This window comes from Panicum hallii, chromosome 1, assembly GCF_002211085.1.
Source record: "Panicum hallii strain FIL2 chromosome 1, PHallii_v3.1, whole genome shotgun sequence".
Classification (NCBI taxonomy): Eukaryota; Viridiplantae; Streptophyta; class Magnoliopsida; order Poales; family Poaceae; genus Panicum; species Panicum hallii.
Window position 1 is genome coordinate 55176007 of NC_038042.1, and position 60948 is coordinate 55236954.

The following is a 60948-nucleotide window of genomic DNA, read 5'->3' on the forward strand; positions in this document are numbered from 1 at the left end:
ATGCACGTATTGACGTATCTAACAAAAAAAAAGTACCTACCCTGCACGTACAACTTTCTACTTTAAACCAAAGATCAAATGCACCGCAATGTCCTTTCTCCCAAGCTTTGGGGCGTACGAGTGGTCACGATTAGTAGAGTGTAGAGCAAGTCTACGCAGTAGCAGTACCTGCTTGCATTTCGCCCGTACGGAGTCCGGGCAGTTTTCTCCGGTTCTTCGTCTGGCGTGGCGCTCCCGTGCGACGCGCCCTGCCACATTGATCGCAGTAAAAACTCTAGCGCAGTCTTGGTCCCGTGCTCGGCTTACCCAGCGCCGCAGCTTATTTGCTTGCACAGTTTCACGGTGCTCCGATCCGCGCTCGTCGTTCCTGACCTGCTCCCCGTGATCCCCCCGCCCCGTGTTCTAGCGCCGAGATCTCCGCTCCGGATACCGTACTGATGAGCCATGCGCCAATGACTAGCGTCGTCTTGGGCTTTAACCGCGTGCCAAATGGATCCTACAATCGCGTCCTGAGAATGAGATCGACCCCGCGCGGTGCAATCCACGATACCATCACAGCACGGCGATCCTGCTGCGGCTGCGTCTTCCTGCCATCAGTGCCCGGAGATCCGCCGGTTTTCGTTAAATGCGACCGTTGGATGGGGCCCCGGCCGGCCGGCCGAGACTCCCGGCGGGGATGGGATGGGAAGATGGGACGGATAGCCGTTAAAGCGTGTACGGCCATCTGCTGCCGCTACCACGAGAGGGGATGAGAACCCTTGGCGTCCAAAAGGAAAGGGCTCGCAAAGGCTAATCAAGCTGCTGGCTGCCGTGCTTTGCGTGAGGAGAAATCAAGGGATCCAGTAGGTTAACGAGAACGCGCATGTGCCATGCCCTCGAGGGCTCGAATCCTTGGGTTCCCGGCAGCCGTGGTTGATCCAGACGCGGTTGGCAAACGGCGAGCGCAGCCTGCGTCGCTGCGTGCGCGACTGCACTCGAAGACGGCCGAAGGCTGCGACGGGCCGGCGGCTCCTCCGCCGCTTTGCGGGCGGGCGCCAGCGACCGGCGCCACTTGGCCGGCATGCACGACGCCCAAGCGCAACGGCACGGGCTTGGCAGCCGCGGCGTGGCTCTACCTGTAGCTGCTCTGCACGGGAACGGGTCGTCGCGCTGCGGCTGCGGCCCTGCGGGCGTGCGTGCCTCGCCGCTTTTCAGGTGACCGCGGCTACAGTGAGCCCGCCAAAGGCGAGCAGGCGACGGCGGTTTCATTGACCGAGTAACTGCTGCACTCGATGGAGCACGAGTGCCGCTTGCGAACGTTCGAGAGCACCCGTGACTCGGTTTACTGCAACGCCCACGCGCCGGATACGACCAACGGTCGGAACCTGGGAGCACAGCAGCGCAGGCTCGACGGAGTGCCATCAATCCGTTCCTGGGAACCCGCCGCCAACGGTAGGAGTAGGAGGAGGACGCCGGCGCCCGGGCCCGGAGGAAATCTGCAGGCCTCTGCATCGATTACGTGATGCAAACAGTTTCAGCGGAACGGCCGGCAGTCCTGGCCCTCGCCCGTCTCGGTTTGGAGCGTGCAAACGTCGAGTACGCTTCCAGGTCAATGCAGCTGCGGTTTGGTCTTGCGGTCTCGCCCGTCTCTGCTAAGATGAGAATGTCTGACACTGGGCTGCGTTCTTCCGGCAATTACAGTTGTTTAGGGTCCCACTAGTTTACAGTCGACCGTAGGGAGGCTCCATACGGTCGATCCTCCGACCGTTCTTTTTTATTTTTTTAGTATTTTTTATATTTTTCTAATAAAAATTTTCTGGAGAAATTTTTCAAAGAAAAAATTTGGAGAGCATGGAAAAATTTTGATGTGAGGAAGTTTTAAGAAAAAATTGAATTTTTTTTGAAGAAAATACTGTTGCATACAAAACCAAAAAAAAGTTTGGTAGAAAAAGTTTTGCGAAAAATTTTGCATCCAAAACAAAAAAAGGTTTAAGAAAAAATTTACAAAACTTTTGCATCAAAAATAATAAAAAAGGAAAAAAGAGGGAAAAACGCCGCTACCCTATCCCGGGGAGCTCGCCGCGCCGCCTCCACCGCAAGCTCGCCTGGGGGGTTGCCGCCGCCTCCGCCCTGTCGCGAGCTCGCCCAGGGGAGGTCGCCCTCCCCCCTCCCCCGGAGCTTGCCACTACTCTGCGCCATCTCCAGAGGAAGGAGAAAAAAGAGGGAGACGGAGTCTTATGGAGACGAATCGACCGTAAGTTTTAAGTGTATATTTAACATTGGATGTTGTTTATGCTGTTGTTGGATTTAGAGGAACCACATGCATATCTACTCTCCAATTCCAACAGAGACAAACATGTTTCCCTATGGTTATTATTATCTGATAAAAAGGATAGTAAACACAGATAAATTAGCTAAGAGTCAGCTTCAGGCCAGAAAGCAAAGTGTGAAGTTGCAGAAGTTTTACAAGGAAGAATCAATCAGCTCTAAAATTTCTACAGTTGTGTTCAAAGATCCGTGATCCTGAAGTAAAATTTGGTTTAGATCTAGCTTTCAGTGTTTGAGTTGGTTTTGTATCCCTGCAAAAAAAAGTTGGTTCTATAATCCGCAATCATCTTTAGCTTCATATTTTCCATAGATACCTTGTTTCAGAGAGCAAAGCAGTGCCAATACGTACACATAGAATTTTTTTTTTGGAAATAGATATTTTTTTATTACATGAAAATAGACAAATGAACTTCGCCTTAGCAGTGTAAAGCATTTTACCTCGGAAACAGTTACTTTTACCTCTCTGAACTTTGGGATGAATCCACATTTGCTTTGAAACCGTCCGGTTGGACTTAAATTCACGATACCGGACATATAACCTCCCTACCTAGTTTCTCTATGTGATTTTTCTTCTTTTCTTTTATATTTATTTTGGCCGAATCTTTTAAAAATCATAGTAAATCATAAAAAATATAAAATGGAAAATTCAATTTTCTTGAACTCCACGTGAGTAGATCTACGCTATAAACATATGATATGATATAATTTAGTAAAAAAATTATTATACTTTTAGATATATACTTTTCTATAATTAATTCATAGCTACAGTTCCGTGGTCTGTTAAAATTTTATGGTAGGCTAATCATCATATTCTTCAGCCTTTATGAAAACTTCATACTCATTGGATCATGTATTATTAAGCAACTAAATTCCAAGCTATATCAGAGACTCTTCAGTTTCTCAAACATACATGATTCAATGAACATGAAATTTTTACTACAGCTCAAGCATATAATTATTGTCCCATCATAAAAATTTCACCATAATTGGACCACGAAAACTGTAGCTATGAATTAATTACATAAAAATATATATCTAAAAATACAATATTTTTTTACTATATCATATCATATGTTCACTGCATAGATCTACTCATTTGGTGTCCAACAAAATTGGATTTTTCATTTTATGATATTTTTATTTACTATAATTCTTCAAAGATTTAGCCAAAATAAATATAAAAGAAGAAAGGAAAAACTATTGAGAGAAACCAGTCAGGGAGGTTATATGTCCGGTATCGCAAGTTCGAACCATCCAGACGGACGGTTTCGTTGTTTACAGAGAAAATACGGATTCGTGCCAAAGTTTAAAAATAATTTCTTCCTTTTACCTCCCATACCCAATCCACTGAAAAAGGCCCAATCCCCTCAAAACTCTCCTGTTAGGCCGGCCCATGTAGCCCGTTACCTCCTCTCTGTTTATTTTCTCTCCGGCGACCTCTCTCGCTGCGATGCGCCATGCCGACTGCGGTTCGAATTGCCAGCTACGCCTACGCGTTTCCGTTTCGGAATCTTCTTCCCCTTGTCTCGGTCTCATTAGCCAGCCTCTCCCTACAACTTCAGCAGATTTCGATTTTCTGGTAGGTCAAAAATCGAGCTCGTCCACCCTAAGTTACATTTTTTGGACACAAGTACCTCGCATTGTCAAGGCTGGCAGAAGCTTGGAGAGTTGGAGGCATGTCCGAACGCCGGGGGCATGACGACCGGAGCCAAGGTCACGGCAAAAGATCGCGGCCGGCGCGCAAGAAGCACCTGTACCTAGTGCTAGATGACTCGGAGAAGGACTACTCCATCCGCCAGATCGAACCAGACACCATGCTCACCGTTCCCGGCTCCGACGACTCGGCCTGCACCGATCGGGAGGACCCAATGCGCCTACCTGAGCCCGCGGCGTTCCGGTTCGTGGCGCCTGCTTCTGAGACGCGATCGGCAGCAACATCGTCGTCGTGAGTAGCGGCGGAGGGACGGAGGCTCCGACCCTGGTCTACGACACGGCGGCGCGCTGTACACGCCGACGACGCTCGGCACGGGCCTGCCGGTCGCAGTTGAGGCGTGCTCGTGGGCGCTCTGCACCAGCGACGCGGAGGACCCGTGGCTCCGGAGGCACGAGTGGTCGTGGAAGAGCGTGGCCGCGCCGCCACCGCCGCCGTTCGCCCCGGGGCGGGCCGTCGTCTCCCACGCGGCGCACCCGGACGGCCACACCATATTCGTGTCCACGCGCGACGCCGCTGACTACGACACCTACTCCTTCGACGCCGAGCGCGGCGATTGGACGTGGCGCGGCGCGTGGGCGCTGCCGTTCCGGGGGCAGGGCCACTTCGACCGCGAGCTGGGCGCGTGGTTCGGGCTCGACGAGGAGCCGGGGTACGTCCGCGCCTGCCAGGTCCCGTCCCGCAGCACGGCCGCCGGAGCCGGACAGGACGGAGGAGAAACTGTTTCCTGGCGCGGGGTGCGAGAGCGCGGCCGGCTCGGGGGCCACGCTCGCGTACATGGGCGACAGCAAGTTTTGTCTCGTGGAGAGCGTGCCCTGCGAGGATGAGGATGCGGACGGCCGCGAGGGTCGCATGGTTCGTGTGACCATGTTTGGCCTCAAGTTCGACCGAAGAGGGAAGCTGCGAACACCAGTCACCGAACTACCAGCTCATATGTAGCGTCCAGATATGTGCCGTCTTTTTCTCCTGTGGCGTTCTAGATGTAGGAGCTACTAGCTGTTTGGTAATTTTGCTACGGGTCATTTGCACTGCATTTTTTTTTTTGGCAGAATGGTTTCTGTTTGGGGGTGGGATCAGCCTTGTTCGTGCTCCCACCGGTTGCTCCATTCTCGACTTATCTGAATATTTCGGTACGCTATTCTGAGGCCTGTTACGGGCTATTCTGAAGATCTAATGACACTGGACTATTCTGAGGCCTGTTAAGCGCCATGATTTGTTGCATTACTCGCATTTGGAGTCAAATCCTTATGTACTTTACGAAGGCGTACGTGCCGTCTGCATTCGCGTCGTGCCGCCATCGGTCCAGCTTTGTAACAAAATCGAAACTAGAAATATGCGTTGATACTTGTAAGCGTCCACTCCAACGGTCCTGTCGTAACACCAACACCAGTACTGCCACCAGTACAGTAGTCACCGCGCGGTACACTGACACGGAGCAGCTGCTGGGGCGCCAATGCGCCATGCGGGGCAGCGGGGCACCGCCGCAGACCGCAGCCAGAACGGTCGCGGCCTCCAACTCGCGCCCATCAGAGTTCGGAGCGGTGAAAACCACCGCCACCGGAAAGCTCGCGCGGCTTGCTCCACCCGCTCGTGCTCGTGCCGTGCCGCGAGCCCCGCCCCAGCGCGTCGGTGATCCCACCGGCGGGCTTCCCGGGCGGAGGGAAAAAAACCCAAAAGTACACGCCCCGCTTTAACGACCCCCAACGTCCTTCTCTCCCCTTCCCTCTCCTCGCGTCCCGCTCGTCCGTCTCCTCCCCACAAAACAAAAATCAAAAGCCGCCCGAGCCGCTGCGACGCACTCGCTGCTGCCGAGTGCCCAGTCCTGCTGCTTTCCCATCCAGGTCAAACATTTCGGCCCCCGCGCCCGCTGAGCTGCTGACACAGGAATCCGGCGGCATGAGGGAACAGCAGGGCTCCGGCGAAGCGGCGGGGCGCCGGGGCGGGGCCGTCAGGTCGCTGCTGGGCGTCGAGCGCCGGTTCGCGGAGGGCGGCGCCGAGGGGGCGGCGGGGGTCCCCTCGGGGAAGCAGGCGGCGGGCGCGGGCGCGGGCGGTGCCGAGGAGGAGAGGAAGGCCGTGGTGAGGGTGGTGGCCGCCGACATGCCGCCCGCTCTGCAGCGGCGCGCGTTCCGCTGCGCCCGCGACGAGCTCGCCGCGATGCCGCACTACCCGCGGCGGCTCGAGCCCAAGCGCCTCGCGCTCGCGCTCAAGAAGGTACGGACCACTCCGAGCCTGCACACACATTGACCATTGTTTCTGCAAATTGGCAGTGGACAGTTCAAATTTTTTTTACTCGGAGATTAGAGTATCTGTGATTGTTCATCGGACTTGCGTGAGGACAACGATGCATCAATTGCTCGATTCCGAACTAGAACCACTTCCCGTCGAGTAACTTTGATTCCTGGAGTGGTATTGCTGCTTTAGTCTGATTCTACATTCCACTTGTATCGTCCACGTGCATCAGCGCATTGCCATGGCAATGCAGCCATGACTGGTTTATGATGTATTTGTCCCTGGTCGGGGCCTTAGCCTTATCATGACGACGACTGCGCCAAGTGCATCCATGTCCATGCTGATAGAGGCATAGAGCTCTGCTTTATGATCACCTTTTATTTATTTTTTCGTTGTTGCCTCGATGAATTGTGATCTTCAGATTGCCTGCCCTTGAACTGTCTCCATGCGTCCAAATCCAAAATAATCCTTCACTTGATTTGCTGATCCCATCATTGGCAGTTGAAGTATCAGTTTCTGAACAACCAGGCGATGGGGTCGCGTTGAATGAACTATGCTTCGCAATTGTGCTAAGCCATCCTTGGGCAATCTATGGTAGCTAACCACCAATACGAGCAATTAATACACTGCATAATCAGAAGGCCGTGTCATCATACCTTCAGGTGGTTGTCATTTCACAAAAAGGTATCCAAGTTTGACTAATAACGCAGCAAACCTTTCAGCAGACCATTGGGCTTGCACTTAAAAAAAGACTATTGGACCTTGAATTCGCATATTAAATTGATTAATTTTAATCTCACGTTTCCATGCCCAACATGGTTCTTGCTCATGTCAGTCCAGTCTACAAATATTTATTGAATATCTCCAAGCGACCAAACATGCCTCATTCCATCCCCATACTTCATCATACTTTCAAATACTCCGACTATTTGTCCGCAATTTCCTCATTTTGTCTGTCCTGTTTCGGATTGCAATCCTGTGCATACTGATAAGGTCTCATCCTTTGCTGACAGGAGTTTGATACTGCATACGGGCCAGCTTGGCACTGCATCGTGGGGACGAGTTTCGGTTCGTATGTCACGCACGCCCGGGGTGGATTCTTGTATTTTTCCGTCGATAAGGTCTACATCCTGCTCTTCAGGACGGCGGTGGAGCCCTCACCTCATTGACGGTCAACACCACTAGACAAATGGTTCATGAATGCGCAGCTCTTGGGGGCAGCCCACACCAAATTCAGCTGTTCAGTCAGCTAGAACGAGGCTTTTAACTTGTAAATTGCATTGTTTCTTCGAAGGCAAATGGAAACTCCTTATGGTTCTGATAAAATTTCGATTTGTTGATGTCATCTGTTTCAGCTGAATCTGTGATATACTGCTAGTGGTTGTGTAATTGTGCATGGTGGTAGCGTACGAGAAATTTCTGATTCCTCTCTAGATGGCCAGATATGAATACAAGTTGCACAGGGAACAAATTTGGAGTATATTAAAATGATGTTCTCCTTCACAAAGTATTACATCAGCTGGAACTGACCTTCTCTTGCTCTACGAGGCAGCAACTACTGCCTTTGTTCATCCAGGGTTCTTTGATCCATTCCTAATGGTTGACTACTGGCAAAAAAAGTAAGTTCAGCAGACCATTTTGCATTTGTACCAAAAAAAAATGGAAACAACAACGAGGATCTCAAACAAAGGAAATATGCTGATTTTTCTAACCTCAGTCCTGATATATATACATTCACTAGTAAAATGAATCTATGGTAAGCCAAGTCCAGGACGGAGCGTGATATTTTTTTTGTCCCCGGACACAACAAAGAATGTCATTAGGAGACAACTTAAAACTGCTCCAGGATCAGATGACCATTTCAGCCTCCTTCAAACTAGAAGGAATTCCTATATCTAGTCTCATTGTGCATTTGTACTTCTCTGGCACTTTGGCGCCACCCTGAATGCACATCTCAACAACAGCTGGTGCCTGCCCATAGAAGGTCTTCAGCTCCCTCTGCAGTTCCTCCCCAGATTCTGGCATGTGCCAGACATATCTAGGAGGTATTAGGTCATCAAGCACTGCTGCTTGCCACCCATGCTGTCCATTCCTCTGCTGATGCTTGAAGGCTCCACAGTTCCGTGCTTTGTGGCCAGTTGGGCCGACATGCACCTCAGGGCAGTATCCGCAAACCCTCACAGCATAGCCCTTCATAAGCTTCAAGGCACCATCCCTGACGGTCTCCCATGCTTCGATTGTTTCCTCGGCAAGAGCTGCTGTCTCCTCCGGGGTAGATGGAGCGATAACCTCATCAAAATGTAGTTCTTCAAGAAGTGTCTGCTCAAATCTGTCAGGCTCTGCATCTGGTAGGTCATCTTCATCTGCATCGACAAACTCGTTTCTTCCTATTTTAATGATTGGCTTTCTTCGACGTTTTGTGGGATACTCAGGGAGGTCAACTCCAGCTTGGATGCAAAGTTCCACAAGAGCGGGAATGCGGGGTACAGCAAACCTCTGTTCATGAGGGATACGCTTCCCTAGGCGGTCCTCTAGATGGTAGGCTTCAACCGGTAAGAACACAGCTTCCACTAAAGTACTTCCCCAGTCATGTTCTCCTCTACGTTGAGCTGCCATCATTCCTCGGCATGTTCGGAAAGGATGTCCAACAGATCCAACATGTATCTCACTGCAATATCTGCATCAGAAAAAGTCACATGTGAATGTGCTAATTAGGGCATAGTAAACTGATCAAGCACATATGAGCATCTAGAAAGTTCATTTAGTATGACCATGAGCTTTACTTTCTACAGTGTAATGGTTTCGATGGGAAGTAAACAGAAATTCTAGTTCTCTGGCCTGACTTAGCGCACTGTTCCAAGACAAACAGACTGACTTTCATCAAACCAGCAACACCTGGACCAATGGAAGAGTGTGCCCTCGATGAGGCACAAGTGTTTTATGACAGACTCTAGCCCAAGTAAAAAAAAAAACAGTATTATTGCAAATAACTGATGTGTCTTTCCAGATGCTATGAAGTTCGTATTGCATAATCTGACATGATCATATGCTTAAGTATGTTATGCATTATAGAAAACTGAAAATAATAATTAGCACACTTGATCAACTGAGCACCTAACATATAACATGTAAGCAAAAATTGCCAAAGAATACCTTTTTATATTCTTTGCCATTAAAAGGGGTTATGTTGGCACACAGTTTGTTGCTTTATAGGCATCATATTGTGTTATCTTGGTTTAGATCCTTCTATGGTACCCATAAACATGACATGTAACAAATAATCATCTTAAATGATGGGTAACGGGAATTACTTGCAGCCTTTTACAGGTACTACTTTCATAAGCTTCCTCAAGTTGTTGATCAGCAAAATTCTTGCATTGTACACTTTGTAGGCAACTGGTATCAGTCTACGCACTAGCATTCCATTTTTTGGTGGAGGCAGTGGTTGTTTCGGTTTCCCTTGTGCTGCCTTCATCCTTTCCTTTGCTCGGCGTCTTAACTCCAGCACTGGTATAGGAAATGGTTTCTTCTCCCTTTTCGAGTATTTTCGGGGCAAGTCAGCATTCTGAGCATGCTCATTTCTAATGATAGCAGCCCTTTGATGAGACCGGCAGACAGTTAAAGCAGGTACTCTGCCCAAAAAAAGGTTGGTCAATACAAGTTGTAAGTAAATTCATTAGCAAATCAGAACATGTCTGCTAAGACATGGATAAACTGCGATGCCTTGTACCTAGAAGGCATTCAGCCAACCTTAGTAAAGAAACACAGAACTCAAGATGACTTAATCTTGTCCATATCAAAACTGTACTGTGTAATCAAGAAATCACAAATATCTTCACAAATTTCACCCAACCATTGGGTACCCAGTACAGATTACTCAGTGAAATGCCCGGAGTAATTAGGACAGCTCATTCCTCAATCTACTGAAGGCCTACAGATTTACATAGCGCATTAGCACTAAGCCACAAACAGTTTGCTCGCCCACTAGTAGCTACTATTTCTTACATCAACAGAGGTATTTACAGAACAGCTCTTGATTTGCGCACTACTTAACCATCTTTTCCGGTTCTAATTCCCCACACAGTACCATGATTATCGAGTAAATATAACACAGAGCGCCAGCAGGAAGAAGACTTACCCGAGTCTCAAGCTACATCCAGTCGCAGGGGCGGACCCAGCATAGGACATGGGTGTACACATGTACACCCGATAATTCTTGCAAACGAATCGAAGTCAGTAGGTAATATATTGTAACTGGATTCACATCCGAATACAAATAATTTGGTTAGGGTTTGGGGTGCTCCGTCTCGCACAGCAGCAGGAAAGAGAAGGGGCGGGCATACCTGGAGGATGCGCTCGTCGCCGGCAAAGGGCTGGGCGAAGACAGGACAAATGGCGCCGCCGCTCGCCCAGTCGTCGCCGCCAGGGAAGGAAGAGCAAGGGAGGAGAGAGTCCGAGAGAAGGGAAAGGTTTAAGAAACGGAGGAGATGAACCTGAGGCCCTGAGCGGCTGAGCCCTTGAGCGGGAGGGCTATCAATGAGCCAACCTCGAGCGAGCCGGCCACGGGCCCTGCTAAGTGCTAATCGGCGAGCGCTCGCCAGGAGGGTCACGCGCGCTCGATTTCGGACAGCATAGATTATCCGAAAGTTTCCTTCTCCGAAATTTACTATTTTTAGAAAGTTATAAGTATAATTTCTTCATTCAAGGTAATGACTGCTGTAACTATTACTATTACAATTTTTTAGCACATCTTTTACTGTTACAATTTTATGCATAAACTTTTTCCAATCAACTTCCTATAGGATAATTTGTTTTAACACAATTTTCACGACGCGTACAAATTTTATGTATAACCTTTTTTTCAATTTGCTTACTAAAGGACAATTTTGAGCATAACTTCCATAAAAATATTGTCTGGAAAATCTTTCACACAACTTTGATGATAAGTTTACTGTAGAGCTTGTAGAAAATATACAACTTCTCGAGATAACTTTTTTCATAATTTCTACAAAATATTTATGAACATAACATCTCCGTAAACAACATACAGAAGGTAAAAAAGACTGAAAAAATAAAAGAAAAGAAAATACTAGATATCACATAACATAAAAGGAAAAGTTTATAGAAAGAAAATGATTGATACGTGAGCACATCACATGGGTATGCGTTGATAACCGTATATTAGTCGACGAGAGTTCTGATACGCATAGGAGGATGTGGTTGAGATCCTCACGTATGCAATTGATATATAGGTATAGGGACTCTAACCAGCCAGTGTAGGCTCTTATCTCCACGACAAACATGCATACGCAGACAGCTTGCGTCGCTGTCGCTTCGCTCGCTGCCTGGCACCTAAAAGCTGGAGGATCCCGAGCCGAGGTCGATCCGAGCGCGAGATGTCTAATTTTTATGGAGATCACGACATAATGACTTTAAAGAAACAGTATTGATGATAGATAAGCAAACACACGTATAAAGCTAGTCTCAGGTGAAATTTTATAAATATTAAATATTATAACACATCAGCAGATTTGCAAAAATGGTAAAATCATTACAAGGAGATAGAAAAGAGAGTTTTATTGGATGTGAGACGAGTTTCATCCTCTAATATTCATCCAATTCAGTTACCAAGTTCACAATCTTTCTAATACTTCCTCCATTTTTATTCACATATCATATTAGATTTGTCCTAAGTTAAATTTAGGTAATTTTGACCAAATCTATAGAATTATATAGCAACAACTATACTACCCAACATATGCACTATCAACATATATTTTATTGTGGATTCAATAAAACAAATTTAGTGGTGTAAATATTATTATTTTTTCTATAAATTTGATCAAAGTTAGTCAAATTTGACTTAGGATATGTAAATAAAAACAGAGAGAGTAATACAATAAAAATATGCATTGAGATTGGTCTAAAAGAAATATTTAATTTTGATAAATAAATGGAAAGAAAAGTATATATGGACATTTTGCTTTATTCTATTTCTTTTAATAGTCCTATTTTAAATTATTCTTCTTTGATAGTCCTATTTGAGTTGACTTCTTATGAATAGTATGAATGGCTCTTCTTGAAAAAAGATTAGTATATGTATATGATAACATCAAAAATAAAGAGTCATGACTAATGAGATGATAAGTAAGGTTCTTCTTCTTGATCATTGTACCAAGATAAAATAGAACTATTAAAAAAGAATAGAGTGAGTATTATTTTGTACCTATTTTGGCTTGTGCAACACAATAACTCGCTAGCTAATGAAAGGTTCTAGCCTCCAGCTATATTATTTTAACTTTTGATGGAGAAATTTAATTAATAGAGGTAGCAGGGTGCATGCACATGCCACGCAAAATTAAAATACTCTAGCTTCATCGAATACCTCAATCTCGGATTGTTGGAGCTCGCAAGCTCCAGGTTAGGTTCAAGCTTGGCTTGATTTAAAAGTATAGATTAGCTTGAATTGAGTTTTTAGCCAGTAAAATATAAATAATTCGTGAGTCTTGAGCTTTTCTGATAACCCTATTTAGTGATATGGGTGAATCGTGAATGCTCAGCAGATCAGTAGATGTAAATCGGCAGGTCATACCATAGTGTCGCGACGAGCACGCATGCTGATATGGTGGGCACCCTCATCATTGCAAAAGTTAAGGTCGCGATAGCCAACATCGTGAAGGATGGCAGGGAGATTTTTTGAGAAAGGAGATAGGTGGCGTGTATGAAAGTATTAAGAAGTGTTAGAGGTCAAAACTTTATTTCAAAGGATTTTGAACGAGATGTTGTCATGTGAAATTTAATTATATCGTGATGATATTTAAATCAGTTAATAAATGCTTCACAGTATCACCCGTAGCAAACGTACAGACATATTTGCTAGGATTATAACAATTTGTTCTGGCTAAAAAATCTTATTCTACCTAAAAAAATATGCCATGCAACACTTCAAATCATATCATAGAGCAAAATATCACATTGATAGATATTTTATATGTCAGCTATATAACATAATATAAGTTATAAATAAAGTACTAGACGACCATACACAATATACGTGAAATCTTTATTAGATCTTGAGAAGCTATTTAGACGACCATACACAAGACGTGAAATCTTTGTTATTTGATCTTAAGAAACTATTGTTTAAAGAGGAATGAAATAAATATTTAAGTAATTATTTTTAACTTGTAAAATAATATATATTTTAAACTAGCCGTAATAATTTTTATTTAAAGTAATGACCTTTATTTAGAATATGGTTAAGTATAAAAAATAATTTTAGAGATCATGTACACACAATTCTTAAAATCTAGTTCCGTCACTATCTAGTCGTGCCATTGACAACCCCTACAACCGCACCCGCTCGTTCCCTAACCTGCGGCAAATAGCCACCACAGCTGAGCAACTGGCACAAAATCACAAGAGTTGGAGATGTGATACCCTTGGAAACTCGGGAGTTGGGGGTATCTGGAAGCGGGAGGCCGACCACCGGAGGCTGATGAAGCTGCGGAGCGAGGGCGACGGGAGGAGCAGGGCCGAGGCGGACTTGGAGGGCCGCATGGCCAGAGCTTCTCGCATGGCTGCTCCGTGTCTCTATCTCTATCCTTGAGGCTGGAGTTCGGGGACGACGATTCTTGTTGAGAAATAGGGTTTTCGCTGTTCCGTTCTAGGCCGACGATGATCAGGCTGACTAGCTAGAGCCAAAATTGTTCCGTAGTCTGAGCCGGTACTCTGGTTTTTGTGGGCTAGGCTGTGATCGTGGATTTTATCTTATCGGAACTGATTAGGTTAGTGACCACGCGTACAAAATGTCCTGCTGAAGCTCGCCTGCGAATTCTGTTCCATTGTAGCGCTTGTGCTAGATTCTTCAATTGCAGTCTTGCATATTCCCAAACCCCAAACACCGGGGCACTAATGCCATTTCCATTGCCAAGTTATCAAAGCTGTGCTATCATTTTTTTTAAAATAAATCAAAGCTGTTCAAACAAGAATGCCACAAGTGATATGATGCCCGTGGTAATTAGGATAGCTCATTCCTCAATCTATTGAAGTCCTACAGATTTACATAGCGCTAAGCCACAAATAGTTCGCTCGCCCACTAGTCGCTACTATTTCTATCATCAGCAGAGGTATTTACAGAACAGCTCTTGATTTTGCGCACTACTTAACCATCTTTTCCGGTTCTAATTCTCGTAACCCACTCTATTTGTTTGTGGTAGTTGCAGTTCCACATAGTATCGTGATTATCGAGTAAATACAACCTAGAGCGCCAACAGGAAGCAGACTTACCTGAGTCTCAAGCTGCACCCAGGTGTGCCGTTGACAACCCCTACGACCGCATCCACTCGCTAACCTGCGGTAAACAGCCACTGCAACTGAGCAACTGGCACGGAATCACAAGAGTTGGAGTTGGAGATGTGATGCCCCTGAAAACATAGGAGTGGGGTGGTACCTGGAAGCGGGGGGCCGACCACCGGAGACCGATGAAGCTGTGGAGCAGGGGAAGACGGGAGGAGCAGGTCGGAGTATGGAGCAGGGCCAAGGCGGATGTGGAGGGCCGCATGGCCGCGGCCAGTGGAGGGAGGGAGGGAGCTTCTTCTGGCTCTGTGTTCCTATTCTGGACGTGGAGGTGGGGCAACAACCGATGCTGGTTGGGAAATGGGTTCTGGGCCGGTGATGGTCAGGCTGACTGTTCCGTAGTCTAGGTCGGGACTCTGGTTTTGTGGGTTGGGCTGTGATCGTAGATCTCATCTTATCGGAACTGATCACGTTAGCGACCGGGTGTACAAAACGCCTAGCACGCTGCTGAAGCTCGCCCGCGAATTCTGCTCCACTGCAGCGTTTGTGCTAGCTTCTTCTATTGCGGATTCCCAAACCCCAAGCGCCGACGCACTGATGCCGTTTCCATTGCAAGTTAAACAATCAAAGCTGTCCCATCGATTTAAAAAAAAATAAATCAAAGCTGTTCAAACAAGAAGGCCCCCAAGTTCTTCAACCACCTCAGCTACCACGCTTGCTCACATGCATCCCGGCTGCCCATTCGTCCCTCCGTTTCGGAATTTCGTGCACGAATCGCTGTAACAACTGATCATCACTACACTCAAGCCGGAAACTTAAACCGTTAATCTGAATTAACCCAAACTTGCAAAAGATCGGCACGACCCGATGCAACCACGCCGCGCTATAAAATCGACGCCTCGTGCACCCCCATCATGCAACACAAGCCATCAGCAGCCAACATCTGAACAGCACAGCACAACACGAGCGCACTCTTCGGAGATCAGAGCAGCAATGGCAGCTCTTGCCGTCGTCTTCGCCATTGCCATTCTCGCGCATTGTTCAGCCGTCGTGGCGGCGGCGGCGGCCGATCCGGCTACTGCAGACACGAGAAACTTCACCATACCTTCTCCTCGCTCGACGACGACCACCAACAAGGGTCCGGTGACCTACGTGTTCGGCGACTCGATGTCCGACGTGGGGAACAACAACTACTTCCCCATGTCCCTGGCCAAGTCCAACTACCCCTGGTACGGCATCGACTACCCCGGCCGCGAGGCCACCGGGAGGTTCACCAACGGCAAAACCATCGGAGACTACATGGGTAAGCGCGTCCGTCATCACCGCCTGATAGATGAAAGGCTGAAACTTTACGCGAACTGGTAGTGATGCTAATTTAATTTCCGCACGCGATCGATATGCGCAGCTGACAAGTTCGGCGTGCCATCGCCGCCGCCGTTCCTCTCCCTGTCGCTGGCCGGCAAGGACGTGCTCGGCGGCGTCAACTTCGCCTCCGGCGGCGCCGGCATCCTGAACGAGACGGGCGTCTACTTCGTAAGACACGTCGCTGTGCCTCTCTGATTCTCCACCCATGATGTGCTCCTAGCCTGGCTCCCCTGTAATAAACGCGACGAGATGCGATTGACTCATCTGCAGGTCCAGTACCTCTCCTTCGACGAGCAGATAACGTGCTTCGAGACCGTCAAGAAGGCCATGATCGCCAAGATCGGCAAGGAGGCCGCCGAGGCCGCGGTCAATGCGGCGCTGTTCCAGATTGGGCTTGGTGAGTGCCACAGCTTCTTCATCTTAGCTTACCGTCGGCTAGCTAGTCCATCCGAGCAGCACGGGGCACTGACGTAACGTGTGCTGGTGAAGGGAGCAACGACTACATCAACAACTTCCTGCAGCCTTTCATGGCGGACGGCACCACGTACACGCACGACCAGTTCATCCGCCTCCTCATCACCACCCTGGACCGGCAGCTCAAGGCAAGCAAGATCATCGGATCAGCAGCACTGCCCCTGCAGTCTGCAGAGCTCATCTGATCAATCCATTTTGCTCGCTCCTGCAGCGGCTGTACGGGCTCGGCGCGCGGAAGGTCGTGTTCAACGGGCTGGCCCCGCTGGGCTGCATCCCGTCGCAGCGCGTCCGTTCCACGGACGGCAAGTGCCTGGGCAAGGTCAACGCCTACGCCGTGCAGTTCAACGCCGCCGCCAAGAAGCTGCTCGACGGCATGAATGCCAAGCTGCCCGGCGCGCAGATGGCCCTCGCCGACTGCTACTCCGTCGTCATGGAGCTCATCGAACACCCCGACAAGCACGGTAACGTGTCCTAGCTCGCTCTCCCTGTCGATGGTCTCTTTTACTCTCTCTCACGCGGCGCATACCTTTCGTCGTCGTCGTCGTCGCAGGGTTCACGACGGCGCACACGTCCTGCTGCAACGTGGACACGGAGGTCGGGGGGCTGTGCCTGCCCAACACGAGGCCCTGCCGCGACCGCAGCGCCTTCGTGTTCTGGGACGCGTACCACACCTCCGACGCCGCCAACAAGGTGATCGCCGACCGCCTCTGGGCCGGCATGATGGCGAGCGCCGGGCACGGGGGCGGCGCTTCGGCTCCGCCGAGCGTCGGCGCGTCTAGCCCCGCGCCGGCGCCGTTCCCGTCCGAGGACTACTGAGTGAGGGGCCGACAGCGCACGGTGTTTCCAGCGCCAGCGAAGCGTTTTTGGCAATTGGATTGGCAGATGTTGAATTCACCTGTTACGTTTGCATATCTAGGAGAACATGAATGTATAGTGTTAAACAAAGAATGTGCGTGAAAAACGAGAATGTGCGTGTGTGTTTGTAATTTTGTATACACGCTAGTACACCTTTTTAAGCAAAAGTAAAGTGACAGGCACACTTCGTCGTGGTGCATCATCCTTGTTTGTTTTAGAACCATCGATTCGTTATTCAATCGCTTTATTGATGCAAGTTACAGTAATTTTGCCATTGTAACAATATGAGGCTAGAGTGCAAGCAAGAGTATACAACGACCCCACTTGAGTTGCATATGATTTTTGCAAAATTTTCCTTTTTTTTAAAAGACTTCTTTCTAAGGTCAAGCTAGAATACACCCTACAATTTCAAAAAGTTTAGGATACGATCACTGTGCAGTCCAATTTCCGTTGATATGGACTGTGGTCGAATATTACCCTAAAAATATTGATGATATGTCCTCTGCATCGCCTTAATAACATGAAAAAAAAGAAACACCGACGTCGTATCCTCTACCTCAACTCGACTATCCTCGTATTTCTCTCCTCGCACATCTTGCCACCCATTGTCTCAACAGCCGCCGGCGCCACTCTAGGCCACCAAACCACCCTCCTCACGTATGAACCACCTCCGGCAAGCCAATTATGTCTCCCACTGTGACACCATCACCACGTTCAAAATTTGCCTTCCCACCAGCACAGCGGGCGACGCGTCACCTTTCTGTCATGTCTATTGACCCTCTACTACTATTTAGTTGGTGACCTTCTAACGATCTTTATGAACACAATCATCTTTCCATCATGTCTATTGACCCTACTACTATTTAGTTGGTGACCTTCTAACGATCCCTATAAACACAATCGCCTTTCCATCATGTCTATGTACCCTACTACTATATGGTTGGTGATCTTCTAACAATCCCTATGAACACAACAGAATCTAAATCCTCTTCAACCATTTTAAACCTGAATTTCTTAGTTTAACTTCTTAATTAATTAATGGTGTCAAAGTGTTGCCGCCGAGGTACGTCTATGTTCTTACTTCATTTCATCTCCTATTTCATCTATCCACTACTACTTTATTCTTTTTAAAGAAAAAATCGATCTACTAGGATCTCAGGTCAATCTTAAAATGACATCAAATTGTTGGGATCTCACGTCGATTTTAAAATGACAGCCCTTTTAGTTTAGATTTTTCCCAACATGTTACATTTTTTGATAGAACATCTGTATTAACGCATCAACCCAGGCAAATCGTCGGATACTAGTTCTTTTACAAATTCAGGGACTTGACTCATATATATTTCAGAATCAGAAGCCAACACCAACATGTTACATTTTGTTTGGATAGAAAAGTCTAAACCACTTGACTGACTTTGAAGTCAGCTCACACCACTCAATCCATTTACCTGGAGCTCTGTATAAAAAGGTGGCGCTTGGATCAGCGTCCGGATCGGCTGACTGCACATCCTACCGTCCATTCCGTCTCCACCAAAAACCAGCGAAAGCACGAGACTGCAGACTCCTCTAGTCAGTGTAAACCCTTTCCCCTCTCCGGCCGGAGTCGGACAACCGCATCGCTCGCCGTCGACGAGCGCCACGCGGCGGCGGAGATGGACGGGGGGCACGGGCTGAGGCAGCCGATGTCTCCGGCGATCTCGGCCTCGGCGGTGGTGCCGCAGCAGCGGCAGATGCAGCTTCACCACCACCCGGCGCGGCCGGCAATCGCCGATCTCTTCACCCTATACCTCGGCGTGAGTACATCCCCTGTCCCAAATCACCCACCGAGTGAGGGTGTCCTGCTAGCAATGACCCTGGGTGTTTGCGGCTTGCAGATAAACTCGAAGCAGCGACCGGAGGATCCATCGAGAGAGAGCTCGTAAGTTGCTTCCCTCCTGACGGAGTTTCGAGACGGCTGTTATTTTTTTTTTGGATTTCGTCTTGTGACTGTTGGATATCTGAATTGCATTAGTATCCACGCGGCATCCTGCAGTTTAGCTTGGTGCTAATAGATTAGGCCCGGCTTTTTTTTTTGAATTTGGTTGCTACTTCAGGGCCTTCAGGCTGCTATGGTGATTGCACGTTCTGTTCGTTTCAAATCAGTACGTGTGCTGTAGGCCTGTAGTTCGAGCACACGAAACGAGTAGGATTATTCAAATTATGATGCTATGTGGAAATCAAATTATTCAGGAACAAGCTGCAGAAGAGAGTGACTGCTCTGAACAGAGATCTGCCTCCCCGTGATGAGCAGTTCATTTCAGATTATGAGCAGCTGCGCATGCAGTTCCCTGTAAGCATAAGAATTACATTACCAGTCTTGTTTGGCATGGGAAGAGTATATAAAACAATAATAATTGAATCCACATTTTTTTCTTTAGGACCAGGAACAGTTGCAAGCGGTCACAGAATCAGTTCTGATCTCCTTTGTGCTGCAGTGCAGTAGCCATGCACCACAATCTGAGTTTTTGCTCTTTGCTACACGGTGCTTATGTGCTCGAGGCCACCTTAGGTGGGACAGCCTCCTTCCATCTCTGCTTAATGCTGTTTCCTCCATAGAGGCGCCTGTGGGGCAAGGAGTTCCTGTGACCAGTGGTGGTCCTGTAACGCCTTCTTCATCAGCTATTACAATGCCAAATGCTCCAAACTTTCATCCTTCAAACCCAGCTTCACCTTTGTCAGTAATGAACACCATAGGATCCCCTACTCAATCTGGTATTGACCAACCAGTAGGTGCAAATGTGTCACCAATTAAGGCAGCTGAATTCTCCAGCTCAGCTCAGCTTGGTACAGCAGCAAGAGGTGACCAGTCTCGCAGGGGAGCAGAAATTAGCTATCTGCATCATCTGTCCTGTAGGATACTTTTGGCAGGGCTGGAGTCCAATTTGAAGCCAGCTACCCATGCCGTGATTTTCCAGCATATGGTAAATTGGCTGGTTAACTGGGACCAGAGGCCACACAACATGGATGAAGCTGATGCAATGCAAACTTGGAGGCTGGAAAAACCTTTACATGAATGGATGCATCTATGCTTGGATGTTATATGGATTTTAGTTAATGAAGAGAAATGCCGGATTCCTTTCTATGAGCTTGTTCGCTGCAACTTGCAGTTTCTCGAAAACATTCCTGATGATGAAGCATTAGTCAGTATAATCATGGAGATCCACAGGAGGAGGGACATGGTTTGCATGCACATGCAAATGTTGGATCAACACCTTCATTGTCCAACGTTTGCAACTCATCGTTTCTTATCACAATCCTACCCAAGCATAGCTGGTGAATCTGTTACTAATCTGCGTTATTCTCCCATTACATACCCTAGTGTATTGGGAGAGCCACTACATGGAGAGGTAATGTTACCTTTTATTTAATTAGCGGCCTCTTCCTTTAATATTTCTAATGTATTCTTTCCATACCTGTGTCTGTATGTTTGTCATTTAATGTACATGGGAGCTCCTGTGCAGATGGTTCTAGACTTCTAGTGTTAATCACTACTCACTGCTCCCTACAATGTTTTGAAGGCTATAAGGTTATAAAAAAAGAATGAGGAAAATGTAAATGCCTTGGAGAGTCCAGGCAGTATTAAAGTGGATGGTCATGAATAAACACATTGGTATATTTAGGGAAATATATTGTGAAAATCATTGTTAAATTTACAAGCATGTTGTATTTGGCAATGATGTTTGAAATAGGGTAAAATGCACTAGAGGTCCATCATCTTGTAGGAAGGTGTCACTTAGGTCCATCAACTTCGAAATTGCATTTCTGGGTCCATAAACTTGTAATTTGTTCCACAAACTCTGAAAGTCCACTACTAGGTCCATAAACTTGTAATTTGTGTCACCTAGGTCCATACCCCTCCACCTAGCCTTCATGCACTAATATCGCACCAACATGAATCTACATGGTGCCTACACGTTGCTGGAGTTTCGCCAGAAGGGTGAAATTTGAGCCCCGATTTCGAATCAAGAGCGTAGGGAGAGGAGAGAGGAGGGATGAAAGACTTATTTTGGAGGTTATTGACATGTATTAGGATTCAAAGCGGGGGCTTACGCACTGCCATTGGCGAGTTATGGAGCTTAGATCTAGATATGACCCCATAATATGGGTGGAGAGGAGGGGGTGATGGCTTGGGAAAGGTGGAGGAGGTCACAGAGGGACTCAACAACATGTGTACCGTGGTAGGGGATAATATATCCTTCGTGGTGTGGGTGGCCGGATATGGTGGCGAAAAATCTCATGACAATGTTAGACTTCGGTCAACCCAAAGTGGTTCTGGGTGTAGGGTTGAAAGATATTCATGGACAGCGATATCGGGGCGACCTTTGTGGGCGCGTCTGTGGCCACACAACTGCTCATGGATGAAGTTCATGGACCTAAAAAAATACACTTTCGGAGTTTATGGACCTAAGTGACACAAATTACAAGTTTATGGACCCAAAAATGCACTTTCGGAGTTTATGGACCTATGTTTTCCAAGTTTGTGGACCTAAGTGACACAAATTACAAGTTGATGGACCTAAAAATGCACTTTTGGAGTTCGTGGACCTAAATGACACACCCTTACAAGTTGGTGGACCTTTGGTGCATTTTTCTCTTTGAAATATTACACGCACTATATTTGCTTATTTCTCTTGGCCTACCGTATACAACTTTGACCATGCATCGTTTTTCAGAGTACAATCTTATGGAAATATTTTGGGACATAGGTCTGCTAATATCATTCTAATGTGCACATTTTAGATACCTATATTGGTGTCAAAATTAGAACACTTTAAGTGCATGAACTATCAAAGGACTTATGCATAAGAACAAACACACCAAATTCTGTGCTATCATTTACTAGTTAATTACTTAAGATAATAAGCTAATAACAAACATATTCATGTTACGAGGGCAATATTCCTCATCATGAGGGATTTTCGGCCCCTGTTGCACCATTGTTGATTCAACATGTGTTACATGTGCATGCTTACTAGTAATATGCAGGCAGCATGAATATTTTAAATGAAAGAAGTGAAATGACAAATAACTACAACTGTTAGCCATAAGTGGATACAGATTTAATTTGTTTTCTATTTTTATTCCTAGTGGGATATCAAAGCTTACTTTTATTTTTTAGGATCTTGCAAACTCCATTCCTAAGGGTGGTTTAGACTGGGAACGAGCTCTTCGCTGCTTAAGGCATGCTCTCCGCACAACCCCATCACCAGACTGGTGGAGACGTGTTCTTCTCGTTGCCCCTTGTTACAGATCACAGTCTCAACAATCATCAACTCCTGGAGCTGTTTTCTCACCTGATATGATTGGTGAGGCAGTTGCTGACAGGACAATCGAACTCTTGAGGCTTACTAACTCAGGTTAGCATCTGAAGCTCCACCATTTGTTCGTTCGACGTAGAGCTGGTAGGGATCATGTGTTCCATCCAGGGGTACATGTACACCCCTTTCACCAATGGTTCCATGGGTACACCCCTTTCAACAAATATTTATATCGGACGCCTTTGAATTTTTTTCAAAGAACATAAAAAGCTGGATATAAGGACTAAGGATGCTGTTATCTTCCTCGCGAAAAGTTGTTAGCTACTGTCTGCCCATACTCATCAAATCTTTGCTATACTATTGCAGAGACTCAGTGCTGGCAAGATTGGCTTTTGTTTGCCGACATATTTTTCTTCCTAATGAAAAGTGGATGCATTGACTTCCTTGATTTTGTGGATAAGCTTGCTTCTCGAGTAACAAATAGTAACCAACAGGTTCTACGGAGTAATCATGTCACTTGGTTGCTTGCACAGATTATCCGCATTGAGATTGTAATGAATACTCTTAGTTCAGACCCAAGAAAGGTGATATATCTTTGTACTACTCCTGTCTCCTTGTAATTTTACTATTATGTTCTTTTAATCAATTTCAATTAATTAGCTGACGATTTTGTTGTGAAACATTCAAGGAGTTTTGTAAGCTTTATACTCAAATTGTTTAGAACTATAATAACTAACAGCAATAGTTTGCCAAAATTAGTTTGAATAACCTCACATCTGAGGCGAGAGCTACAATTTTTTGGTGGTATTTTCATGTTTCTGTTCTTATTCGTCTCATTGCTGTTCTGGCTATTTTTTGTGCTATCAGGTTGAAACCACAAGAAAGATAATTTCATTCCATAAAGAAGACAAGACCCTTGATGCCAATAATATTGGCCCTCAAAGTATTCTTCTTGATTTCATTAGTAGCAGTCAGACTCTGCGCATTTGGTCTTTCAATACTTCGATCAGAGAGCATTTGAACAGTGATCAGCTTCAGAAAGGAAAACAAATAGATGAGTGGTGGAAACAGATGACAAAAGGTACTTGCTTACTGTGGAAGTATCATTATGATTTTGGTATATAAGATTAACTGGTAATCCAGAATTCATGGAAGGAAATTTGACGTTGTAGATAGGCATTATGTAATCAATCAATTGCAGAGAAAATCTTATTCCTTTTATCTAGGAGCAAAACTCATGCTTTACTCATTTAATAGTAGTAACTACAATTTCGAATTCCTCTAGCGCTTGTATCTTTCTGGAGTGAGATTTATGCTTATAGCCTTATACATTATGATTAAACTTTGCATTCATTTCTGTGTCTATGGTTAATATGAAATTTGCCCTTTCTTCCTTCAAATAATAGCTTCTGGTGAGAGAATGATAGACTTTACGAACTTGGATGAACGGGCAACGGGGATGTTCTGGGTTCTCTCCTTCACTATGGCGCAACCAGCTTGTGAAGCAATAATGAACTGGTTTACGTCAGCTGGAATGGCAGATTTAATTCAGGGGCCTAATATGCAGCCAAATGAAAGAATAATGATGATGCGTGAAACTTACCCTCTGTCAATGTCATTGCTTTCTGGGTTGTCTATTAATCTTTGTCTGAAGCTTGCTTTCCAGCTTGAAGAGACTATATTTCTTGGCCAGGTAGGAACACCAAACATGAATTGCTGCTAAGACCTCAGTTGATTCTTTCTATTTATCTATTTTTCAATCCCTGTCTACTTTTTCTAGTTTTGTCTTGCAAGTGCTCACTTGGATCTGAGTAACATGCATTTGTTTCAGTATTTACAACCAGGGCATGATTTTAATATGATTGCAATATACACCACATGAATATGTCATCTTAAACAATTGGCTAAAAATTCATTTATATTGAAATTTTCATTGGCTTGCTTACATCATGTGAAGTTATTCATTTCCACCTTAGCAATCATCTCCAATCTTCACCAAATAAATTTCTTTAGAAGTATCTGTATCTTGACAGCTGTACGTTGGTCAGCAAATATTATCTTTTTTTAATTCTCACCTCTGCTTTTTTTTCATTGATAGGCTGTACCTAGCATTGCTATGGTGGAAACCTATGTGAGATTACTGCTAATAACGCCTCATTCATTGTTCCGTCCCCATTTTACAGTAAGTTCTTATGAGCTCCTGCGGTGAACTATACAAATGATGCAATGGCATGGCATTATGCCACCCTGTCAATGTTTGTGTCTGGTTTCTGAGTTCTGACCTTCTGTAGCTTCAAAATTACATGCAGAACAAGTAGCAAAAATTCTGATGTCTTCGCACTATTTTATTAAACTTTGCAGACATTAACCCAAAGATCTCCATCTATTCTGAGCAAATCTGGCGTCTCTTTGCTCCTACTTGAGATACTAAATTACAGACTACTTCCTCTATATAGGTATTCCTACAATTTATTATATAATTTTGTCCCTCTTTACCTGATAGGAAATCTTACTTTATCAAATAAATAAAATGATTGGACCTCCATTCGGACATCTTGTTCAACAAAGCCTTTTAGTCCCAAGAAAGTTGGGACAGGGTAATATTTCCTTGCTCCTATTGACTAATTATTATGCATACTTTTTCGTGTAACAATTCGTTATTCAGGTATCATGGAAAAAGCAAGGCATTGATGTATGATGTCACAAAGATAATATCAATGATTAAGGGTAAACGTGGAGAGCATCGTCTTTTTAGATTAGCTGAAAATTTGTGCATGAATCTGATCCTCTCGCTGAAAGACTTCTTTTTTGTGAAAAAAGAACTAAAGGTAATGATTGTACTTCCTTGCCTTTGGGAATTTGACAATTATCATATCACAGAAAATGAGCTTTTGCATGCATTTAATGCAGGGGCCAACTGAGTTTACTGAAACTCTTAACCGCATAACGATAATAAGTCTCGCTATCACCATCAAGACACGTGGCATTGCTGAGGTTGAACACATGATTTATCTTCAACCATTGCTAGAGCAAATTATGGCAACCAGTCAGCATACCTGGTCGGAAAAGACGTTACGTTATTTCCCTCCTCTTATTCGCGACTTTTTAATGGGGAGAATGGATAAGAGGGGCCAAGCTATCCAAGCATGGCAGCAGGTATCATTTTCTTATCTTTTGGGCTGGGTGTTTGACCATTTATATTCTTTCTTCAATACTTCTATGCATTCATGTACAATACGTAGCATTTTGACGGAGTTTGTTGTTTACTGTTGCTGCTAGAAATTTATTATATCGTTTAAGCCTACAGAATGATATTGTCAGTACTTTTGTGTTTAATAAAATGGGAAAAATTTCTCACCTGCCATTGATAAAATCTAAAGTTCCTTTAATGCCACTGTAAGTAATAGACCAAAAGTTTAAAATAGCATGTAGGAATGGGCTCAATGAAATAAACTGATGGAGCTTATTACCTTTTTTTTTAAATTTGTTAGTAAATACCATCATGGCCTTACATGAGCAATATGGCTACGGGTATATTAGAAATTACCAGATCTCCGAAAATCTTTTAAAATTTCGTTTTATAATATAATACTGTTTTTAGTATCTTTAAATTACTACTAGACGTTTATCAGTGAAATTTTGGCTAGGCTGCATCATTCCTTACCTTTTGTATTGATGGCTTGCCCCCTTTTTTTTCCAGGCAGAAACAACTGTTATTAACCAATGCAATCAGCTGCTCTCACCATCTGCTGAGCCAAACTATGTCATGACTTATTTGAGCCACAGTTTCCCTCAGCACCGTCAATATCTTTGCGCTGGTGCTTGGATGCTGATGAATGGACATCTTGAAATCAACAGTGCAAATCTTGTATGTTTATTAATTATTCTTTTTATGTGACTGCCGTTGTTTCTCTATATATGTTTATCTTGTGGTCTTCATGCAGGCTCGTGTTTTAAGAGAGTTTTCACCTGAGGAAGTTACAGCAAATATCTATACGATGGTTGACGTTCTTCTGCATCATATCCAATTTGAGGTGCAAAGAGGCCATCTAGCACAGGTTTGCTTACTCAGGACAAGAGCTGCTTAGATATCTTATGTTGTATTAAGAAACTCTTTTTGGATTTTGCTTATGGCCTATCTTATCAGAAGCTAGCATGTAAATATTTTTTATATTTTATTTATGCAGGACTTACTATCCAAAGCAATCACAAATCTTTCTTTCATGCAGGACTTACTATCTAAAGCAATCACAAATCTTTCTTTCTTTATATGGACACATGAGCTTCTTCCACTGGATATTTTACTGCTAGCTCTTATTGACAGGGATGATGATCCTTATGCTTTACGCCTTGTGGTAAAGACTCTTGTAACTTTCCAAGTTTTCATGCCATGTTTCTGAAATCATGTCGGACCATAACTGTTCTTTTAGTTTTTATTGTTTTGGTTCAATGTGAAATAAGTAAAGATGTAAATATTCTATTACACCTCTGACTGGAAATGTAAGTCATTGAAGACATTGAGATGTCCTAGAATTGTAAAATATGAAATAAATAATGATGATTCTAGTAGCATTAATCTTATGTTGTCAATCCATGTATTCTTTATATATTAATGGTCAAAGCCCAAGAAATTTGACAGACACAAAAATCCCAGAACGGCTTACATTTCTGATTCGGGGGAGTAGCCAGTTCAACAGGTTTTCTTGGTTACACCTTAAAGCTTCTAGTTAGATTCTATTTACTGATTTTGAATCTAGTGCAAGTGGTATATCCACAGTGTGACAAACTAAGATTGTCAATAGTGATGTCACTATGCTTGCACCTTGATTCCTTGCATTTGACTATTGACTAGTACTTTGAGCTGGTTAGTTTTCAGTTTTTGTCTATAATCTGCAACTGCCTAGATTCTGTGTTGCATGTTCATGGTTACTAAAATGGATTTACCAGACTAACTTCAATATATTACTAGTTGCTTCAACCAGGGGCGACACCACAGTATGCTAGGCACCAGGGTAAAACCAACTTTTATCAGTAAATTTACTAATATTTGTCATATATCACAAGAAAATTTTGTTTGTTACTTAAGGGGTGCACCACCTTAATTTTTATGTTAGCTTTGCCCCTGGCTTCAGCCATGCATGCACATAATTAATATTGATCATCAATTTAACATCACAGATAAGTCTTCTTGAAAAGCCAGAGCTTCAGCAAAGAGTCAAGGCATTCTGCAGTTCTCGTTCTCCAGAGCATTGGCTCAAAAATCAACATCCTAAAAGAGTTGAGCTCCAGAAAGCGCTTGGTAACCATCTATCATGGAAGGACCGGTAATTGCAATCCTTCGATCTACTTACTTACTAGAGTGTTTTATACATTCGTAAATTTGATGGCATTAAGCCATTATGCAATTACTTATATCATGTTTGGTATTTGTGGTACACATGTATAAATAGGTGCCACTAAAAAAAGTGGTGTGTTGTGTTGAATAGCAATTACAACTAGTTATTGCGTAGCTACATTTCTTTACATTAATTTGGTTGCCTGACATAATTTGATATTTAGGATGCTCTGGTCCTATTTTTGGCTAGTATTAGAGACATGTATAGCTGTAGGCTTTTACTGGTATTTACTAGCATTTAGTACTCACCATGTATACTGATTCCTTACTAAGTATACACCAGCCTATTGGCTATATATATGAAACGACACCCCCCCTGATTGGGTGTGTGGTGCTCCCCATTCTGTGCCTCTCTGCAGCTAGTATGGTGTGTAGTTTTTTTTATTGGGACTATATTTCCTCTATGGTCAATGATTTTTTATCCATTGACACCCCAGCCTAAAACTCAATTTTGATGGGTTAGTATTGTTAGTAATTAGTATTATATATGCTGCACCTGTTCCAAATTATAAGGCTGCTAGCTTTCAGCTTACCAAACATATTTGAATGTGATGGTTTTCTTCTTATATGCATATTGTTAATACATCAGATGTTGTCCTACTTTAGCATAGGGCTACCTATCTACTTCCTCGGATCCAAAATATAAATCATTTTAGAATTCCTGTTGGTCAAACATATACAGCCATTTTATAATTCCTGTTGATCAAACATCTACAGCGATTTTAGAATTGATGCAAAATCATGTAGATCTAGAAGATAAGTTTGATGTTATTTGATTCATCATGAAAATTTATTTCGTATTGTGTAATATTTTTGTTTGAAGTATTATATTTTTGTAGAAATGTTGGTCAAAGATTCACCTTGTAGACCTTGTTGATGTCCTAAACAACTTATATTTTGGATCAAAGGGAGTCCTTTTTATGCTTGTTCTTTTCTTCTGATGTTTCTTACATTCTGTGCCTACTCAAGCTTCTGAGGATACATATGATCTAAAAAGAAGATATTTGACTGGTTTTAACCGTAATGTTCACTAATTTTTTTGGTTGGTTATAGATATAGAATCTTGATGTACTTTATTTGTTGTGTTAATGCAGTTATCCCCCCTTCTTCGATGACATTGCTGCACGCTTGCTTCCTGTTATCCCGCTGATTATTTATAGGCTTATTGAGAATGATGCCACAGACATTGCAGACAGAGTTCTTGCATTTTATTCTTCCTTGCTTGCCTTCCACCCGCTAAGGTTTACGTTCGTACGTGATATTCTTGCATATTTCTATGGTCATCTTCCAATCAAACTGATTGGTAGGATCCTCAACTTGCTGGGTGTTAGCACTAAGGTAAACCTATTTACTCTCTTAGTTGGAGCCCTTTATACCTAACGCGTGCTAACTCCGAGTTTTTTTTTCAGACTCCCTTCTCAGAATCTTTTGCTAAATATTTGGTGTCCTCTAATTCATCAGTTTGTCCACCACCGGAATACTTTGCCAACCTTTTGCTAAACCTGGTCAATAATGTCATACCTCCTTTGAGTAGCAAATCCAAATCAAACCCAGCTGACACAACACGCTCAACTTTCAACAAGCATCATGCGTCTTCACAACCTGGTGGAATCGGCAATAACGATGGTCAGAGGGCATTTTATCAGAATCAAGATCCTGGCTCGTATACGCAGCTTGTTTTGGAAACAGCAGCTATTGAGATTCTCTCACTTCCTGTATCTGCTGCTCAAATAGTGTCCTCTTTGGTTCAAATAATAGCTCATGTACAAGCAATGCTTATACAGTCAAATAGTGGCCAAGGAATGTCAGGTGGTTTGGGGCAAAGTTCTGGGCTGCCAACTTCTCCTTCAGGCGGAGGTGCTGAACCTGCAGGTTCCAACCAAACAAACAGTGCTGCAAGTGGGATCAATGCCACTAACTTTGTTTCTAGGAGTGGCTACTCTTCCCAACAATTGTCTGTTTTCATGATTCAAGCATGTGGTCTTTTGCTGGCACAACTCCCACCAGAATTCCACATGCAACTATACTCAGAAGCAGCTCGTGTCATAAAAGATTGCTGGTGGCTAGCTGATAGTTCAAGGCCTGTTAAAGAGCTTGACTCTGCTGTTGGCTATGCACTGCTGGATCCTACATGGGCTTCTCAAGACAACACATCTACAGCCATAGGTAGAAAAATTTTCTTCAATCTTTTGAGCTGGATCAGATCAGAGTTAACTTAATATGCTAGTGCCCACACTTGTAACTTGTATTATCTATGCCTTGGTTGCAGGTAACATTGTCGCCCTTCTGCACTCATTTTTTAGCAATCTTCCACAAGAATGGCTGGAATCTACCCATACTGTCATAAAACACCTTCGGCCAGTCAATTCAGTTGCCATGTTAAGAATCGCCTTCCGCATATTGGGTCCCTTGTTACCTCGTCTAGCCTTTGCCCGACCTTTGTTCATGAAGGTATAATTGGTTTTCCCTTCGTAGTTACTAAAAAAAAAATCTGCGCATTAGATTTACATTGGAAGTTGGAATTGGTCTTGATTTAAAGTCAACTTCGTGCGGCAATGCGTTAGTCATTTGAATTGGATCAACACATTAGTCACTTTGAATTGGATCTGTACCTTCAATGCAATGTCAATAACGACAGAAAATTTATGTTAAATCATTGGTATTCTTCCAACCTTTCCTGTTAGAATTTACATATATTTTGAACACATATGCTGTGCTTTTAGTGTTTTTGACACGATCAAGCTTTAACTAACTACTTGCAAATTTACTTAAGTTCTTACATTATGTGATTCCCATATGATTGTTTGTTTGAACCCGTTTTTGTAATTTTCATACTTGCTAGCCTGTGCCAATATATTGCTGTATTTGATTATTTATATAGACTACATTCTCTTGCTTGTTCTACTAATTAATATTAGCTGTGATGTTTGGATTTGCAGACCTTGGCATTACTGTTCAATGTTTTGGGTGATGTATTTGGTAAGAACTCTCAGGTCTCAAATCCTGTGGATGCTTCAGAAATTACAGACATAATTGACTTCTTGTAAGATGTTTTTCCTTCCTTCCTGACACGCACTTTGTTTCTGTCCTCATTCCAGTCAAATTGTTACTGCATATGATCATCTCATATGAATTTCTTCTCTTGCTAAATAGGCATCATGCTGTGATGTATGAAGGCCAAGGGGGTCCCGTTCAGAGCACTAGCAAACCTAAGCTGGAGATACTAACATTATGTGGGAAAGTTATAGAAATTTTGAGGCCAGACGTGCAACATCTCCTCTCACACCTGAAAACTGATCCCAACTGCTCAATATATGCAGCGACTCATCCAAAGCTCGTTCAAAACACATCCTAAAGTTACAACTTACAAGTGCATATGGATGATGCAAGATCCTTTGAACCGCTGCAGAAGTCGGAACGTGTGATGCTGTAGGATCAGAAGAATTGCAGTAGCTGTAACGCGTATCCTTATCTAACCTGAATGGATGATGCAAGATCCTTTGAACCGCTGCAGAAGTCAGGAACATGTGATGCTGTAGGATCAGAAGAATTGCAGTAGCTGTAACTTGTATCCTCATCTAACTGGAATCTAGATATTGCTGTAATGATCAGGAACAGATTCTTCAGTGCGCCGTCGATGTCAGTTGTATCCTCTAGCTAGCAATGTTGTAAATAACTGCTTAAGTGGCATGTCAGGACATGCATAACTTCAGCATAAACAAGGAGTTAACCGTGCTAGGCAAATCATGTTGGTTGTCTTGCCTCTGAACCATGCATCATTTGCTTCTTGTCGCACAAGGGGGGTGAGCGACAATCGCCACGGTCGCATTCCTATGCAAGATTTATGCCGGTTGGTCGATTGTCACCGTGCAGATCTGTTCGGAACAGTACAGCATTTGCGGAAGGTTTGTCAGAGGAGTGACTACATCATCAGTTACTAGTGTACTGCCCGAACTGCGCACATCTTGTCGTAATGAATTGGCAACGTCTTCCACAGGGCGCGTCCTAAGTTTCTGCTGCCGAGTTCATCGGTCGTTTTCCAGGTCGATGGCCGACTGTTTTACTTCCATTTCTCTTCGTACTTGCTCAAATTTTGCGGTCCCCTCAATCCTGCGATAGAATTGATCTCTGAATTGTATCGGTTGCACTGGGATCGCGGTTCAGCCTTGAATTTCAAGCTTAGCCTCAATTCTGCTGTCAGGCTTGCTTGAAAAATGTTGGTTTGGAATTAAACCCCTAGGATCTCTAGAGTAAATAACTGAATTCTAAAGATTACTAGAGCATCTCAACTCCCACCATGCACCACCCTGTCAGTAAGTTCTTGTCGAGGTATAGCTTCAACCTCTCCTAAAACAGCTTTTGAAGCAGTTTCTCTGGTAAAACAGCTTTTCTGATGAAACTGAAGCTATTTTGAAAAACGTTTGGCGAAATAGCTTCCTCCTATGGAAGCAGGTCGAAACCACGTTTTGCGACTTTATGCCCTAGTGGAAGATGAAATGAGCTTCATAAAAATACCGTTTGGTATAGCTTGAGTGAAGCTTTTTATGAAGCCATTCAATAAGCTGTACCACCAAAGGAGCCCCTACACTCCTTGTGATCTCTCATCTCTGACGCTGTGTTCCTTGCTCCAGCATCAAGGGCCCTTCCTCGCTGCCCCGGCGATTTGACCCGTTTCCTCTTCCTACTACTGTCCACTGGGCTTCGGACCTTCTGGTACATGCATGGCCAGGTTCAATTCAACAGAGCCCACTTCTAGCTGGCAGGTCGTGGTCGTCCAGACGTCCTGTGCAGGCACCGTGCACGCACCGGATCGCACGCGACGCTAGGACAGCGTCCGGCTGCGCTGAGGTCACTGGCCAGTCAGAGACGGGCTCACACGTGCGACTCGTCCCGCTCCCGCTCGCTGCCACGTGCGCGCGGCCATTTCCACTTCGGGCCGCGTCTATTAATCCCCCTGCGCCGCGCCTCCTCTCCTAATTAAGGCTGCTGCTGGCTGCTCTTGCTCTTCTCTTCTTCCTGGGCGGCGTTGAGCTGAGACCTCTGACTTCACTCGAGCGGTCGAGCCTCTCAGAGGGGAGAGAGCACAAGTCAGGCGCACTCGTCTCTTTGGTTCTCTGTCGACGGTGAGGAAAGGAGAGATGGGGAGGCAGCCGTGCTGCGAGAAGGTCGGTCTCAAGAAGGGGCCATGGACCGTGGAGGAGGACCAGAAGCTGGTCGCCTTCCTCCTCTCCCACGGCCATTGCTGCTGGAGGCTCGTCCCCAAGCTCGCAGGTGAGGTGCTAGCTTGATCGCTAGCAACTTATCCCCCCATTTTCCTTCCTTCAGGAGCTCGCGACTCCGATTTGCTGAATGTGGGTGGCAATTCAGCACCCTGACATGGCTTCTCCTCCCTCGCTCAGGGCTGCTGAGGTGCGGGAAGAGCTGCCGGCTGAGGTGGACCAACTACCTGCGGCCGGACCTCAAGAGGGGCCTCCTCTCGGAGGAGGAGGAGGCGCTGGTCATCGACCTCCACGCGCAGCTCGGCAACCGCTGGTCCAAGATCGCGGCGCAGCTCCCCGGGAGGACGGACAACGAGATCAAGAACCACTGGAACACCCACATCAAGAAGAAGCTCAAGAAGATGGGCATCGACCCCGTCACCCACCGCCCGCTCTCTCCGGCGCGACCCGAGGAGGTTTTTCCCCTGGCACAGCAGCGGCATGATCCTCCGCACGTGCGAGAAGGACGCTGCGACGACGAGCCCAAGCAGGCGTTGTCGTCGCGAGGGCTGCCCGGCGCCGAGGACGACGAGGACGAGGAGGCGCCGGCGAGCGCCCAGCCGCAGGGCGCGACATCCCCGGCCTCCACGGCGGCCGCCGTGTCGCCGTCCTGCTCCTCCTCGTCCACCGCCTCGGCTTCCTTCGCCACCCCCGGCGCGGACGTGGCGGCCTGGTCCGACCCCATCGACCTCTTCCAAGTCGATAGCATCATGGACATGGACTGGGCAGGCATCCTGTCCGGTTGCGGCGAGGATGGCGCCGGCATAGACGTCGACCTGTTCGACCATTACCCCGGCTTCGATCAACAAGTCTGGATGTGATGCCGCTATCAGTATGCTGATTGGTAGGATTAGGAACTCTCGTGATTCGTGATCATCTCTGTTCTTGCATGTCCTGTTTTGTCTCTTTTTATTTGGTTTCTTGGGTCAATTCAACTTTGTCCATGTCCACGTCCATGCATGCATGATCACTGATGAGGAGAGAACCTGGGTGCGTGATCCGTGAAAAAAAATGGAGAGACAAATAGTGATTGCGTCAAGCTGTTGATCTCATGACTGGGGATCAATCCCTGTTTAGAAGCAACAGTCAAATCCTTCACTCATGTACAGTTCAGGAATGTGAAGTTTCTGCCTTTCTGATGCGGTGTTCTATGCTTTTCAAAAAAAAAGAAAAAAAGAAAAGAAGATGCGGTGGTCTACCTTTCACGGTACTATCTTCAAAGTACAGTTTGTACAGGACGAGCAAACTCACAAATTAATTGCATCAACCCCCAATCAAATCATTTTTTTTTAAACCCCGGCAGGAGCACTGCCAATTGCTTTAACCCCCAAATTTCTTCAGATGACGACTGATGCAGAGAGACTCTTCCGCACTCCTCAGTAACTCTGAATGTCCATGGAGGCCTGCAAAATCAAAATCATCCTTGTAAACCATTTTCTTTTGTAATCTGTGAACAAACCTTTTTCTGTTGACCAAACATTCCACTGTACTTGGTTGACCCTTGAAGCAAATAAAAAAAATTCTGTTTGACATTTTAAGGTAAATCCTAGCCAGCTGTGAGGTCTGAGGTGGTAATATATATTGGTGTAAAGTAAGGAAAAGCACAAGGTGGCCATGGGCTTGGCTACCTCGCACTTTTCTATCCGAAATCAACAATCCAATCATAACGTATAAAAAAAACACAAAAAGAACAATCTAAAGATCACAGGTCATGTAAAATTCAGCAAACAGACTGGCAACAAAAGCATCAAACACACTTGATGTAAGACGTATAATTGTACATGGTGGTATATCATTCCTCCAAATCATTTTATTTATTGCAATAAAAAACGAACGGCATACCTACCAAAAAACACCCTATTGCTTCAGTACCACGTACGAGCCAGTACACGCATGCTTCAGTGTCGAGTGAGCTGCAGCTCCATCAGCCGCTGTCAGCGCCGGTAGGTGCCCGGTCACCGGTGCCCCCAGGCCAGGACGCCTGGCTGCTCTCGCCGGCTCCCACTGGGCACGCTGCACCACGGCCTGCCTGAGATGTGCCCGGAGCCGATCGCTCGGGCGGCGAGACAGGGAAGCTTTGCCGAAAGCGACGCGGCCGTTCCATCGTCCTCTGGAAAAAAAAAATGGAAGCCAGCTCCCCGGCCGGCCCGCGCATTCGCTGTTGGCCGGCCACAACTCGCCGCGCGAATGTCTCCCGGCCGGATCGTCTAGCTCGCGGCGTGTGACATCAGCATCGCGTCATCGCTGCGTCACCGGGTCAGGAGACGCGCGTCGGTGGCCGATTTGATCGTTCGTCGGAATTCAGAGTTCAGATTAAGCCGGATGTTCAGGGTGCACGAGAGCACGACACGTCAGCACGGCTTTTGCGAAGAGGCTTCGAGGACACGTACGCGCCGTATGTACGTGAGTACGTCATGCGCCATAGTAGCTCATTATACCTCTTCGAGCATGCATGCATTTCTCGTATCTGTAAAGAGCTAATCGAAGAGCAGGCCGCATAATTTGTAGCCCAATCCAAGCAAAAAAGAAAAAAAAAGACAAAGAGAAATGAAAGCCCCACAACACAAACCAGCGTGATCTCTACTCTCTACGGCGGGCGAGTATCAGTACGCGTCGCAGGCGACCATGATGCCGGCAAAATGCTACGCCGAAAAGGTCGCCAGCAAGAGCTCGCTCACGGCACAACACATGATGCGGCGCAGCGGGGCGTGCCGACCCGCAGAAGCCAGCCGCGACGGATCGGAGCCGGTGGTGGCCTGGTTGACCTGACCCGGCCGGCGGGCGGGCGGGCGGCGACGAGAGGCCGGCAGAGCACCAGGTGTCTTCACGGCGGCCGGCCGCGCGCGCGTGGGCGTCCACCTCCACCACCACCTCCACGCCGCCCTTTCTTTTTCCGGCTATGGAGCTCGATCGCGGGGACGACGGGATGGAAAAGGGCCCCCGGCCGATGGTGCCGGGATGGCCCGGGACGACGGTGGCTTTTTCCGGCAAAGCGAGGGGGATGTGTCAGGCGGCCGCAATGATGCGACAACGAACTCGGATCTCGCCGCGCCCGCACCCGGCTTCATCCCGAGTGGAAGCGTGCGCTGTTGCATGCGTCGCTCGCGGCCACCCCCTCCCTGCATGCGCCGCGCCCGGAGAACGAAAGGTGGGTGCCGCTGCCGCCGTCTTTGGTGGGGCGGTGGCCCGGCCGCGCCACGCCGGTGGGCGACCGGCAAATCTATCCACCCTACTATTCTATGCTCCGGGCACATTGAGTGCGTAACTCCGGCGGCCGGCTCGTAGCGCTAGCTGCTACTTAAAAAAATTAGACCAAAGATCACTCTGAAAAGAGGAATGATAAACAAAGATCCCAGTAGTGCATGCAAGCGTGCACTCGATCCAGCCTTTTGCGTCCAACATGTCAGCATACGTGCAGGCCCCAACCGACGGGCTACTGGCCGAGGCTGCGGCTCATGTACACAGGTCGGGGTAAGGTCAGGTCACTTGGTCAAGTGAGTCATGCCAACGCTGGCCGGGCCCGGACGGGATCTTCTTCCACCTGAGAGAGCCGTCCACCACGCCAACCACATCGCGGTACCCGGTCACGCGCGCACAGGTGCGGCTCATTCGTTCGCGGAGCATTTTCGCGGGCACCACGTTCGGGGCACTGTGGTCGACGGATGTGACGGTCGGCAGCGAGTGAGTTGCGTTTGGTAGCAGGAGCGCCGGAGTCCGGAGCCGCGGCGCGTGGAATCTCGGAGCAGCTCGCCCGGACGTGACAGGAGATCCCGATCGATCCGGCGACCGCAGCACTGCGCTCTCGAGTCGATACCGGGGGCCGGCCTCTCTGCGATGGGCGATGGCTGCTGCAAAAGCAAGGCCAGCGTCCTATCGCCGGGAGCCAAGCGGCAGGCAGCATCATCACGCCAGGGCTCCCGGCTCCGGTAGTGGGTTTAGGTGGATGAGATCTGCCGGCCCCGTCCTCCATCTCCAGTGATTAAGTAGCTTATCCTCCCTACGCCCTATCCCCAGCATTCCATGCCATGCCTTGCATGCTCGATGGGTCGAGCCATCGATCGATCTCGCTCGTCCCCCTTTCTTTTCCACCACTATCATTTCGTTTCATTACGTGCACGGATTCCCGGCGCGGCCAGCCTGCTAGTAGCTAGCTTAGCTTCTTCGAGGGGTTCCGTTGCGCCTCAAGCAAAGAAAGTTAGCTTGGGCAGGAGAGCAGAGAAGTCCGCGTGTGCACGCAGAGAACGAAGAACAGCAGCAGAGCAGCGTGCGATCGAGCGTGACGGGGGACGGACGGTCGACGAGCAGGACGAAGAGAATGAGAACGGCGGCGAGGGATTGCAAGGGCCCCCCATTTCGACGGTGTTTTTTAAAAAAAGGATAAAAAATAAAATTAGAAAAAGGGGTGCCGGTTGGGAATATTTTAAAAAATAGGTACCTCCCGCCCGCTGATCGGGAGGGAGGCGTGGAGCCGGGGACCCTCCGCCCATCCAGCGGGCGGGAGGTTTTCCGAGGACCTCTTCGCAAATAAGAAATTCGCGAAGAGGTCCCTGCGGGGGCATCCCGCCCTTTGGTCGGGCGGGAGGTTCCCCCGGCTATATAAGCCCCAACCTGCCCCAAAAATTTTATTTTATCCAGCAAAAATCAGAAAAAAAGAAAGAGAGGAGAGGAAGAGAGAAGAGGAAGCGGCGAAGCTCTGTTCACACGTCGATTTGGAGGTATATTCTCATTCTAACCGTATAATTACTTGAAAATAACTATAATCTAGGAAATATTTCTTAGAGTAGATATGTTTTGAATAGTTTTTAGTATTTTTATTTGTTTTTAGTATAATTTATATTCTGAATAGTTTAGAATCTGTAAAATATAATCTGAGAATCGCTGAAACTTAGGGTCGTCGTTGTGTATTAATATGTAGTATAGTTAGTATATTAATGATTGACAGATATGTCTTCCGAGAAGGGTATTTTCAGTATATATTACGGAGAAGGAAATGTGATTTATGGGCCGAATATGGTAGATTTAAGTAAATTCAACTGTGCAGTTAGAGGAATTACCAGACCGTACGAGAGGACATTTGAATCCCTATGCAACTGGTTAATGAGGGGATTAAGGATTAATCAGGAGACACACACTGTGAGTGTTCAATGCGTCATAAATCGTACCACTCACGCTTTGATCTGGGAGCTGATGCCACTTGCAAGCAACGAGGACTGATTAACTTATCTGCAAAATGCAAGTCATTGGTAATGGCCATTGGTACTCCTTGTCAGTATGCACCAGAACCCTTTGATAAACATTGAAGCTGCTCCGGGGGATGAAAATATTGATGAAGAAGTTGAGGAGGCAAACATTGAGGCAGGTGGCACCGCAGCACCTCAATGCGTGGCTGATGAGGGGGAGAATATACCCTTTATTGTTGAACAACTGCAAGACGAAGAACGTGAATTGGATGAAGCAATGAATGCCGATTCGTCTGATGATGATGATGATGTGTCTGAAGAATGGGTAAGTAGCGACTTCAGTCATCTTGTCGTAGATGACGGATCTAGCGGGCCTTCGGATTGCAGGAAGAATGAAATTGTCCAGAGTGCGAGGTACCACTCAATTGAAGAGGTGAAGGAAGCTGTTAAGTGTTGGTCTCTCTCTTATGCGAGAGTTTAAAACAGTCGAGTGCAAATCTCGTAAGTACGATGTGGTATGTGTGGAGGAGGGCTGTCCGTGGCGAGTGCATGCCTATAAGGGTAAATGGAAAGATTATTGGGAATTCTCAATTGTCACTCAGCACACTTGTCATTTTCCGGGGGTGCAGAAGACCCATCGCAACCTTACATCGCAATACATCGCAAATGAGATGTACGGGATGATAGTAGAGAACATGTCATATGAACCAAAGTCTATTATCAGGTATATTCAGGAAAAGTACAAGTATACCATCTCGTACAGCAAGGCGTGGAGTGCAAAACAAAAGGTGTTGGAGATGAGGTTTGGTACGTTTGAGGCTGCATATGATAATGTTTCTCGATTGCTGGCCGTCTTATGTCAGAGAAATCCTGAAAGCTATTATGACCTTAAAACTCCAGACAGAGGAGAAGGTCCGCCCTACATATTGCAGCGGGTCTTTTTCAGCTTGGGTCCATGCACTAACGCATTCCAACACTGACGGTCTCTCCTTTGCATCGATGGGACCTTTCTCACAGGAAAGTATAAATTGCAAATGCTGACAGCTATTAGAGTGAATGGAAACAATCAATTGGTTCCTGTTGCTTTTGCTTTTGTTGAGAATGAGAACACAGACAGTTGGTATTGGTTTCTGGAACGGGTTAAGCTTACAGTCGTTCGGGATAGGGAAGATATCTGCCTGATTCATGATCGTTACGCCGGCATACTGAGGGCAATACTAGATTTGCAACACGGGTGTGTGGAGACCGGAGAGCCGCCCAAGTGGCATGATGTTCACAGTAGGTGGTGCATGAGACATATCGGTGCAAACTTTTTCAGGCAATTCAAGAACAAGCACCTTATGGATATGTTCAAGAGGCTATGCAAGGAAACGAATCAGCAAAAATTTAACAAGCAGTGGCAGAAACTTGATGAACTGACCGGGAAAAAAAGAGCCGAGGACGCATCAAAAAATATAACTGCACAGGATGAAGCAGAGTCTTTGTGTCCTTTGCCAACAGATACTGCACGTACTCGCAGAAGGTCGGGGCCAGCGGTGAAAACCTTTTCTGAATGGATTGAGAATGAACCGAAAGAGAAGTGGACGTTACTTTACGATACCGATGGTGCAAGGTACGGTATAATGACCACCAACTTCGCCGAGGTTTACAATTGGATGCTGCGAGGTGTTCGTGGGCTTCCACTGGTTGCAATTGTGGAATTCATCGTCCGCGGGTGTACCGATTACTTTAGGGAGGTTCACTAAAAATCAGGTATTAATGCAAGATTCTGACAGATATTTTGGGAAAATGATAATAGAATATATGACTAAGAAGGCAGCTAGCGCCTGGCTACACCACGTACGGCAATGTGGTACACAGGAGCTCAAGTTTGAGGTATCTTTTAAAGACAGAGCGCGATGTGGCATGAGACCTCAAACTCGTGTAAAGGAGTGCATCTCAAGTTTGATGGAACTTGTTGTTGCTCATGCATGAGGCCAAAGTTGCTGCATTTACCTTGTTCTCATGTAATGGCTGCTTGTGCGGATATTCGACATCTGTCGATATATATATGTTTCCCATTACTTCAGAAAGGAGACAATTGGTAGCAACTGACAGTATGAGATCTATGGGTTCCGTTTGGTTGGATCGTTTACTGAGACAGCGAATCCTGTTATATATATTCCAGACCTAAGATCATCACGGGTTAAGAGAGGGCGCCGTCAGACACGGCGTATTCGTAATGATATGGATGAGTCAGAGCTCCGTCCGAGGATACAGTGCTGCAGTGCATGTAATCAGATTGGACACACGTATAAACGTTGTCCAAATAATGATGCTGGCCCCAGTTCTGCTGAAGCTGGCCCTACAAATGATGCTACAGATGGAAGACCTCCAGTTGCATCAAGGAGTGGGAGACGTCGCCGATCGAGTGCTAGTACGTCATCAGGCATCATTTAGTTGTAATTTTATTTGAACGTTGTTTGCTCATGTGTAATATTTGCCGCGTTGAGATTGTATCAGACGTGGATGTGTATTTGTAATATTTGCCGCATTGACTAAAGACAGAATATTTGGATTCATGTATTTGTAATGTTTGTAATGTTTGTTATCATATTATTTTATTTTTAATGGCTTCATATATTGTATTATCGTAATATTTGGATTCTACGTTGCAAACGTTATCATTTAACCATCTTCGTACGAGTTTTAGATACCGTAATCTTCTTCATAAAATTGAATTAAAATTTTATATGCATACATAAGGGTATGGCGAATAAATCTTGTATTTGAAAAAATCTGAATTTCAAATAGTTTGTGAAACATAAATTTTAAGAAAATATAACAAAAATCATAACCAGGGGACCTCCCGCCCGCTGGCCGGGCGGGACGCCTGCTTCAGGGACCTCTTCGCGAATAAGAAACTTTTCTTATTCGCGAAGAGGCCCTCGGGAGGGGTCTGAAAATTTTTTTGGAACCTCCCGCCCAATCAAAGGGCGAGGGGTACCCATTTTCCGAATTTTTCCGATCCGGCTTCTCTTTTTCGAATTTTAATTTTTTATCTTTTTTTTTTAAAAAAAACTTCCGTTCCGACTGGCAGCATCTCGTGGGCCTCGTCGTGGCCCATTTCTAGCCCAGTGGGCCATCCTACATTTCTACTTGTGTGCACTGCACGGCGGCCTAAAGCATCTCCAAAAATGAAGATATGCCTGCCGTCTCAGCGTCAGCTACGGGAGACTCCCTTAAGCCAGGTTCACGCCTCATCTCATGACACGTCACGAGCGACGACAGAGAAGAGAACAGCTAGTTCTATCGACCGAGCCACGTTCCCACCGCTGTCGTCCATCGCGACCTGAACGTTGCCGTCCACGGCACGGCCCATGACGTCCAAAACGACCGATCGCCTGGTTACGCCACGCCGCCCGGCCTAGGCCAGCCTGAGCCAGCCGCGCGGCCGCCTCGCCTCCGATCTGCCTACCGCCCGCGCCACGTCGTCGTCTCCTAGCCTAGTACCGCCCCCCCCCCCCCCCCGTACCTGCACGGCCGCACCGCCCCGCATCGAGCTCGTCCCCTTCCCCCGCGCTGCGGATTCCCCGAGAGAGAGAGATCCGGCATGGGGCTCTGGGACTCGCTGCTCAACTGGCTCCGAAGGTTCGTGCTGACGGACTCTTATCTCTCCCGTCCTTTGCCCTCGCCCCTTTCGCTCCAATTCGTTTGGTGGAAAATCCCGCCCGTTTGTTGGCTCCACAGCTTTGGTTGTTCCGATTGGGGTTTCTCTTTAGATTGGTTTGGATTGGACTGTGCGGCGAGATGGCGCGGCTTGATTGCGAATTGAAGTGGGCCGTGTGCTCTGCGCAGTTAGATCCAGGCCAATGTTAGCACAAACATTCATAAGTTGCTTGTGCGTACTTAACCTAGGTAGATCTTGATGCAGTCAGTATAGTTACAAGGTGAATGAGGATTATTGGAGTACGGGCTGGGAAAAAATTCGTATTCAACTTTGTGGTTCCATGAGTGTCATTTGGTGCCTATGATGGCAATATCCTCGTGATTGAAGACAGATAGATTGACGATCAAGCTTCGAAAGTTTAAGCGACATGCCTGAAACAAGTTTAAATTCCATATTTCAAAAAGGCTGCCTACATCTGCATTGTGAATGGGGACTTCCATTGTTAGGATGCTCCTGATCCTAATCTTCAGAAAGTGCTTAGTTGCGTATAAGTATTATGTTGGTCAAGTCATATTCGGTGAATTTAGTTTTCAACTTGCCGTTGAGGCAGCTGGTTTGCTTGAGATCATTGTTGTTACCCTGTTTACTCTGAGCATTTTGCTTGTGCTACATGAGATTCTTTCTCGTGGATCATTAGCTATTTTGAACATTGTTATCAGGGTTTTTACAAGGTTATAGTCTTAAGTCTTAAAACGAGCAAACTCTGCTAGTCTGAGATTATTAGGTGTGCCAGCCTTAGCTATTGAGTAGCATTTTGTTGGCTTTTAAGCAGTACATATCACAATAATCACAGTTCTACTCCCAGCAGTAACATTCTCTATTTCAGCTTGTTTTTTAAGCAGGAGATGGAGCTCTCCTTGGTTGGGCTGCAAAATGCTGGAAAGACATCTCTAGTCAATGCTGTCGCTGTATGCATCAACTCACTCGACTTAAGATATATTATCATGTTTGGTGTGATGTTTTAATTTTAATTCATGGCTGCTGTGCTTCCCAGACTGGTGGCTACAGCGAGGACATGATTCCAACTGTATGTACACCACTTCTTTATGATATCCTCAATAACATTTTGGTTATCTAAGTGATCTGAAGTGCCCATCTCCTAAAACAGGTAGGCTTTAATATGCGGAAAGTTACCAAAGGAAATGTCACAATTAAACTTTGGGACCTTGGTGGGCAACGGAGATTCCGGACAATGTGGGAGCGCTACTGCCGAGGAGTTTCTGCTATTCTGTAATTCCTGCTCTTCTTGGATATTCATATTGTGCATATTGGATATTCGATTTTGTGATAATATGATAGGATTGGGTTAATGACAAATAACTTCCAATTGGAGAACACTTTGCGGTTTCCTCATTTTATAAAAATAATCAAATCACCTGTTAGAAGCACAGCATTATATATGTTTATCCATGCAGCAAAGAGATATTAAAGTACAGCTAATTGCATAATATGTAGAAGATGTTTTCTCATGGCCTGTTAAATAATGTGTGCTGCATTCTGTTTACCCCTATCGGCTGTACATCTTGAAGGATCATGATTTTAAGTTGGAAACTGACACATATTGGAGCATCGGCAGTTATCCTGAATTATCAGTGTGGTGTTATTTCTCATGGCCTGTTAAATAATGTATTGACTTTTGATTCATGCTTTATCAAATAAAGGATGAAGGAACCCAATTGCATTTACAGAGCATATCCACATTGCTTATTATTCATTTTACTTGAAAGAGTATACACCTTTGAAAAAATAAGCCATGTTGTTTGTTCATGTATTTATCATGTCCTCTTGTGTGGGCATGATCATAGTGGCTGCATGATGCTTGTTACCCAGATAGTTTGCAGTTCCCTCGCCTACTGATTTGCTAATTTTGTGATTTAATTGCAGATATGTGGTGGATGCTGCTGATCGAGATAGTGTCCCAATAGCAAAAAGTGAATTGCATGATCTGCTGACGAAAAAGTCTTTAGCTGGGATTCCCTTGCTTGTCCTTGGCAACAAAATTGACAAGTCTGAAGCGCTTTCTAAGCAGGCATTGGTTGACCAACTGTGAGTGTAACTTCCTTCCAGATGGGCTTACCTTATTAATCATTCTTCCTTCTTTCTGCATGATATTTTTAGCTGAAGAGCTCTTTCTTCTTTGTTTTCAGTGGATTGGAATCTATACAGGATCGTGAAGTTTGTTGCTACATGATCTCCTGCAAGGATTCTGTGAACATAGACGTTGTCATTGACTGGCTTATCAAGCACTCTAGAACAGCAAAGTAGCTTCTGTGTGTTTGTATCACTTGATGCACGGTGATTTTAGTGTACCTCTGAATCACCACTTTCCGCTTCCTGGTCCAGATGTTAAAAGCGACCACCTTATAATCTATGATCTCTTCGGTGTCAGACAAACAGCATGGTGTCTAGTACTTGAACATCTGAACCTTTGTACTCCTTTGTAAATGCCTTGGAATATTTGATTATTCTTTATTGTGGACATCTAGTGTTCTCTTTCTTGGTTGTCTTCTTGCGTACCAGGCCAGCCCAATCTGGTGGCAAACATTTCTCAATTCTGGAACAGTAAAAGTTCTTATCCTAATCTTTTCTGGGAAGGAATCACTTTATGAGTTTTATTATATTAGTCAGGAGGCACGAGGCAGGACGTGAGTCCCTGGTACATCCACATTCTGAATGTTACGACGTTGTTGATTCAAATGAAACTCATAGGATCTTGACAGAGTGAACCATTCGAAGTCAGTACAAGCATCAGGTTTTCCTTTTCTGTTCTTTTGATAGACCAAGCATCACTGCATCATATTTAGGGGCACATTTCGACCGCACAAGTCAATAGTCTAGTGATGCTTTTGTCCGTAAGGAAATAAAGCAACAGACCAGGCGTTCCAGTCTGCGAGGCAGTTTGTTCATATGAAGCAGAGTCCTGCATCTTCCAAGATTGAAGTGGAAAGCGGACCAGTTCACCGAGCTAGCTCTGAGTCTGAGACACACTAAACTGAGCGCGACTGGTTCACCGTGCTACATCTGAAACACCACTGAACTGGGAATTTACTAGCATTACTGAACTGGTCCGCAACCGATTACAGAATTTACTAGCAGCCTAGCACCAAACACACACAAGCTAAAAAAATTACGTGCTTCCCAGCACCAAAGATTTGTTACACTAGACTAAGAAGACATGCAATATTTTTGGAAAAACAAACTTGGCTGCAGAAGTGCCAATTATTATATTAAAAAGAGCAGTACAACAACCTCAAAGGGGGTTGAGCAAAAAAAAAAACAATAGCACCCGAGCTAACAACAGAACAAAAAAAAACCATAGTGACTAAAGGATCAAGACATCAACACGTGCTGCCCAACACTGTTGCACCCCCGCCACACAAAGATGTGCAATTAGCGGTCACACTGATCTGGTACAACAGGTTAGCTGATCTTAGTACAGCATAGATCCTATATGGGGTTTCTGATATGAATGAGCCACAAAAATTTCTGAGAGAATCCGAGTTGAAGACCAAGAATGTGCAGGAACTGAAGTCAATCTCTCTATGAAGCTCTTGCAATCCAATGCATGCACCAGAAGATTTTCTGCTCAGATTGGTGGCTCAAAATCTACCAGAGTGATCCAAAATTTGGCCTGGATCGGCAAGAAGTTGTTAGTAAAACTGAAACCGAGATATGGACCGATGACTTTACACCACCAGCTAAATCTTTAGCTCAGTGTTTACTGCCTCCTCGCCATGATTTTCTTTCATGCTCTTTGGACCATCCTCGAAGGCCCATGGATGTTCCATGTCCACAAACGGGGCTTTGTGTGACGGAGTAATTATCGCCTGCCTTTGCTTGCGTTTATGCAGGAAGCGGGCAAGGGACGCCGTCCTCTTCGGTAGAAGACCTAACGAAATCAAGAACATCCCGTCATGATTAAGATGCACATCCATGTATCGCCGCCATCTTCAGAGCGAGGGGGAAAAAATCCTTACTATCTTTGACATTAGCCAAACCCAAGAGCATCATCACCTGCGCTGCACTACTTGGGGGTGCAGCAGCTAGTTCCGACTGCGGCACTGGCTGTTGGTAGGCCGGGGTTTCTGCAGCTTGAGCCTCTTTTGCAGTCAGAAACAGAATCTTCTCAGCCTGCAGGTAATGGCATATCACACACTCTTCCGTCACCGAAGTGTCAGAGTTGGGGTGGAAACCGTACCTGTTCCATCGGTACACTGTCGAATGCACGCACAGAGCCAGCGTAGATTATCGTCAATGGCGCCCTGGAATGATCTGGATCGCTGCTGGACCTGGACGCTGCCGCGGACCCCTCAAAGATTGGCCCTGCGGCAGCCGGTGGTGTCCTGCCGAATCCGTTTACAGCGGGGGCGCTGGCGCCTTGCGGCGACGGCGTGCTCGTGGCAATGGCGTGCTGCACGCTCGGCGCCGATGGAAATATCCCCATGAAAGAACCGAGCTGAGAGGCTCGTGGAGATTTGTCTCCAGCGGCGCCCGGAATGCAAACCTTCAGGAACGGTGGCTGAGCGGGCCACGGCGCCGTCGACGAGGGCTTCAACCTGTTCGCCGGAGGCGCAGGGACGTCGTCGTCCGTGCCCACGGGGCGCCGGCGCACGCGCGCGCGCAACGGCGAAGGGGCCTCGGGCGCCGCCGCGAAACGAAGGGGCTCGTCGAAGGCCGCCTGCCCGTAACAATGCCGCTGCCCCGCTGAACCTGGAGGAAAGCACTACAGCGATCAGCGAACATCTCGCGTGCTTAGTTTCATCTGAAACCGATGCCGACGGCCGCCGGTGCATGTGCATGGTACGCACCTCCGTGGCCGACCACGGCCGCAGTCGCCGGCGGCAAGCCGAGCCCCAGAAGGTCTAGCTCCATCTCTCTCCTCCCCGGAGCGGCCGGGGATCTCCTCGCGTTCGCAGGGTTCCGTGCTGCTAGGTGCTCGAGCGGACGATGCTGCCGGTTTGGGATCGGGGGGCGTGGCTTTGGTGGCTGGCTGCGCGCCCAGAAATACGCGCGGCTCGCCAATGCCGTCGTCCCACTCCACCACCACGAGTTCGCCGCGCTCGCGCCGGTGCCGGGCGGCCACCGTCTCCCCCGAGAAGGGCTAGGAGTTTCGCTCGCGGCCGCGCGCGCGGACTGAGCAGTGCGCACCGCACGATCCGTGGTGGGGGGTGCGGGGGCGGACGCGGGCGCGCTCCGACCTGCGCGGGCCGCGGATTGACTGGGGAGGGAGGCCGCCCGGCCTCCGCGGGAAGGCCCAAAAATCGGATCGGATCCGCATGAAATGGAGGGGCCTAGCGCCCTGAACATTACGACTTACGAGTTAGCCTGCCTTGTCTACACGTAATCCAAACGTGAACTCAAGCGTGACATCATTTGGATTTCTTCTTTTTTTCAAGTCAGCTGGTGATTTGTCAGCTTGGCGTTCGCCAAATCAGCATGGTGGCTACTGCTACACCTGATTCAGAGAGGTTATGAAGCATGGACAATACAGTTTTCTTTATTTATTTTTTTCCAATGTGAACAACAGTAGTACGCTGGAAGAATTATTTGCATTATGTAACGGCCAACTGGTACTGGTAGTGCCAAACGAAAAGTTCATCAAGGTCAACAAAGAGAAACTATGAACAGGACAGCTGCTGGATTACAAGTTCTGGCCTTCTGGGGTCGCTCCAACGAACTACTATGCATAATGAGGGCGGCGACTGGGGGTTCCCTTCAGAGAACATCCCTGATCCAGAGGGCTCAAGCACGGAGTCCAGAAGACGTTCGAGGTCGCCTTTGTTGGCTCACGAAACGCATTCCTCTGACTTGGTAGGGTAGGTCGCCTAGGTCAGACACTCAGATCCTTCACGCATGTGCAGCTTCACCGGTGATTGGCGGCGATATCTTTTATCCAAATCCGAATGATCGGTGGCGATAAGAAATGCTCACGGCGCAGCAACGCACGACTCTGCTACTGCTAGTCTGCTGCATTGCAAATGATGCGCTTGCATGTGCTGGGGAATGCAGTTGAGCAACGCCTCCCAATAATTTCCTCTCAACAGACGATCGACCAGTTCAACTCAATTGCTCAACAGATCATTAATTCATGATGTGTAGAGCAATTGGTTTATGCATTACAATCCCCAGTTTTTTCATTCCAAAATCATGCAGGAAAATGAATGGATAATGCAGGGAACAGATTGGCATTTCTAATCCGTGTGCAGTGATGTATGGATGCAGATGCACATGGTTATGTTGCCTGAGTCTAAGACGAAACTACCCAGCGGCAACCAGAGTTGACCTGATGAGCATATTGGCTTGCAAATAATGGAGCACCAAAGAGAAGGCAGCAGGAACACACGGGAATTGGAGAAGGCGGAAGGAAACATACTGAACTGTCTAACACGGTGTCAGATCATTGGACCAAGGTGAATTGGAAGCCATCGGCGGCTTCTCATCTTCAAACCATAGCTGTTTCGCTCAATCGAGCGGTGGAAGGAAGAAAGTACAGCCCCGCCTGAAGATAAGTTTACAATTCCTTATCTCCTGGCCTGACAATCACCAAACATGCTTGCCACAGTAGTAGTAGTAGAAGAAGAAGAAGAAGTCATGCTATTAGCTCGTCCGGCAACTCCACGAACCTTGCCTTTTTCTGGAACATCAAAATGAGAGCTCTATAAGTGATAAGGAAAAAAAAAGTAACTGAACAGTATAGCGCACAATCATTTGCGGACAGCCATAATAAACAACTCCATTTTCATGTAAACAGACAAGGCTTCAGATACTACCAGGCTTCAGATATTCAACTATTCAGGCACAAGCATGGCAAAGCAACTTCGTTTTCGTTCTACAATTCTACTCTACTTTTGTTTTTTTGTCAAAGAACTCCACATGCCACTCGAGAAGTCTATCATGTTCCTGCATCCAGCAGCGCACTTGTTCCCCGCAATGAGCGGAGAACAGCAGTTTCGTTAGCTACTTTTCTACACAAGTATGTGCAGTGCCCCACTGAGACAGGCTACATGTTCTCTGCGACGACAAGGAAAACTGCATCTAACATGCTGCTGCCATGTAACCTTGTTCATGCTAGCGCGCGCGTTCACACCAGATGATCCAATGCGCAACGCGATCTGAAAACAAATGAATAGACATTTTGCTGCTTTCTCCAATGGCGAGTTCTATGATTTTCTTGTGATGAGCGCTGCACGTAAGAAGGGATGGCATGGATCGCAAATCACGTTCCTCCGTCGCCGCGTGCGAATCTTACTGTGCTCATGCCGGCATGGGAACAAACAATAATGCAATGCACGTGGGGATGGGGTTAAATCTAGCTCCGAGCGAATTACCTCCGTGGTAGTGCGTGGCAGCGTGGGCCACCGCTGCGGCGTCTTCGCCGGCGCCGGCGCCGGCAGCATGAAGCCGGCGCCCCACTCGGGCGTCTTGGCGAACCGCGGGCTCCGCAGTATCCCGGGCGGCCGCTCCGGGGTGACCCTGGCGCTGGCGTGCGCGGCGCCGCAGAGCTCCATGATCTTGGCGGCGGCCTCGGCGGGGTCCTTGCTCTCGCCCATGAGCTTCTCCACCTGCGCCCTGGGGAGCCGCATCTTGAGGCGCACGGGCGTGGCGCCGCCCGCGGCGGGGAGCGGGGAGGTGGCGCCGCTGGGGAGCGGGGAGGTGGGCGCGGAGGCGGACGCGTGGACCGGGAGCGAGGAGAGGTCGGAGGTGGAGCGGCGCGCGAGCATGAGCGACTCGAGCCGCTCGCGGGCCCCGACGCGGAGGTTGCCCGACCAGGCGCGGCGCATGGCCCCGCCGCCGGCGGGGGCGCGGCGCGGGAGCGCGACGAGGAAGTAGAGCCGCCCCCGGCGGAGCGGCGCGTCGGGCGGCAGCGGGCGGGCGCGGGCGCCCAGGAGCTTGACCTCCTCCGACTCGAGCAGCTGGAAGCCCGGGTGGTCCCGCAGCACGTCGGCCGCCGCGGCGGGGAGCTTGACGCGGAAGGAGGTGCCGTCCAGTTGCATCACCTTGGCGCCCTTGCGCTTGCCCCCGAGGCTGTTCCCCATTTCCGGCGCGGGGTGCGGTGGCGCCGCTGCTGTTGCTGCCTGCGACCTGCGAGGGGGAGGTGTGTGCGGGCGGGGTGCGGGCCTGCGGGGGCGCGGCGGCGAGGGAATTTTAAAGTGGGGGGGAGGGGGGTCAGTGGAGGCGGAGGGAGGGAGGCTCGAGGCGGGGCGGAGTGGAGAAGCGGAGATGCGCGAGCCCGAGGTGGTGGGTGTTTTTTTCACCTTTTGGGTCAAGACGCAGAGGTGGTTGTTTGCAGGGAGGGTGGAAGGGCGCGTGATTTGGGGTGGGTGGTAAAGCGCTTAAAAGCCTCCGTATCGGTGAGATCCGTGTGTCGCCGGTTAGCCGGAGCCACCGCGCCGGATTGGGCCAGTGACAAACCTATGGGCTTGCCTTTGTTTCTTCTTTTTCTCTTTTTAGGGAGTGTTTGATTCAAGCGACCAAGTCACAACGAATATTTGGTTACTTACAAGTATTAAATTTAAATTAATTATAAAACTAATTATACAGATGGAGGCTAATTCGCGATACAAAGACTAATTAATTCATAATTAGATATTTACTATAGCACCACATTGTCAAATTATAAACTAATTAGACTAATAGATTATTCTCACAAATTAGCCTCCATCTATGCAATTAATTTTATAATTAGTCTATATTTAATACTCCTAATTAGTAACAAATATTCGATATGATAAGGACTAAAGTTTAGTCCATGCAACCAAACACTTCCTCCATATTTTCGCTGTTATTGTTATAGTAATTATGATGGTTCTATTATTTGCGATCCACTGACCCACTTTCGAATGTCCAATTTTCAAAACGTTGCCTGCAGTGCTTGAGAAGACATTCTGGCGTTCCTTTTTCCGGCTATTTTTTTTAATCCTTGGACATCTTTCTTCCTCTCTTCTACCCTGATTTTCCTGTAACATCGCTAGTGAGGGACGTTCAGGCTTCATCACGAAAGCAGGACCGCGCATGTGAAAATGTGAGGGTGAACGGAATCTAGGAGAGGCATCTTACTAGTTTCCGCGGATACAAACAAGCCTGATTAGTGTGGCCATTCATGCAGTGGACTTGTGGTTTCCGCTGGAAGCTTGCAAGCATCCTCAAAAGATGGTGTGGGGGTTGAGTAAGCGCCTCGCCACTTGACTTTAACCACTGGAATTCCGAGAAAGTAGTGTCGCCCAGCTCGCTTTCCCTCAACAGGAAATTTTAACCAACTCGCTCTCCTGTTCCATGAACCTGCATGGCTGCATTGGTGTGAACATTCAGAGATCTCTCCATTCGTCGCTTCAGATCGCTGGTCTTCTCACACACCGTTTTCTTTTGATTTGATTTTTTTTCTTCTCTTTTTTTTTGTTCCTCCCCACCCCCCCCCCCCTCTCCCCCTTGGAACGGGTGCTGTGCAAACGCGGTCAGTTCCATAGATCTCCTCCTGCCACGCGTGACAAGACGTGCCACAGGTCAATGGATCCTTGTAGCTGCAGGTCAATGGCGATGGGGGATTGATTGCTTTGGAGACTGCATCCACCATCCTGTGCTGCACACGAAAGGGTTCTCGTGTCGGTAGTGCGAGTTAAAGCAAGTGCACGACGATCTTGACAGCTCCCGGTATCAAATGGTTCGCTCTTTTTGTCAGTTTGTCCCGAGCCTGCTCGTTCGTGTGCCGATCCAATTTGCTCGGTTACGTATCATGCGTCTTCCTGATGACCATGATGGCCTGCGAAAGTACCTTTTTGTTTCCTGAGGCTAAACTAATCTTAAGATTACATTGATAATGTTCAGATAATCAGGCGTGATCGTCCCCCGGCCCTGCGTTGTTTGGTACAGCACTACGGCAGCATGCCTTCGAAACTATAATACACTCTCCGAGCTCCTAATCTCCACACATCAGAGCAGCATCTGCTGCGTAGCGACAACTGACGAGACAAACTGGCAATTTCGAGCGCACACGTGGTTTTGGTCTCTTCCCAGCTCTGAAGCTTGGAGGCGCCATCCCATGAAAGCGAATGGCTAACTCACGAGCCAGTGCATCACGTACCCGTTGCCTTGCATCAGAGGGCTCTATCATTTGACTCCTGACGACATGATCCACATCTGATGCAAGCAGATGCTCTGAGCAGTTCAATGTTTACGACCGAGAGAACAGTACCATGGTTTTTATTTTGCTTTTATTATGGAAAATTGGTTCGTCATCGATCCGTTTCATCGCTATCCTCTTTCGAGTCAAGGTCGATATTGTTAACTAGTGATGATATGATTTTGCCAAGACACGGGGAATCCTGGGATTAAAAGAAATAGGCACTTAGGCAGGAGTAACAAGCATAAGATCATCATTATCATGCTGCTTTTTTATCAGGTCGCCTCGCTAATCATGTCCAGGTGGGTACACCGTGGCTCCAACAAATTCATTAAGGCAAAAAGATGGAGCTGCACTCAAACGAACCTCTCAAGATCTTTAGAAAGGAACCCCCAGGAACGAAGTGCTGAAGGTGCCAGGTTTATGTCAGGTTGATATCTTGAAGCCAAAGAAGTCATGAGTAGATATTCCGATGGAGACCGAGATAATTTCGCACCTTGAGATTAGAAGCTGATCGAACTAGATGAGCAACTGAACATCACAGATTCAGCAGCACCAACAGATTTATGGTGCGAATCGATTAACTCGCGTCTGATTGTGACTGAAACAATCTAATCATCAACCCACTAAATTCACACTCGATGACAGATGAAGTTACAATTTTCCTGTATGTATACATACACGTGAAAAATTGAAAAACACACGCACACGCACACGCACAAAACGGTGTGCGGTGGGCAGTGGAACTAGAGCACCTGTAACTTACTGAGATGCTCCAGGAGTGAGGTTGCCTTGCGCTTAGCTCGGTCTGTACCGGTATTTGCCAGCTCAGTTAGTGGTATCTGAGCACCAAGCCTCCCTATACAGGCCAGGTTCTCAGCATCTTTCTTGCAAAGTGCAAGTAAAATAGCAGCAGCATTCTCCTTGTTACGGGCCTGGCCCGACCGAAGCAAATCTATCAAAAAGGGTATTGCGTGTGCCTTAGATATAGCAATTTTACACTCATGATGACTCACAAGAACTGACAAGATGGTCAGCGCTTCATCGATGGCGCCACTTCTGGATGAATCCTGCAGCATCCGCATAAGTGGCGCCAGGATCCCTGCTCGAACTGCCCTGACCTTATTAGCTTGGTATATGCATAGATTGAACAGTGCCGTTGCTGCATCCTTTTTACCCCTTGAGCTACCACTCTGCAACAACTCAACCAATGCTTCAATTGCTCCTGGAGTGCTTCCTATCATTATCTTGTTATCGTCGATTAGTGACAGGCTGAAAATAGCAGCGGCTGCATTTTCTCTTGCTTCCATGCTACCTGTCCTCAGCACTTGTATGATTGGGACAATGGCACCAGCAACCACTATCAGTTCCTTGTTCTGATCATATATGGAGAGATTCAGAAGAGCTGTAACTGCATGTTCTTGGGTTTTCTGGTCCTTCGACGACAGAAGTTTCACTAGAGCCGGGATAGCACTAGACTCCGCTAGAAGTATACGATTGTCTGTACTTTTCTTGGCCAAAGATCTTATTTCAGCGGCAGCAGATTTCCGTTCATCTAATGAGCTGCTAGAGAGATTGCGAACCAATGCTTCAATTGCTAATCTGTTCCCACCGACCTCATGAGAAGAACCATCACTTTTAGATCTACTAGGTGGTTCGATCCCCTTTTCCTCACACCACTGCATTATTAAACTTCTTAGCACATAGTTTGGGGTCAATGTAAGATTCTGGAGCTTCTGTTGAGTTTTTGGGCAGGTCCGGTTTCCACAGTCAATCCACCTCTGGATGAAAGCCCGCTCATAGGTCTACATAATTTGTGAGCAATTTGTCAGCACATGGCAAATTGTACATGACAGTTTAAAAGAGAGATTTTATAGTGTAGGACCAGTAAAAGGGTGATGATGTGAAGCCTCACCTGTCCTGTTGAAACAATGACCGGATCTCTCATCAACTCAAGAGATATCGGGCAACGGAAATCCTCAGGAATAGATACAGAGTCAGGCTTCTTAACTTCCTCAGATGAGCTTTTTGTTTCATCACTTGATTGGCTATCAATATTGGCAGGTTTGGGAGAATCAGGAGTTCCAGCATTTTCAAGTCCTTCAATTAGCTCAGATGTTATTTTCGTCATGTCAGATTTGGATAACCCGCTTATTTCTGAAACTAGTAAAATAGCATTTTGCAAATCCAGGTGATCTTTACTAAATTTCTCCATCTGTGATTGCTCCGGTTGTTGATGGGGTTGTTGAGATTGTGGTCCAGCATTGTCAATTTGAGCTAAGATATCATGAACTTTTGTAAAAACGGTTATATCAAGGGCTCCCTTCTTTTCCATTTCTCTTCTAAGCTGAGCTCGCACTAAGTCAACCTATAAACTTAAAAAGGTTCAAACAGGTATAATTGAAAAAAAAAGGATTTATTTCCACAATGAACCAACTTAACTATACCTCTTCTTGAACTTCATCTGATATCTGAAAACAGCTATGTGGAAGGTTGGCTAGAGCAGCTTGCAACTGCCAGGTCACATACTTGAACTGGAGAGCAGTATTGTTGCAGATGGCATCCTTGACAAAGGAAGAAAAAAGGGGGATCAGGACAAATCGTACCAACATTACATAGAGAGGCTGAAGATAGAACATGGACAAGTTTAATGCCAAAGCATTGATACAACCACATTTGAGGGCTGCATTTACTGAGGAACATGATCATAAATGGTTAGGCAAAACACAACCTTACGAACTGAGATACAGGTAGGGGAACAAAAAGAGAAGTATTAATCACATCAAAGCTGCTAATAACATGAAGTGTTAGTGAACATCTAGCTCACATCATGTACATGTTCTTCAGTTAGAATTTGACCTATTCTCGAGCTCAGATCTGGTTGACTAGGATTAGGTTAGCTACGCATTGAGCTGTTGTGCATGTAATATAAACTCTAGAGATCATAGCTGTGTTTGCTATGAGGATGAGGGAGCAATATGAACAAGAACAGATTTCCAAATGCCAGGTGCAAATTTCATATCCAGATGCACGGTAAAAACTTGCCGTTCAAAAATTTTAGATTTCCTTTCATGTCCACAGCTGCTATATATCATGTTTTACATTCTAAATCAAAATTTTCCTTAGCTTCTATATTTTATCTACATCCACTTTCATTTTTAGGCACAGACAGCTTGTACAAAATAAGAAAGAAAGGAGAACAGGTTGCTTTTATAGTTTTATATAACATGCTGATTAGATCCATATGCCCCATGTAACAGAAATGAAGTGCGTTATTAAAGTGGAGAGGACAAATCTAGAGGCAAACCACACGCAAAAAGATGCCCAGCACTTGCCAGCTTTAAGCCTTTCCGGAAAGGACCCATTAGATTGCTTACAGGACAGGACTGTTTACTAACCAGATTAAGTAGCATACTGATGAAAAATATGCTCGAGAAGCTTATTTGAAAGCCCATAAGTGAGAAGCGAGATAACGAAAGCCTGAAAATTCCCCTTCTAAAAACTCAAAAACTAAAAACGACTTGCAGGAATAATCAATCTAATCCAAATTTTAGTAACTATCAGAACAGTGTCTAGCTATATCTGGCTAAAATTTGAATATTATAGCTCGGATAGGGTGCTCTCGACAAGTGCGATGACTCCACCTATTCCACAGCACAAGCAGCCATACAACTTCAATGTAAGTTTAAGTAGCAAAATGTTACCTTGAAACAGCAATAGAACAAGCAACTTGTCAATTGATAAATTGTACTATGATTTAGTTATGCTGCATAAGAACCATTAATGTTTCATTTGAAGAGACCCGTTAATACATTTAAGTTTTCATATAATGGGTGAACATGACATAATTTTTAAGATGATGAATAATACCTGGGAGGGATGCATGATTGTTCACTAAAATAAGATAGAAAGTCTTAGAAGTGTTCTCTTCTGAAAGGACAAATTCAGTAATCAGTGAAAAACACTGACAATGACCCTTTTTAGACGATCACACAACAAGCTATTCTGGTAATACGAAACCAGGTTGAGATTCAATCTCTGCGCCTGAAGAGTGAAGATGGCAAATAACGTCAACTGACATATTCACAAATCCATGGGGCCTTTGTAGCAACTAATGAAAGCTTAAAGTGGAAATCAATTGAAGCGCACCAAGCAAATTAGATGAGAACATCAAGAGTTTGACGGAATCGGGAATCCCACAAAAGTAGAGCGTCGGCCACGGAACAACCACAGATAGTCTAGTTACTGCGTCAATCATAGATGCGGGGCAGTGCGGTAGTCCATAGCAGAATCCAAACGAAGCAAGAGGGCAGCAAGCAGACGAACAGAGCTACTTCGAACACGCGCAAAAGATGTTCGACGGAATGCCGCAAAGGGGAACGCGCCAATTAACGAGCAATGCAGCTTGAGCGGAACGCTCCAGGTAACCACACGAGTCCATCCCGGCATTTCCTCACCTGATCTGACGCCCCCGCAGCGGCCGTCGGCGTGGGCGGCGCTCGCCCCAGCGCGACGAACCTCCTGGCGGCCTCGAGCGCTCTCACCAGCTCGCGCACCCACGCCGCGGCCGCCGCGTCGCCTTCCCCCGCCTCGGCGACCTCGGCGACGAGGTGCGACAGCAGGGACACCTTCCGCGCGAGGCGGAGGCAGTCCGCACGCAGCGGCTCGGCGGCGGCGGCCAGGTCGGCGGCTCCCACCGCCGCGATCTCCCGCACGACCTCCGCCGCCGCCTCCGCCGTCGCCATTGCGGCGCCGAGCTCCCCCTCGCTGCCGCCGCCGCCTCAGCTCACGCGGAGAGGCGACAGCTCACCACCCCGCGTGGAGCCGGAGGAGGGCAAGTGGAAGACGAGGTGGTGGCGGAGGTGGGGAAGGGGCCATGCCAATGTCAACGTCACGCGATGCAGCGTAGTGCGGGGGAGCTCAGGGAGGGGTTCCGGATTAAAGAAAAGGCGAGTGCCGGCCGCTGCTCGATGGGCTCCAGCTCCTGCCTCCGGCGCGGCCCGTGCGTGTGCGGGGGGAGGATGGAGTGGAGGGCGAGGTCGCGGTGGTGGTGGTGGTGGTGGTGGTGGTGGTGCCGAGCTGAGCTGGGCGTGGGGTGTCCGCGTCTGCAGTTCGCGTGCGGAGTGATTCCCGGGCGCGACACAGCGGAGCGGACGGGGGTGGTGGGGACTAAACAAATTGGCGTCCGCCTGGCGGTGGCTGGACGGGGGCGGGGCGCGTGGATTTTCATCTCGATCCTCAAGCCTCTGGGTGAACCGGCGATCCGGAACGCCGGATCCCGTGTGGCGGTGGTCTCCGAGGCTACAAAGTTTGACGGTGAGGTGCTGATTTATAATGACATAGTTATAGCATATGAACATAAATTAAAGGTGATAAATGGCTTGTGCTCTTTTTGTTAGCTGGACGCGAACTAGTAAGGAGTAAAATGGGAACAGTTGAAGCTACAGATGAAAAGCTAATACACGATCAATAAAAGATTTGGTGGGGTGGTCCACAATCAAAGGGTGGATTTTGCACGCACGTTCTATTGAGCAAACCTGTCAAGGTACTTCTCTTGTAGCAGTGGACGGTACTATCATTTGGGCGATGATTAGACTCAGCGTCGCCAAAGAAGGACCCCACAAATCACACTCTCGCCGCCTGCATTAAGCCTTGTACTATTTACTGCTCATACTTAGGCACTTAGCTTGCTCGTAAAGCTGCGTGCACTGCAAACCACCACATGCCCCCCGCACGGAACAGCACAGGGTGGCGCACTGGAGACGGCGCCGCGGGGGATCCTCGCGGAACGGGCGGGTTATAGTTGGCGACAGGCTAATAGGATAACAGTCTGGGCTGGCCGAGCAGGGGTTTGTTGCCGTCGTGGGGCGCGTCAACTTTGGCCGGTCCCAACGGCAGCGCGCGCGATACGGTCAGGTGCGGCGACGCAGCACGGCATGGGTCGCCGCCTCGTCGGACAGCTTGCGGGGCCGGCCGGGCCGGCGCGCCATTATTTCCGTCGCGAAACGAAACGGACTCAAAACTCGTTGCTAAACAAATGGGCTACAGCCCACATCCCAAGATTCTTCAGAAACCGACCGAACCCAGCCCACTGGGCTTCTGCCCGGCCCAGCACACGGTTGGCCTGCTGCTGCCTCCTGTCAGAAAAGAAAGAGGATGAAACGAATGCTGGAGGCGGTGTGATATGCACACCTCCAGCTCAACTTGTCCTCCTTATCTATCTGCATTCTACAATACACTCACTGCTGCATGCAGTATGCATTTGCAATACGTGCTCGGCGTGAAGTCAGAGAAGCAGTAGGGTCGTGTCTCAAGACATCCATGTGTTCAGATCAGATCAGATCTGTCAGCACGCCGCGAGCGAGGAGATGAAAAACTGCTGATCCCCCCCGTGCGCTCGTTCCTTTCCCAGGGACCCAGATCGCAAAGGGCCTGTTTAGATCGACGCAAAAACGCAAAAAGATTTCGCGTTTAGGGCCTTTACGCGTTTAGGAATCTAAACGGGCCGGGACGTGTATTTTTGCGTTTGCGCATCGGGCCGCGTGCATTCTGTCTGACAGGAGTCCGCTCCACGAGTCCGAACCCTATCTCGCTCGCCCCGTCCCCCGCCGCCTGCTGCTCCCCCGCCGCCGCCTTGCCGTCCGCCCCGTCCCCCGCCGCCTGCTGCTCCCCGCCGGCCCTCCCCCGCCGCTGGTCCCCCGCCGCCTGCTGCTCCCCCCGCCGCACATCCCCCCGCCGCCCCTCCCCGCCGCCTGCTGCTCCCCGCCGCCCCTCCCCCGCCGCCCCTCCCCCACCGCCTGCTGCTCCCCCGCCTGCTTGCTCCCCCGGCGGCCCTCCCCCCGCCGCCCCTTCCCCGCCGCCCATCCCCCGCCTGCTGCTCCCCGCCGGGCCTCCCCCGCCGGCCCTCCCCCCGCCGCCCATCCCCCGCCTGCTGCTCCCCCGCTGGGCCTCCCCCCGCCGGCCCTCCCCCCGCCGCCTGCTGCTCCCCCGCCGGCCCTCCCCCGCCGCCTGCTGCTCCCCCGCCGCCCCTCCCCGCCTGCTGCTCCGCCGCCTGCTGCTGTGAGGCATCCATCCATCGCTGATCCATCCATCCCCGCCTGCTCATCCGCCGCCTGCTGCTGTGAGGCATCCATCCATCGCTGGTCCGTCGTAGCCCCTCCCTGCCGCCTGCTGCTCCGCCGCCTGCTGCTGTGAGGCATCCATCCATTCCCTGCTTGCCGTGGACGCCTACCTGCGCACCTCTGCGGCCATGGACGACTACGACGTGGACGCCTACGATGCCAGCGGTTACGGCCTGGAGGACGACTGCAACGCCGGAGGCAACGGCAACGATGACTTTTTTGGCGGCGGCGGCGGAACCCGGGACTTCCTGTCCATGGCCCCGGGGCCGTCCTCCGACGGTGGGTACGGCGGCTTATCGGCCGGCGCCTACCCCCACAGCGGATCGAGCAGCCTACGGCCGAGCCGCCTCCACTTCGACGGCCTGGACCTCAACGCGGAGCACGGGTGGTTGGAGGTGCAAGACCTTCTCCGCGGCGACGAGGTCCAGGGAAGTGACCGTCCATGTCCCATTCGTGTTCCTCCACGGGGCCAGAACCGAACCCTTGGCCTGCGCGGGCCACGCAGCGTCCGCGGAGAAGGCCGAGCCGGGGCCAGCGGTCGCCGGCGATCAGGCACCAGTGGCGCGACCGCACCTCCATATGCACAAGGCGGCGGGTCTGCACCCTATGGCGCCGCAGACCTGCCTGCAGGGTGCCGCCCCCCTCGACATGAAACGTCGGCATCCAACGAAGCCACCAGAGGCGGTGGCCGTCGCCGTCGTCGTGCCGTGCAGGTAAATTTACCTTTGTCATCACTAATTAGGTGCTGTTTTTACGAAATTGTGGTGCAACATTAGTCCGGACTGTTGATTGGCCTATGTAGGTTATGTTTATCATTGCCAAATGTGTGAGCTTTGCTAATCAGTGTCATGTGTGGACACGGAATAATTTTGGTCTCTGTCCCTGACGATACGCTTATCATTGCCAAATTTAGGTTATGTTGATTGGCCTATGCAGGATATGTTTATAATAGCCAAATGTGTGAGCTTTGCTAATCAGTGCCAAATGAGAGAGAGAGAGAAGAGAAGCAGGACAAGGGGACAGGCTAGGTTTTCATGCTTTCACTTCAGCGGATTATGTTTGCCTTTGATTGTGCGCCAAAGCCCCCGTCGAATACACCTTTGTAGGTTCTGTTTTAGGCTGTTTTTCACTTAATTTCTGTACAGCACTTGCTCGGTTGGTTGACTGCCCTATGTAGGTTGTGTTTGAACCAATTTTGGGGGCACCAGTAGTCCGGTTTGTTGATTGCATTACCTTGTGCGACACTGCGTAAATTCCGTGCTAATAATCGCTTCGTTTAGGCCGACACCAACAGGGCTGCGTGGAGTCCAGAACATACCAAAGCCTTTTGCCGTATTTACTGCAGCCAAATCGATAACGGAAACTGCGTGAGGGGTGTGATGAACAAGCATGGGTGGAAAGAGATCCAGTCTAGATTCTATGCCGCCACTGGGTTTTGGCATGACAGACCGCAGTTTGGGAACAGATATAGGCAGCTCAGGGGTTTGTGGCAGTTCATACAGCAACTGCGCACTGATTCAGGGCTTGGCCGCCGACCGGATGGATCTGTTGTTGCCACGGAGGCTTGGTGGACAGCGAACACAATGGTACATCTCCTATGCATTCTATTACTTCAAGTTTCTGAAACTGCAA

At 47.4% G+C, this 60948-nt stretch overlaps 9 protein-coding genes across 10 annotated transcripts; 5 read left to right on the top strand and 4 right to left on the bottom strand.

The window, feature by feature from the left end:
- Positions 1 to 5799: 5799 nt before the first annotated feature.
- LOC112890720 (dynein light chain LC6, flagellar outer arm-like) lies at positions 5800 to 7592 on the top strand. The gene is made up of 2 exons (XM_025957575.1): positions 5800 to 6229; positions 7261 to 7592. Exons 1-2 carry the CDS (start codon positions 5915 to 5917, stop codon positions 7414 to 7416), a joined length of 471 nt encoding a protein of 156 aa, XP_025813360.1. The 5' UTR covers positions 5800 to 5914; the 3' UTR covers positions 7417 to 7592.
- Positions 7593 to 7869: 277 nt separating this feature from the next.
- On the bottom strand, positions 7870 to 10803 carry LOC112890711 (APO protein 2, chloroplastic). Its single transcript, XM_025957563.1, has 4 exons — positions 10591 to 10803; positions 10386 to 10462; positions 9559 to 9879; positions 7870 to 8924 (listed from the first exon to the last, which is right to left on the bottom strand). Exons 2-4 carry the CDS (start codon positions 10445 to 10447, stop codon positions 8096 to 8098), a joined length of 1212 nt encoding a protein of 403 aa, XP_025813348.1. The 5' UTR covers positions 10448 to 10462; positions 10591 to 10803; the 3' UTR covers positions 7870 to 8095.
- Positions 10804 to 15476: 4673 nt separating this feature from the next.
- Positions 15477 to 17441, top strand: LOC112874032 (GDSL esterase/lipase At5g37690-like). The gene is made up of 6 exons (XM_025937185.1): positions 15477 to 15848; positions 15951 to 16078; positions 16181 to 16307; positions 16400 to 16512; positions 16596 to 16845; positions 16935 to 17441. The coding sequence occupies exons 1-6, from the start codon at positions 15539 to 15541 to the stop codon at positions 17198 to 17200; spliced, it is 1194 nt and encodes a 397-aa protein (XP_025792970.1). The 5' UTR covers positions 15477 to 15538; the 3' UTR covers positions 17201 to 17441.
- Positions 17442 to 18795: 1354 nt separating this feature from the next.
- LOC112883249 (mediator of RNA polymerase II transcription subunit 23) lies at positions 18796 to 31696 on the top strand. 2 transcript variants are annotated; one of them, XM_025948522.1, is made up of 21 exons: positions 18796 to 19032; positions 19114 to 19157; positions 19469 to 19568; positions 19657 to 20625; positions 22398 to 22635; positions 22903 to 23120; positions 23404 to 23617; positions 23943 to 24229; positions 24635 to 24718; positions 24898 to 24992; positions 25202 to 25364; positions 25447 to 25692; positions 26237 to 26404; positions 26481 to 26594; positions 26724 to 26891; positions 27715 to 27860; positions 29026 to 29269; positions 29341 to 30097; positions 30201 to 30382; positions 30871 to 30974; positions 31085 to 31696. In XM_025948522.1, the coding sequence occupies exons 1-21, from the start codon at positions 18892 to 18894 to the stop codon at positions 31284 to 31286; spliced, it is 4884 nt and encodes a 1627-aa protein (XP_025804307.1). In that variant the 5' UTR covers positions 18796 to 18891; the 3' UTR covers positions 31287 to 31696. The 2 variants fall into 2 exon arrangements, with proteins under 2 accessions (XP_025804307.1, XP_025804316.1); XM_025948531.1 differs by having other exon boundaries at positions 18892 to 19032; positions 26766 to 26891.
- Positions 31697 to 32925: 1229 nt separating this feature from the next.
- Positions 32926 to 34139, top strand: LOC112888033 (transcription factor MYB20-like). Its single transcript, XM_025954400.1, has 2 exons — positions 32926 to 33202; positions 33331 to 34139. The coding sequence occupies exons 1-2, from the start codon at positions 33070 to 33072 to the stop codon at positions 34008 to 34010; spliced, it is 813 nt and encodes a 270-aa protein (XP_025810185.1). The 5' UTR covers positions 32926 to 33069; the 3' UTR covers positions 34011 to 34139.
- Positions 34140 to 41845: 7706 nt separating this feature from the next.
- On the top strand, positions 41846 to 44574 carry LOC112879048 (ADP-ribosylation factor-like protein 8c). Its single transcript, XM_025943370.1, has 6 exons — positions 41846 to 41999; positions 42905 to 42986; positions 43073 to 43105; positions 43187 to 43308; positions 43963 to 44124; positions 44226 to 44574. Exons 1-6 carry the CDS (start codon positions 41962 to 41964, stop codon positions 44341 to 44343), a joined length of 555 nt encoding a protein of 184 aa, XP_025799155.1. The 5' UTR covers positions 41846 to 41961; the 3' UTR covers positions 44344 to 44574.
- Positions 44575 to 45371: 797 nt separating this feature from the next.
- LOC112878732 lies at positions 45372 to 47035 on the bottom strand. The gene is made up of 4 exons (XM_025942943.1): positions 46887 to 47035; positions 46277 to 46788; positions 46056 to 46209; positions 45372 to 45967 (listed from the first exon to the last, which is right to left on the bottom strand). The coding sequence occupies exons 1-4, from the start codon at positions 46948 to 46950 to the stop codon at positions 45777 to 45779; spliced, it is 921 nt and encodes a 306-aa protein (XP_025798728.1). The 5' UTR covers positions 46951 to 47035; the 3' UTR covers positions 45372 to 45776.
- Positions 47036 to 47652: 617 nt separating this feature from the next.
- On the bottom strand, positions 47653 to 50362 carry LOC112902523 (uncharacterized protein At1g66480-like). The gene is made up of 2 exons (XM_025971647.1): positions 49407 to 50362; positions 47653 to 48712 (listed from the first exon to the last, which is right to left on the bottom strand). The coding sequence occupies exons 1-2, from the start codon at positions 50112 to 50114 to the stop codon at positions 48668 to 48670; spliced, it is 753 nt and encodes a 250-aa protein (XP_025827432.1). The 5' UTR covers positions 50115 to 50362; the 3' UTR covers positions 47653 to 48667.
- A 2357-nt stretch (positions 50363 to 52719) lies between these two features.
- Positions 52720 to 57302, bottom strand: LOC112878934 (U-box domain-containing protein 11-like). Its single transcript, XM_025943205.1, has 4 exons — positions 56653 to 57302; positions 54643 to 54759; positions 54111 to 54563; positions 52720 to 54000 (listed from the first exon to the last, which is right to left on the bottom strand). The coding sequence occupies exons 1-4, from the start codon at positions 56938 to 56940 to the stop codon at positions 52942 to 52944; spliced, it is 1917 nt and encodes a 638-aa protein (XP_025798990.1). The 5' UTR covers positions 56941 to 57302; the 3' UTR covers positions 52720 to 52941.
- Positions 57303 to 60948: the final 3646 nt, after the last annotated feature.

Coding starts and splice junctions, on each gene's coding strand:
- LOC112878934 (XM_025943205.1), bottom strand. CDS start 56,940: ATGGCGACGGCGGAGGCGGCGGCGGAGGTCGTGCGGGAGATCGCGGCG. Junction 54,760..56,652: donor CTGCGGGGGCGTCAGATCAG/GTGAGGAAATGC, acceptor TCCTTTGTCAAG/GATGCCATCTGCAACAATAC. Junction 54,564..54,642: donor CAGATGAAGTTCAAGAAGAG/GTATAGTTAAGT, acceptor TTAAGTTTATAG/GTTGACTTAGTGCGAGCTCA.
- LOC112890720 (XM_025957575.1), top strand. CDS start 5,915: ATGAGGGAACAGCAGGGCTCCGGCGAAGCGGCGGGGCGCCGGGGCGGG. Junction 6,230..7,260: donor TCGCGCTCGCGCTCAAGAAG/GTACGGACCACT, acceptor CTTTGCTGACAG/GAGTTTGATACTGCATACGG.
- LOC112874032 (XM_025937185.1), top strand. CDS start 15,539: ATGGCAGCTCTTGCCGTCGTCTTCGCCATTGCCATTCTCGCGCATTGT. Junction 16,079..16,180: donor ACGAGACGGGCGTCTACTTC/GTAAGACACGTC, acceptor ACTCATCTGCAG/GTCCAGTACCTCTCCTTCGA. Junction 16,513..16,595: donor CCCTGGACCGGCAGCTCAAG/GCAAGCAAGATC, acceptor TCGCTCCTGCAG/CGGCTGTACGGGCTCGGCGC.
- LOC112883249 (XM_025948522.1), top strand. CDS start 18,892: ATGGACGGGGGGCACGGGCTGAGGCAGCCGATGTCTCCGGCGATCTCG. Junction 23,121..23,403: donor TTAGTTCAGACCCAAGAAAG/GTGATATATCTT, acceptor TTGTGCTATCAG/GTTGAAACCACAAGAAAGAT. Junction 26,892..27,714: donor CTTATGCTTTACGCCTTGTG/GTAAAGACTCTT, acceptor TTAACATCACAG/ATAAGTCTTCTTGAAAAGCC.
- LOC112879048 (XM_025943370.1), top strand. CDS start 41,962: ATGGGGCTCTGGGACTCGCTGCTCAACTGGCTCCGAAG. Junction 43,106..43,186: donor GCGAGGACATGATTCCAACT/GTATGTACACCA, acceptor CTCCTAAAACAG/GTAGGCTTTAATATGCGGAA. Junction 43,309..43,962: donor CGAGGAGTTTCTGCTATTCT/GTAATTCCTGCT, acceptor ATTTAATTGCAG/ATATGTGGTGGATGCTGCTG.
- LOC112888033 (XM_025954400.1), top strand. CDS start 33,070: ATGGGGAGGCAGCCGTGCTGCGAGAAGGTCGGTCTCAAGAAGGGGCCA. Junction 33,203..33,330: donor GCTCGTCCCCAAGCTCGCAG/GTGAGGTGCTAG, acceptor TCCCTCGCTCAG/GGCTGCTGAGGTGCGGGAAG.
- LOC112902523 (XM_025971647.1), bottom strand. CDS start 50,114: ATGGGGAACAGCCTCGGGGGCAAGCGCAAGGGCGCCAAGGTGATGCAA. Junction 48,713..49,406: donor TGCCACGCACTACCACGGAG/GTAATTCGCTCG, acceptor TTGATGTTCCAG/AAAAAGGCAAGGTTCGTGGA.
- LOC112878732 (XM_025942943.1), bottom strand. CDS start 46,950: ATGGAGCTAGACCTTCTGGGGCTCGGCTTGCCGCCGGCGACTGCGGCC. Junction 46,789..46,886: donor GGCCGTGGTCGGCCACGGAG/GTGCGTACCATG, acceptor GCTTTCCTCCAG/GTTCAGCGGGGCAGCGGCAT. Junction 46,210..46,276: donor ACAGTGTACCGATGGAACAG/GTACGGTTTCCA, acceptor CATTACCTGCAG/GCTGAGAAGATTCTGTTTCT.
- LOC112890711 (XM_025957563.1), bottom strand. CDS start 10,447: ATGTGTACACCCATGTCCTATGCTGGGTCCGCCCCTGCGACTGGATGT. Junction 9,880..10,385: donor GGATGTAGCTTGAGACTCGG/GTAAGTCTTCTT, acceptor TTTTTTGGGCAG/AGTACCTGCTTTAACTGTCT. Junction 8,925..9,558: donor GTACCTGTAAAAGGCTGCAA/GTAATTCCCGTT, acceptor TTTCTGATGCAG/ATATTGCAGTGAGATACATG.